The sequence below is a fragment of the Mus musculus genome, chromosome 4 (genome assembly GCF_000001635.26).
Source record: "Mus musculus strain C57BL/6J chromosome 4, GRCm38.p6 C57BL/6J".
Classification (NCBI taxonomy): domain Eukaryota; kingdom Metazoa; phylum Chordata; class Mammalia; order Rodentia; family Muridae; genus Mus; species Mus musculus.
This window is the reverse complement of record NC_000070.6, coordinates 137,319,024-137,390,220: the sequence shown is the minus strand read 5'-3', so window position 1 is coordinate 137,390,220 and position 71,197 is coordinate 137,319,024. Positions and strand designations below refer to the sequence as shown.

Here is a 71,197-nt window from a genome sequence, read left to right as displayed (position 1 = left end):
CGGAGAGGATGGGGAGGCAAGACTGTGGGGTTCTGCATGCAGTGCAAATCTTACCGTGAGGGGCAGGCATTCTGCACGGAGCCACAGCATTTGTACTTTCATACAAATGTCTAAACCTCCAAAATCAGGCCCACTCTTTAGTGCAAAGTGTGTCCCTCCTGGGTAACCCCTACCGTCTGCTGGAGCAGTGCACAGAGAATGCTGGAAGCCTAGGGTGGAGTCTACCCTCCCAATCTGCAGGCAGGGAAACCAGATTGAGTGTGGCGGGAGGTGGAAACATGATTGTAGAGGTGAGGAGGGGGGGGCTCTCCGTTGTTCCCATAGGTAGAACAGGGCCAGAGGGAAGAGTCTTAGTCCCTTTTCCCATTCATACCCCTACCCCTGTTTCTCTGTGTAGCCCTGGATGTCCTGAAACTCAGTCTGTACATCAGCCTACCTCTGCCTCCCTAGTGCTGGGCCAACACCTCCCAGCCGAGGTGTTTTCTTCGTTGCTAACTGATATAGTAGGTCCAGGCCCACTGTAGTAGTGCTGTCACCAGGAAGGTGGTCCTGGGCTGTATAAGAAAGTTGGCTGGGGAAATGGTTCAGAGGTTAAGAGCTGGCCTTCCAGATGGTCTGGCTTAGATTCTCAGTACCCACATGGTGTCTCACAATGTCTTTAAGTCCACTTCCATGGGATCCACTGCTTGTTTTCTGGCCTCCGTGGGTATCAGGCATGCCTGTGGTGCACAGACATACACGCTGGGAAACAATCATACACATGGCATTTTAGAAAAACAAACAAACAAACAAAAACCCGAACAAGCAAGAGAGCAAACTAGTGTTGGAAAAGAATATTTGTGGAGCTGCACAAAAAAACACTTAAATAACAAGGAAGTAACTCTGCAAAACAGTTTCTCTTTGTAAGGTGTCTATGCCAGGATCTAAACCAGGCTAGGAAACACACCGGGGCACGAAGTTCATGGGCACGAAGTTCATTTAGCTTTTATTCTAAGGCAAGTGGTGACTTAATCTCACCCCATTGGTGGCAGAGATTACCTCATCTGATTGGCTAATGCATAATCAACGTGAAGGAAAGGGCAGAGTGGTCAACTGGGCTGCTCTGGGTCAAGGGCATTCTGGGAATGCAGCAGAGCTTTCCCAAAAAAAAGTTTTACTAGTTGAGGTGGAAGGGGGGGTGAAAATATTTGAATTCCTTTACATGAAGGTTTTACAAGGTGTTAGAGATTCGCGGAGTATTGTAGGCTAGCCATATCTTTGACTTAAAAAAGAAAAAAACAAACAAAAAACCAAAAGAAAAGCAAAACAAAAACCCACCCTCACACCAGTAAGCAACGTTCCTCCTTGGCTTCGGCTCCGAGCTCCTGCCCTGGTTTCCTCGGGTGGTGTGACTGTAACGTGTCAACTGTAACAAACTCTTTTCTTTCCGGGTTGCTTCAAATCACAGTGTTTATCACAGCAACAGAAAGCAAAGTAGGACACTGGGCTTGTCCAGTAGACCGCGCCAAGCCTCAGCGGGAGTGACCCCACCCAAGGTGGAACAAGCCACTACCCCTTTCGTCTTTCTGGAGTGGCATCAGAGGTTCCAGGGTGTGGCCTCGGAGACTAGAGGAATCCCTGCTCATCTCTTCTCTTTTTACCACTGGGTCAGCGGGCGGAGGAAGGCGAAGCCCAAACAGCGCTTGGCCCCGAAGCATGGAGAAGAGGCGAGTTAAAACCATAGACTAGCGTGACACGGTTGAGGTCTAGAGCGACGCTGCCGCTACGCTAGTCCCTCAATCAACTTCCGCTTCCGGCAACAACCCGGAAGTCCCGCGATAAAGAGCTGGCGTCCCTTTTCCGGACTCGGTAGCGGACTGTGGTCTTGGGCTCCTGGTTCGTATTAACTCGGACGACGACGTGGGCCCTGCGGAGGTAGATGCTCCGCTCCTTCCTTCCGTCTGCTTCCTCCGTGTCCTGGCCTGGGCGAGGACCATGTGTTATATTTGCTCCGTGCCCCGCCCCGCCTTGACCTCCACTGGCGGGAAGTCCACTTCCGCTGCTCCTGGGCGGCTCCCGGCCTCACTCCGGGCGTCTTTTGCTGAGTTGGAGCCTAGCTGCACCTCCTATCTTTGAACCCTTGAGCAGGTCTCCTCCAGCTTATTGCAGGTCCATGAGGGTGGATGACCGGGTCTGAGGGCAGCCAGAGTACAGCGGATAACAGGGCGTGGTGGCGCACCTCGGTCATCGCACCCCTCGAAGGGCAGAGGCAGAACAATTGCTCCAAGTTAGAGGCCGGTTTGAGTTACCTGGCGAGTCCCACGCCAGCCAAGGCTATTTTGAAGGAACCTGTCTCCAAAACAAAACAACAGCAAAACAAAATAAGTAAATTATAACTTGGAGCTAGCGAGAGAATTGGGAGAGGGAACGCTGGTTGACTTCTAACATTCAACAACTGCTGGTGTGGGTAACGGGGCTTGCCGTTGCATTAAGGGCTGAGGTTGAGGATAGTAACGGGGAGGGTGGATGTAACGTGCTCGGGACAATGGAAAAGGAAAAACTAACTTGAGTGTTTACTTGAGGAGAAGAGCTTTGTGCTGAGCAAGTGGTTTCCAGAAACTGATAGCGTTTATAAGGCAGGTCGGTTGTGGAACTGGGCTGTCGCTCAGAAGTAACCTTGGAAATTAACCCCCTAATAACTTAAAGTTTATTTCTAGATGCCAGTCATGTGAAGATCCTGGGTACTGTGAGAAGGTGCTTTCCTAAGTGGGTTTGGGATCTTCTCTCAGAAAGGTTTTGGCCAGAGGGGAAAACCTGAAAAGTATCTATCTTCCTCTTGGCTTCTTGTGAAAATAACAAATTTTTAAAAATAACAAACCAGAAAGATACACAGTGAAAATTATTTCCTTCCTCGGTCGTGTGTTCAGAAGCACAGTTAATTTAATAAACTTCCAGGTATGGTTTGTGGATGTGTTATACTTGTGCTAGTGTGTATTTTTCTTCAGTGTGTGTATAATTTCTTCTATAGTGTGCATAATTTCTTTTTTGTTGTTGTTGTTGGTTTTTTGTTTTTTTTTTTTCAAGTCAGGGTTTCTCTGTGTAGCCCTGGCTGTCCTGGAACTCACTCTGTAGACCAGGCTGGCCTCGAACTCAGAAATCCACCTGCCTCTGCCTCCCAAGTGCTGGGATTAAAGGTGTGCGCCACCACTGCCCAGCTGTGTACATAATTTACTGACAACATGATCCATCCATTGTTGTGTCCGGCCAGCAGACCACAACCTGGGTTCTAGCCTGGAAAGGCATTTTGGAAACCTGGAAGAGAAGAGGGGCTAGGTGGCGAGAGAAAAGAATGTAGCCAAGACAGTTACTCTGATCAAGGCTCAAATTTTATTGTTGCGACACTAGTTATGAAGGAAGGGGGAGGGGACCCGATTCCCGCCGAATAATCTCGGGTCCAGTAGAAAGGTGCACGTGTGTGGCTCCTCAGGTTCCAGCAGTGGGCGTGGCAGAACGAATGAGCAGGAAGCTCCACCCCGAGCAAGCAGGTTTCAGGCTGGGGGAGGGGAGACTACATCTCCTCCCTTTTATTAACAAAATTTAAAAAAAGAAAAAGCTGGCCTGAGGGGGGAAAAATTTTCTATGCTCAATAGTTCTGCCTGGAATCTAGGGCTAAAGAAAAAACTTGCTTCACTGGGATTCTTTAACTTTTCTTATGGTAAACTGTATCTGGCTTAAGACTGTCCTTTCTTATCTTAGTGAACAACTAACTGAAAAGCCTGGAGCTGTAGGCTCTGACTTTATAATGCTAATTAGTACTTGGTAGGTAACTTTCTAGTTGAATTTTAAGTAGGGCGTTGGAACTTTGGCTAAGTTTGACTGAACAAATGTGAAATACACTATAATAACACTAAGTTGATATTTCTCCGCTTTTTTGGATGATAGGTGGGAAACAGGGAGAAGGAGTTCGACCGGCTCTTGTAGTACAAGGCCAATTGGCTTTTTTATTTGGGTGGGAGGCAGTGAAGGGCTTGCCCTTTCAATAGTATGTCTCCAATCTCTCTCCCCCCTATTGATTAAGTTAAATAAGGCAACGCTTAACTGAGGTGATCAAATGATTTTCTCATCCGTAGATGAGTGGGCTTTTAACCTTGGCTTGGGTGGACATGGACCCGATTCCTCCCGTGGGTACTGGTAAAACCCACACATGTGGCTCTCGGTATCTTTTGGGGAGGCGAGGTAGAGCCGGAAAATATTTTTTATTTTTAACCAAAATATGATACCAACCTCTTTTAAACCGGGTTTATCTCACAGGAAACTCAGAAATGGTCAAGCTGGACCTTCCCTTGCAGTAGTTCTGCACCAAGCGGTGCCCATACTGAATTTGTACAATCACAAACCAGTATGCACAGTTCTGAGTGCTGTGCAGCTCCTAAAGGAGAATTATCAACCTCAGGATTAGCAAAGCCTAAGCAAGAATTATGTCGTTAGTAACACCACGATTTGTGGCTAAAATAGGAGCTGGAAGTCGTTCCTCCTCATCCCTGTTTTTTCCACAGCCTATTGAGCTAAGGACACCTTGCAGTAACAGCAAGGGTGAAAAGCCAGAGGTCAGCTAAGGGGCTAAGCCTGTCTATCAAAATAAAAACCAATCTTTATTAATATAGAAATATCTACTCTTCTAGCCCTCTAGGTAAACCTAAATTTTTAACTCAGACTGAAAACCACGTGCTGGAAATGTCCTGAGACTGGGGGTAACAGCTGCCACCTGTGTGCTCTAGGGGGGCGGGGATGTACATCCACTGCTCCGCCTCGAGAATGTTGATTTACCTGCTTGAAAGACAAAATCTTGAAAGACAGTGAGAAAGTAGGAAAGCAGAACTTCTTTTGGGGAACTCTAGGTACTTTATTTAAATGCAAACTGTAAAGCTGAGGCTAGTCTCCGGCCTCCTGTTGGGGAGCTGGCTCAGAGAGTAGCTTTTTCGGAGCCTGAGTCCTCAAGCCGACTTTTAAGCAAAAGAGTAATTTTAGTCCTCAAGGTGATACTTTAGAAGATTTAGAATCTGTGTTCATCTAACAAATTAATTTATCTGGCAGCCACTGCGCTCTATCTTCATCTCGTGAAAAAACACAAACTGAGTCCCTACCCCAAATTAGAACTGGATCTGGACCCTTCTATTCATTAGTCAGGGGGTCCTTCCATTTTACTAATGTATTAAGTGAACAATTGCTCTTTAATAGCTTTTTCTACTAGCTGTAAGGCCAGCAATCCTTCTGAGGTTATGGATCTAGGGGAAGTGGGGGATGTGCTCTGAATTAACTTTGCTAGGTAATTTAGAATATAGGAATCTCTAACATTGGACTGAATATTAGACCAGTCTGAGATTGAGTTAGAATGGCTGGTCACACTGAAGAAAGGAGAAAAATCATTATGACTCTATTAAATGACTAATTTTACTAAGTCTGAATATACAGTCTCTGATGTACTATTGCCATAAAGTTAAAAGGCTAGAAGCTAGTCTAAACTGGAAAAATGACAAGTAAGGATGGATCTAAAACATGAATTTAATTTAGTTTTTTAGTCAATACAATCAGGACATGAGTCAACTTACCTACCAGCTCGTCACACGAATTAATATGTTTTTGAAGCGTTTTGTGGAGAAAACCTGTTTTTCCCTTTTCTAATAAGGTAGCTGTTTTAGGATCAATCTATAAGCCAATAAGTAGATCCCTTTAAGATACTATAAAGCATTTATTAAACTCTTTGACATTAAAATATTAGATTTTGAAAATAAAGGTAAGACTTAAATAGTGTGCATGGGAATGCACTAAATAGTATGCACGGAGATACAATTTCTCTCTTTTTTGTCTTTTAAGAAGTTAAAGTTTTAAAATTTTACAATACCTAAACCTTTGAATTAATAACTAGTTGACAAAACATTTTAAATACTTGGCTGTAAAGGGGCAGTGACTAATTGCACTTTTAATCAATTTTCTTAAGGAGCAGTTGTAACTAGAAGGCTTGCAAAGTTATTAAGAGTCACATGTGCATAATTTATTTATTAACTAGAAATATGCATAAGCAATTGTAAATTTGAGAATTAATAGTATCTGAGGGATGAACAATTTAAGCAATTGCGAGCTCAGAGATATGGCATTGACTATTAATATACAAATTAAGGTTTGATTGTTCAGCATTTTAAAACACCATCTACAGCACACAACTAGATCATCTGTGCTGGAACAGGGGAAACTGTGTCTTAAGACTCCGCCCCACAGAAGCTAGTTGGGCCCACGTGGGCCAACGATCGGCTGGGAGGATGAGAAAAATGACTTTACAATAATGTTTTCTTTTTGGCCAAAGAATTGTTTTGGGCACAACCAATTTTTAATTACCAATTAATAACAATTATAAAAGCTTTATTTTTTGTAGAAACTTTTGTAGTAAACTAAAACCCTAAGTAATAAAAGGATATTGTCTCTGAATCTTTTGGGTGAGAGCAAGGATTTAAGGTAAACTTCAAGAAGCATTAGTTAATAAAATACTTTTCACTTAGGAAACAATATACACTGAAAGATTAAAAATCTTGGCTTCTTGTATAGAAGCAGAAACAATAACAATTTTTTCTTACATAATGTAAAGTTACATTAGCCATACCTAGAGGCAAAATTTTCTAGTGATTACAGTTCACTAGAAGCAAAACTCTTTGAATTTAAGCATTATTTTAAACATCTGAATAGATCTGCAACACTGTTAAAAAGAATTTCTCTTGAACACAGGGAAAAATCTTTCTCAGGCACTGTTTGCAAAACAAAAGAAAGGCCACAAGCTGCTCTGGGGCTGCCCAGAGCCCTGCATTGACTCAAACGTAAAATACTTTTTAATCTGAGCATCCTGGCCCTCTTGTAATAAGGACCGATTCTAGAGAAACAATATAACTGTCTACGCCTCCAAATTTTGATACTCTTTCTTAAGATGACTTACAGTTAAAACGTTCTTCACAACTTTAGTGTTGTGAAAAAATTGCCCGTACTGCAGTTTCCTGCCAGGCAGCAACTATAACCAAACTGTTTGTCTAATCTATTTACAAAGACAAACATAACTAGATAACTCTGTCACAGTTTTGTACGAAGTGAGCTGTATGAGCGCTCTCATAAGATGATTACTCTTGTAATTATCTTAATTACAGTATACAGGTGAATTAAAGATCTTAAATTTGAAGTCAAACTGCAAGCTGCAGTCAATGGAACAATAGCAGTTTTAACCATAATTTTTAAGTTTTTTGTGCAAGGTTAGGATAATACCTGTAACCTTGGGAAAGCAAAACCCAAGTTTAAAACAATTTATTATCTTTAAAATCAATATTAGAAGCATTACTATCATATTACGAAGTTTGGATGTCAATTAATACCTATGAATACCTATTAAAGCAAGCTTTAATGCTTTAATAAAGAGACATTGCTTTAAATCTTATTTTAAATTTTACTATTTAGGATACGAACCACATTAATTATTACCTAAACTAGAAATATCTTTAGAGACCCAGCCTCTTGGGCTGCCTTATGCCATGTGTCGGAAGGACTCTAAACTTGAGTTATTAAATTTAACACTAACCATCTGTAGCAATGTAACAATTATTAATCTTAACCAACAACTTATGAGCTGATTGTGAAAACACTCAGAGCACATTATCAATAAAAAAGAACCAAATGAAGCAGTTACATTTAGACCAATCAGAGAATAATAATTTTTGTAGCTACAACCATAAAAATAAAAAACACTTTACCATTGTCAAACACATTAATCATGAACCATTTACTAGCTTTTTTACTCTGAAACTTAGAGGCTGTGCACTCGCCCTTATTTCCTAAAACGAACAGTTTTTCCAGCAGGGGCCCTCTCGCCACGTGTCTGATTCCTGGCTGAAACACGTGGCTCTCGGCTTTGCAGATAAAGTTTTTTATACCATCTTTATTATCCAACACAAAACATAGAACATTCATTCATACAGACTGGACACGAACATACATGAATTGAACACGAGAACAGATTGGTGCACCGGACATTAGACAAGACACAAAAGGGAACAGAGTACTCTTGCTATAAGGCCCAGAGAGAAATTTCTCTCTGCTTTTGGGGACACTTTCCTCCCTTATGATGCATTTTTTATTAACTGGGGCAATCCGCCTATTCCTTTTAATAAACCCTTTCTTTTCTCACACCTCATGTAGCTTCGGAGAGCTACGGCCTACCGCCTATTACCCAGCTCCTCACTGCTGAACCTAAGTGAACCAGCGCTCGGGTTTAACGCTGTCTCAGCTTAGCCCATACCTTCTCCGGTATGAATTTCCCTTATCCTTTATTTTATGGAGCTCCGAACCAGCAGCGTCTCTTCCAAAAATCCTTTGCCGTTTCTCAGTCCCGCGTTGGTTCGCCAATTGTTGTGTCCGGCCAGCAGACCACAACCTGGGTTCTAGCCTGGAAAGGCATTTTGGAAACCTGGAAGAGAAGAGGGGCTAGGTGGCGAGAGAAAAGAATGTAGCCAAGACAGTTACTCTGATCAAGGCTCAAATTTTATTGTTGCGACACTAGTTATGAAGGAAGGGGGAGGGGACCCGATTCCCGCCGAATAATCTCGGGTCCAGTAGAAAGGTGCACGTGTGTGGCTCCTCAGGTTCCAGCAGTGGGCGTGGCAGAACGAATGAGCAGGAAGCTCCACCCCGAGCAAGCAGGTTTCAGGCTGGGGGAGGGGAGACTACAATCCATGATATGGTTAAGGGGAAGGTTTTTATTATAGATAATAGAGAGAGAACAGCCAGAGGCCTGTGGAAGAGTCCAGAGCAGAGAGAAAGAAGTAGACTGAGCACAGCCTATAAACTGTGGCTAGGGCAGGGCGTAGAGGAAAGAGAGAGAGACACAGACACAGAACATGAGCATATCAAGAATAGCAGGGTTCTAAGGATAATGAGTAGCTGCGGGAAGGGAACTGGAGGGAAGGTAGGATACTAGTGTGGCCTTTGAAACGTGTAACAGGTACTTGAGATACTGAGGGGCCTGGAGGCCAGCACACACTCTGCTGATAGGCACCACAGGTAGTCATACAAACCTACTGCCGGTTCCAAGGGAGCCAGGGATCCCATCCCCCGGGCATCCCTTTGGTAGATGGGAACCAGATCCGGGAGCTCCTGGGGAACGCTGGCTTTTACTACCCACCAGAAATCTTCCTAGAGTCCAGACTGAGCTCACTCCTGGATATGGACGCCTTTGGGGTTTGGGGAATTGGAATGTCCTTTGGTTCCTAGGGGCAGGTTGTAGAGATGGCTGGTTGCTAACACCTGACAGTTTCATCGAGCTCTTGGTCTGTATGTTTATGTCCTGATATGCTGTGGGTGGTGTAGCCTTGTGGGCTTTCCTTCATTTGTTGCAGGGCTGCATGGAATTCCTCTGAATAGCTAATAGCACTTTAATGATTTACCAGTTGATGGACACTTAGGTTGTACCCGAGAATCTTATTTTCCTACCGATTTCATTCACCCTTTCGGTGACTAAATAATTTTTTTTTAATCTAAAATCCCCATGGTGCTGTTTTGTTTTATCTTCTGACTATAAAAATATCAGACCCAAAACACCTTATTAAAAAAGAGGTTCATGCCGGGCATGGTGGCGCATACCTTTGATCCCAGCACTCGAGAGGTAGAGGCAGGTGGATTTCTGAGTTTGAGGCCAGACTGGTCACAACCATCTGTAATGGGATCTGATGCCCTCTTCTGGTGTGTGTGAAGACAGCTATACTGTACTCATATACATAAAACAAATAAATCTTTTTTTTTTTTTTTTTTTTTTTGGTTTTTTTGAGACAGGGTTTCTCTGTGTAGCCTTGGCTGTCCTGGCACTCACTTTGTAGACCAGGCTGGCCTCGAACTCAGAAATCCGCCTGCCTCTGCCTCCCGAGTGCTGGGATTAAAGGCGTGCGCCACCACGCCCGGCTAAATCTTTTTAAAAAAGGAAACAATAAACAAATAGATAATAAAGAACAAGCTGTAGCAGGAACGTGGCTCAATTATGGTAGAGTGATTAACCAGTATCCAGGAGAGGTTTTGATCCCAGAACTGCATAAAGTGGGCGTGCTAGCCGAAGGTTGCAGTGGGCGTGCTAGCCGAAGTGGGCGTGCTAGCCGAAGGCTGCAGTCTTAGCACTTGGGGAAGGGCAGAGGATCAGAAGTTCTAGGTCATCTCTGCTACAAAGTCAGTCTGAGACCCGCTTGCACTACAGACACAGTCTCAAAACAGTTAAGACAACCATTTCCAGGAAAGTAGCATTAATCCTACCTAAGGGTAGTGCCATACGCAGTGACCTAATTGTCTGCCAGGCCTTATTATCTTTATGCAATTTTTTAAGCTCAGGCTGTCCTCAACTTGGTATGAAGTGGAGACTGACCTGGAACTTTTAATCCTCCTGCTTCTACCTCCTGGGCGCTGGGGTTACAGGATGTACCATTACATTTGGCCAGGCCCTACCTCTTAAAGGTCTCTCCTAGCATTGTTGGGAACCAAGTTTCCAACCCATGACTCCCTCAGCAATACAAGCCATTCTTTGAGTTTACATTTAAAAAATTTTTGTTTTAGATTTTTACTTAATTCACTTCACCTTTTAAAACGATTTGTGTGGGTTTAATTTTATTTTATTTATGTGTGTATGTACATAGTTGTGCAGATGCCCTCGGAGGCCAGAGGCATCAGATACCCCCTGAAGCTGGAGGAGCATCTCTTTAGCCACACAGACCACTTTTAAACTAGCAGTACCCACAGGCTGGTGAGCCAGCTCAGTGGGTGAGGGCGCCTGCTGCCAGGCCTGACGAGGGGAGTTCAGCCCCTGGAACTTGCATGCTAGACAGAGAGAACAAGCTCCCCAAAACTGTCCCCTGGCCTCCACAGATACCCTCACATAACAAATGAGAGATGTAATCTAAGAAGGAGCCCTCTGCCCTGCCTCTGCCTCTCATTCCAGATTACTCACAACTTTAGGAGGAACGAGCCCACTCTGCTCAGTGGGCTAAGGCCAGATAATGAGAACTGTCTGTCCTGTGTTCCAGGAATATCCAAGAATGGGGACTAGAATCAATTCAAACTTCAGAAAGTGGGTCAGGGAAACTCAAGAGCAGCTTAGTAACACCAGGGGCTAAGAAGTGGTCCGCTGGGACTGGCGAACCGTTAAGAGCCTGTACTGACTGCTCTTGCAGATCTGGGTTCAGTTCCCAGTGTTCACTCTGGGCAACCATGTGTATATCGTAACTTCAGCTCTGGGGCAATCTGATGCCTCTAGTCTCTGAGGGCCAATGTGTGCTCATGTAGGTATGGACTCACACACATACAAATTTTTAAAAAGTACTTAATGGGCTGGAGAGATGGCTCAGTGGGTGAGAGCACTGACTGCTCTTCTGAAGGTCCTGAGTTCAAGTCCCAGCAACCACATGGTGGCTCACAACCATCCACAGTGAGACCTGACACCCTCTTCTGGTGTGTCTAAAGACAGCTACAGTGTACTTACATATAATAAATAAGTAAATCTTTTTTTAAAAAAGTACTTAATGCAGGACAGGTAGTGAGTATTAGTAACTATGATGGTTAATGTTAAGTGTCAGCTTGACAGAATCTAGGGTCACCTGGGAGGTGAGTCTCTGAGCATGTCAGTGGGGATTATTTTCATTGCCTTAATAGAGGTAGGAAGATGGACACAATGGACAGCACTGTCCTCTGTCTGGAATTCTGGACAGCCTGCATTCACTGCTCTTTTTCTGATTGTGACTAAGATGTCACCATCTGCTTCATGCTCCTGCAGCCTCCACTTACACACAGTGATGGATGGACCCTTGAACCACAAGCCAGAACATGGTTCTCCTTAAGTTGCTTTCATCAGAATATTTTTTAAGGCTTACTTTTTTAAAAAAGAATTATTTCATGTATAGGAGTACACTGGAGCTGCCTTCAGAGGAGGGCATCTGATCTCATTACAGATGGTTGTGAGCTACCATGTGGATGCTGGGATTTGAACTCAGGACCTCTGGAGGAGCAGTCAGTGCTCTTAACCGATGAGCCATCTCTCCAGCTCCTATCAGATTATTTCATCATATGGAGTTGGAGAGATGACTCAGTGTTTAAGAGCATTGACTGCCTATCTTAGGGTTGTATTGCTATGAAGAGACACCAGGACCCTGACAACCCTTGACCATGAAACAGCCCGTCTATTCTGAGCTTTGTAGTCCAGGCTGGCCTTGAACTAATAGAGATCTATCTTCTGCCTCTATCCTGAGTGTTGAGATTTAAGGTGTACCCCACCATGCCCAGCCTTAAAAATTGAATCTTTCGTCACAGCACCAAATGAGAAACTATGACAGTGAGACAGAGTCTCACTGTGTAGTCCTACCTGACTTGGAATTCATGTGCAGGCCAGACTGGCTTTAAACTCACAGAGATCCACTAGGGATTACCATGGCTGGCCAGTTTGTTTTGGACACAGGGTCCCTTGTAGCAAAGGCTGGCCTGTGTAGCAGAGGATGGCCTTGATCTCCTCCCTCTGTCCTCCAAAGGCCAGGGCCATCAGCGTGGGCCACCAGGCCTAGCCACTGTTAATGATTTTTGACTGTGTCAATTGTTGCCTAGGAAACAAACCTGAGCAACTGTCTGAGGGAGAAGGAATTTTAAATGCCAGCATTCCTGCTATGAAGATTAGGGAGTGGGTAGTTCATTGGGGCCATGTGAATGAAAGACATGATTTGAAAAACAGCATCACTATAGAAGCTATGCTTTTTAAAACCGTATTTATGTATGTGTGTGTGGTGTGTGTGTGTGTGTGTGTGTGTGTATGTATGTGTTGTTGTGTGTGTGTGCATGCTCACACACATGGGGGTGTCACAGTTTGTGTGTGGAAATCAGAGGACCACTTAATGGGAGTTAGTTCTCTTCTTCCACCATGTGGGTCCAATTGTCAGGCTTGGTGGCGAGCACCTGTACCTCTGAAACATCCGGATGGTCTCAATGGCAGGGGTTTGTTGATTGACTGACTGATTGATTTGTTTATTATAAGCTCTTGCCGTTCTTCCAGCACAAAACAGCTGGAGAACAGTTAAAACAAGAACAAAGAACAGCCAAGTAGATGTAAGTGGATGTAAGTGAATAGAACATTTCCTCCTTTCATCACGTTATCTCAGACCTGGCCAACAATGTTCCCTTACAAGGGCTTGGGGAAGGAGATGGGAGGGAGGCTAAGGGAGTGAGTGCTGGCCTAGTACAGGAAGCTCTGAGCTCCACAGGAGCTTGGGGCAGGATCAGAGAAGTTCAAGATCAGGATGGAGAGTTGGCTCAGAGTTAAGAGAATGCCTAGTACCCTTGCCTACAACTATCTGAGACAGGAGATATGATGCCCTCTTCTGGCCTTTTTGGGTTTGCACACAAATTTGCAGTGTCTCACGTGCATGTGTATACACACACACACACACACACACACACACACATCTTTTTGTTTTGTTTTTTGAGACACTTTCTGTATGTAGATATGACTGTTCTGGAACTTCCTCTGTAGCTCAAGCTGGCCTCGAACTCAGAGATCCACCACTTGCCTCTACCTCTGCCTCTGAGTACTGGGATCAAAAGTGTGTGCCACAATTTCTGGCTTTGATTTTCATACTTCTATCCATGTGGGGTGGTTTTTTGTTTTGTTAGGTTTTTTTTTTTTCCCTTAACCTAGTGTTAAACTTAGCATAGTAGGAGGGAGAAATGGGTACAAGTTGCTAGCAAGGCCAGGATTCTTAAGGGAGGCACAGTGGCAAATGTGCCTCTCTTTAATGAGACCCTGGCTACAAACAAACTAACAAAAAGGTCATCGTTCGTCTTCCTTTGCACTTTAAAAACCTCCAGCTCTCAGCCAGGATTAACACATTTTCTCAACTGCCTCTAATGATTCAGCAAGCAGCGAAATAAAAATAGACTTTGTGGTGGCTTTATGAATAAACCCCATCAGGCCGGGGTACAGATCCAAGAGAGGAGGGTGGCTCAGCAGCCCTTCTGGTCTGCTCTTGTTGACCTCCACTTTGCTCTGCTCTGTGCTCTGTGCTTTGGAATCTGAAATGCATCCCCCACCCCCCGCCCTACCCCTACCCCTGCCCCAGTTCTAGGATGGAGACTCAAGAAATAAGAGCAGTCCAGATGGTCAAATGAGGTCATGGCCAAATGACAAGGTGGCTGAAGAGTCAGAAGTCGTCCTGATGCTGGCTTCCCAGGTCCAGGTTCTACCCGAGAGCCTTGACGAAGACTGTTGAGGATTTTGAGACCATGACAAGGAAGTCATACCCGCACCCCCCACCCCCCCCCACCCCCCCGGTCCCAAAATCCACATCTCCCATCCTCAGGATGGTCTACTGTGGTTCTGCAGCCGGGCCTGGGACTGTCCTTAGTGATCTCCTGTAATCTGCTGAACAGTGGCTGAGACCCGACAGCAAGGGAAGAGATGGTGGAAATGCTGGCACAGAGGCGTCTCTAAGCTGCTGCCTCAGTGCTCAGAGCTCAGGTGTCCAAGATGTTGCCCTGGAGTCAGAATCTCTGACAAACGCTTGTTTCAGCTTGCCGTGCCTCTGCTCCAGAGAGGTACACCAAAGGCTCCCTTTGACGCAAGATCCTACCGTGGCTATGAGAAATCTGAGCCGCTGTCTTCTTGGAGCTTGGCTTTGAAGGTTGCGATAAACATTCCCCAGGCTGTGACTGTGTGGCTGGGCTGCTTTCTTAGCTAAGGAAACTTGGGACTGAATGCTGAGAGTCCCTTTGTCCTCTTGTTGGGACAGTGAGCCCGCTGCTTGTCCTGGGTGTTTGCTGCTTGTTTCTCCAGCTGACTCCTGTTAACTTGGAGCTCATGATTTTCTGTTTTTGGTATGAACGGAACCTTCTGTAACCATTAGTAGCTCATTTCCAGTGCCCTGGAAATATTAAGACCTTACTCCCACCTCACCCTGGAAATATTAAGACCTTACTCCCACCTCACCCTGTGTGTGTGTGTGTGTCTGTGTGTCTGTGTGTCTGTGTGTGTGTGTGTGTGTCTGTGTGTGTGTGTGTGTCTGTGTGTGTGTCTGTGTGTGTGTGTGTCTGTGTGTGTGTGTCTGTGTGTGTGTGTGTCTGTGTGTGTGTCTGTGTGTGTATGTGTGTGTCTGTGTGTGTGTGTGTCTGTGTGTGTCTGTGTGTGTGTGTCTGTGTGTGTGTGTGTCTGTGTGTGTCTGTGTGTGTGTGTGTGTCTGTGTGTGTGTATGTGTCTGTGTGTGTGTGTGTCTGTGTGTGTGTATGTGTCTGTGTGTGTGTGTCTGTGTGTGTGTATGTGTGTGTGTGTGTCTGTGTCTGTGTGTGTCTGTGTGTGTCTGTGTGTCTGTGTGTGTGCGTCTGTGTGTGTGTGTGTCTGTGTGTGTGTGTGTCTGTGTGTGTGTGTCTGTGTGTGTGTGTCTGTGTGTCTATGTGTGTGTCTGTGTCTGTGTGTGTGTGTCTGTGTGTGTGTGTGTGTCTGTGTGTGTGTGTGTCTGTGTGTGTGTGTGTGTGTGTGTGTGTCTGTGTGTGTGTGTCTGTGTGTGTGTCTGTGTGTGTGTGTGTCTGTGTGTGTGTGTCTGTGTGTCTGTGTGTGTGTGTGTGTCTGTGTGTGTGTGTGTATGTGTGTGTCTGTGTGTGTGTGTGTGTGTGTGTTTGAAAAGGTCTCATTATGCAACCCTACCTGTTCTAGAATACCTAATGTAAAGTAGGCTAACCTCAAACTTGCAGGAATCCTCCTGCCTCGGCCTCCCAAGTAAAGTTTGGCCCTTTACAAACAGTATCATAATGGATACTGGTGGCTCATACACAGGAAATCCCAATTCTATAGAGGCAGAGACAGGCAACTTCAAGGTCAAGTAGGGCTAACTGAAAACCCCTGACTCAAGCAAAACAAAACAGAAACTGTCCCGTGGCAACAGATCAGTTTAGTTCTTAGGAATCTTGCCTTTGAGGAAAGAGGGTGAACACTCAGGAAACAGGAGCCCTGGCTTCCCTGGTGGCTGAGCTCTAACTGCCCAACAGGATCAGTCCCGGCCTTAGATTTTAAAACTAGGAGCAGTTAAGTTTCTCTGAGTGAGAAGGGCAGAAAGCAGGGTCACCAGAGGTGAGCCAGCCTAGGTAGCGCCATGTCACATTTGCTCTTGTTACATTTCCAATCCCTTTGTTCTGCTTGTCTTCCTGTGCGGGACTTGCTCTGAAGCCTGCTTGCCTGTCCTGCCCTGCCCTGCCCTGCCCTGCCCACAATGCAGATCAGCCTTGTCTTCCTGTCTTCTGTCTGGTCAGCAGCCGACACAGCCGTGGCTGTGGCCGGCAGAGTGGACAGTAGCTACTTCCTCACTCTAGAGAAACCTTTCTGCCCTGGTGGCCACCATGACTTTTGGGCCTGAAGATCTGCTGCAAGCCTGGCTTCACTTGAGGCTGGCTTTCTGCTTGGGCGTGGAGTAGCACTCATCTTGCTGATGTCTGTGCAAGACTCCTGTGTTTCTGGGACTTGTCTAGGCGCTAGAATATAGACACATGGTGACTTGGTTTCTGTTCCTGTGGCTACAATCAAAGTCTCTGATGTAAGCAACTTAGGAGGGCCTGCGAGATAGCTCATCGGTACCAAGCCCGATGGCCTGGACTCTCGGGATGGAAAGAGAGAGGTGAGCAACATGGTACAAATGCACACTCATATGAATAAGTTAATAAATGTAATAAAAACCTTAATGGCAACTTAAGAGAAAAGATTTGTTCTAGCTTTCTATTCAGAGTACAGCCCATTATGGTGGGGAAGTCAAGGTTGAAGCAGCTGGTCCCGTCAAAACCGCCACCAGGAAACCCAGCAGGATAAATGCACACTGCCGCTCAGCTCGCTCTCTCTTACACAGTCCAGGATCCCCCTACACAGACAGCATCCGGCCCACAGTTAAGGTGAATCTTCCCACACTAATTAACCTGATCAAGATAATCCCCTACAGAAATCCCTTGATCTAGATGCGCCCTCCCTCATCGCTATGCCAAGAATTCCAGATTCTGTCAAGTATACAATGAAACACCACCACATAAAATAACGCCCCGTTTTAAGGGAATAAGTAGTCTTTGAGGAGAGATATTGTGTGAAAATTTCCTCTTCCTCCTCCTTTACTAAGACTTAAATTAAAAAAAAAAAGATTTATTTATTTATTATATGTGAGACACTCCAGAAGAGGGGGTCAGATCTCCTTATGGATGGTTGTGAGCCACCATGTGGTTGCTGGGATTTGAACTCCGGACCTTCGGAAGAGCATTCGGGTGCTCTTACCCGCTGAGCCATCTCTCCAGCCCTTGTCTTAAATTTTGAGGCAGTTTCATGGAGCCCAGTCTAGCCTAGAAATCACCATGCAGCCAAGGATGACCTTACACCGCTGATCCTCCCAAGTGCTAGGATTTCAGGGGTGGGCCATCACCCCAACAGGTTTCTTGTTTTTAAACAAATCTTTTTAAAAAGGGGGTGGGGAGGGCATAGCCAAGTTGGGAAGTGACATAGCGATATCCTAGTGGATCTCCAGTGGATCACAGGATCACGTCCACTTCTTGGGCAAAGGCATGGGAGCGCAGGGGCTTCACACTTGGAACAGTGCCTTTGCTAGCTCCAGATTAACCTTCCGGTTGGTTGGTTAAGTCAAGGTCTCATTTTACAGCCCAGGTCAGCCTGGAACTTGGTACAGAGGCAAGAGTGACCTTGAATTTCTGAATTTTCTTATCTCTGCCTCTGGAGTGCGGGAATTACAGGCACGCCTTGCCTCACCACACTGCATTTACACAGTGCTAGATATCGAAACCAGGAGTTCGTGTTGTTGAGCAAGCGCTCACAGCCGAGTTACGGCCCCGGCCTTCAGAGATTTTTATGGTCAGGCCACTGCCGTTCCTTTTCTTTCCTTTACGGAAATTTGGGGGAGGGCATTGTGGACAGAGTCTTACTCCGAAGCACAGGCTGGCTTGAACTCATCTTCCTGCCTCTGCCTCCCTAGTGTTATGATTACGATGGACCTTGGGGACCTAGGAGGCGCAGACAGCAGCGGGATGAGTTCCTCCCACTCCCAAGCAGAAAGCCAGCTTGAAGGAAGCCAAGCTTGCAGGGGATCTTCAGGTCCAAAAGTCATGGCAGCCAGCGGGGCAGAAAGGCTTCTCTAGAGTGGGTTGTGCTGGGGAATATGTTTCCAACCCCAGCACTGTTGGCATTTTGGAAAAGGTTTGATTGGTATGGGGGTTTGTCCTGTGCTTGGGAGCGTGTACAGTGCATCCTTCACCCATACCCATCACATGCTAATAACATCCTTCCACACATAACAACCTATCATGTCTCCAGTGTTGTCAACTTTGGGCTGGGGATATGACTCATATAAAGTCACCCCTGGATGGGGCTAAGAGGGTGACTCAGCTGTGAAGTCCTTGTCAGGCAATCATGAGAATTGGAGCTTAGATTCCACAGCCCATGTAAATGCCAGGTGGGCATGGGAGCCTGCTTGTAATTCCAGTCTCATAAGGCAGAGACCACAGGCAGCAGAGACAAGCCTTATTGGTGAGCTCTGGGTTTGAGGGAGAGACCCTACCTGGATCAATAAGATGGGAGAGCCCTGGATGGTGATTCCTGACATCAACCCTCCCAAGACAACATGCACACATACACATGTGTATGTGCATCCACCCACATGCAAAAACATGCATCTATGAACACCTGAACACCACACAAACACTCATGAAAAGAAAAATACTGGTTAAGAACTTCTGGCTTAGTGGAGAGAAAATTCAAAATGGACACTGGAGGGGATGATGGAGGATAGCTAGATCTCAGATTTGGTGTATGTGCGCGTGTGTGCGTGTGCGTGTGCGTGTGCGTGTGTGTGTGTGTGTGTGTGTGTGTGTGTGTGTGTGTGTGTGTGTTATTAGGGACTGAAGTTAGGGCTCCTGAATTCTAGGTAAGACTTCTTCTGATGCTGAGCCATACCCCAACCCAAAGTTCATTTTTGTTTTGTTTTGTTTTGTTTTGTTTTGTTTTCAAGACAGGGTTTCTCTGTATAGCCCTGGCTGTCCTGGAACTCACTTTATAGACCAGGCTGGCCTCAAACTCAGAAATCTGCCTGCCTCTGCCTCCCGAGTGCTGGAATTAAAGGTGTGCGCCACCATGCCCGGCGATTTCATTTTTAATTTGTTGGTGGTGGTGTTTTTTGTTTTTTTCTGAGACAGGGACCACTATGTAGACCAGGCTAGCTCTGAACTCAGAGATCTGCCTCCTTTTCCTAGAGAGTGCTGGGATTAGAGGTGTGTGCCACAGAACCAAAGCAGAGCTTGCTTTTTTAAAAAGAGGAAATAGATTTGAGTCAAGCGTGGTGGTAATGCATACATATATAATCTCAGGATTTGGGAGGCCCAGGCAGGAGAATCGTTTAATTGGGGCCTTGCTTACAGCTTTAGAGAGTTAGGCAGGTGGACAGGCATGGTGGAAGAGAAGTAAGGGAGAGCTACATTCCTGATCCACAGGCATTAGGCAGAGAAAGAAACCTACAGCCACCCCCAGTGACACACTTCCTCCAACAACTTGCTGGGGGGTGCTTTCCTGCGCATAGGTGGATACCAGGTCCCCGCTGCCTGCCTGGGAGGAGTCCGGCTCCAGAGGTCGCAGGGGAGGGGCCTTAAGGAAGTCCACCGTGATGGGGCTGGGACTGTGATCGCGGATGGCCTTCCCGGAAGTGTCACGTGTAATCGGTTTCCATGGGCAGCTCAGCACAAGGCGCTGGACAATGGTCTTACTTCAGCTCACATTCTCTTTCTGCCCTCTGCCATGCACGTAGTGGACTTTCTCCCCGCCCCCCCCCCTTTCCCCGCTCCCGCCGCCGCCCCTTTATCTCCCACGGACTCTGCGGCCCGGCCCGACTCCTTGTTCATCTATTCATTCTCTCGCTCTCTTTTTTTAATAGCTGGAATTTCACTAGGATGCTCGTACTAGCCTCTAACTCCCAAGCTCGAGATCCAGCGCCAGCTTTTCCTGCCCCCGCCTTCTAAGAAGTCGGGACTATGGCTTGTGTTACTATGCTAAGATTTCTTTCTTGGCATGTGCTCCTCATGCATTATGCTTCTGTAAAGAATCTCTTTCCTTGCTTTCCACGCTATTTGAGGCAGAACATCTTATTGACTTTCTGCTGCGTATGACAGGGTAGTGGGCACAAGGACTTCCAGAGATTTCCCTGTCTCCTGATCCCCCCTGGCCATAAAATGATGGGATTACAAAGAGGCATTGCTGCGACTGTCTTTACCTGGGTGCCAGGGGTCCAAACTCAGGTCCTCATGCTTGCTTGAAAGCACTTTACCCACCGACCCATCTTCCCATCTCACTTTTTAGCTTTAATTTTTTGTTTGTTTGTTTGTTTGTTTTTTGAGACAGGGTTTCTCTGTGTAGCCCTGGCTGTCCTGGAACTCACTTTGTAGACCAGGCTGGCATCGAACTCAGAAATCTGCCTGCCTCTGCCTCCCAAGTGCTGGGATTAAAGGCATGAGCCACCACGCCCAGCTCTTAGCTTTAATTTTTATTTATGATTAGTATGTGAGCACATGTGCAGAGGTCAGAAGACAACTTGGTGGAGTTGGCTCTTTCCTGTCACCTCTACAGAGGTCCTAGGGATTGAATTTAGGTTGCACGTTTGTACAGCTAACACCCCCACTTTTTTTTTTTAGAGGAGGGTGGTTATTTAAGACATGGCTTCTCTGTGTAACAGAGCCCTGGCTGTCCTGGACTCTCTTTGTAGATCAGGCTGGCCACAGACTCGCAGAGTCCTCTTGCTTCTGCATCCTAAGTACTGAGTACTGGGATCAAAGGCATGTGCTGGTGGCAAGCACCTTTTCCAGGGAAACACCTTGCTGGCTCCTCTGTTTTTGTTTTTGAGACAGTCTCATAATAGCCTCATGGTGGTCTTGAACTTGCTATGTAGTCATAGGTGACCTTGAAGTCCTTATCCTTTGGCCTTGTCCTAGGATTACGGGTGCCAGCAGCACCTCCAGCTTTCTTTTCCCCTTCTCCCCACTTTCTCTCCTTTTCTTTTGACTGGCTCACACCCTAATGTGCCGGCTGGCTTAGAGTTTATGATTCTGCTTCAGCTTCCAAAGGGCTGGGAGTACGGGTGTTTACTGCCATGCCTGGCTCCCTTTATCCCTTCCTGGTGACTGAATCCTGGGTTTCTTGCATGCTAGGCAAGCATTGTGCCACTGAGCAGCACCCAGATCCTTTTATTATTGCTATTTAAAATTCATGTGTGTGTCTCTAACCTACAAGTATATGTGTGCACTTCAAGTGTGTATGATACCCATGGATCCCAGAAGCAAAAGTTTGATCCCCTGGAAATTGGAGTTACAGGTTATAGGTGATTGTGAACTGCCATATGGGTTCTGGGAACCAAACCCCTGAGTGAGTCTTTTGCAAGAGCATCCAGTACTTTTAACTGTTAAGGCATTTCAATAGCTCCCATCCAGCCCCTTGGTCTTTTTTTTTTTTTTTTTCTGTATAGCCCCAGCTGTCCTGGAACTCTCTCTGTAGACTAGGCTGGCTTTGAACTCACAGAGATCTGATAGTCTCTGCCTCCTAAGTACTGGGATTAGAGGCATGTGCTACTATCATCTGGCCAGCCCCTCATTCTTTATAACAGACACTAGTGGCTTCTTTTGTGGTTTCTGGCCTGAAGCAACATCTGAAGGACTCCAGTATGCTACTGTGACATCTTAGACTTGATTCTTTCTCAGTCCCTTCTCCTCAGCAAATATGTATCATATGCCTAGGGTCCCCTCCCACATCCTGGTCTAGGTTTGCAGCAGCAGCAGCAGCAGCAGCAGCAGCAGCAGCAGCAGCAGCAGCAGCAGCAGCAGCAGCACACCCTCCTGGCTTATGCTTCTGGCTTCAGGAGGAGCAGTCTCTTCATTTTTGTAACTAGCCCAGGGCCAGTACAAGGTGGGAAGCTCGTGGTTGCTCTCTGATCTTAGGCGGTCACAAAGAACTTCGGCTTAGAGGCGACCATCAAATGTTATTCTAGGGTGGGAACAAGAAGTAAAAGAAATTGCTGCTTCCTGTGATGGGGACAGGGCTAGAAATAAAACCAAGAAGAAGAGGAGAAGGAGGAGGAGGAGGAGGGATGGGGGAGGGTTTACCAGCGGCTACTTCCTTTTCAGCTTTTGGCTTCTCTGTATGAAAGCTGGAGGGCTCTTGGGTACTTAGCAACAACTGTGACTGCCCAGCACAGAAACTGGGTGTGTCTCCTAGGCAGGAAGCCACTAACTCAGCTCAAGCAGCCACTTCCTCTGGCCCCTAGTCAGCTGAAATTTAGCGGGTTTTTGTTTGTTTGTTTGTTTTTGTTGTTTTCTTTCAAACAAGGTCTCATAGCACTAGTCCAGGATGCTCTGGAACTCACTAGGACATCTGAGCTGGCCTCCAACTGATGACAATCCTCCTGCCTCAGGCTCTGGAGTGTTGTGATTGCAGGCATGAGTCACTACACCCAGCTGCTTGACATCTTGGGGCCCCATGATCACTTCTAGGGCTTAATAGGGTATATGAGCTCACACACACCGCACCTCGTCTTTGAGCTATTCTGTCTGTCTGATTTCTGTGTCTTCTCAGGTAGGAGCAGCCTAGAATAGCACCTGAGGTGCAGACGATCTCAGTCAGCATCCTTTGTCTGAGCCTGCAGCTCAGGGAGGACCAAGTCATTCTTTCTCAGCTGCCTCTTGCATCCTGTTCTTCTGAACAGCTCTTAAGCCAAGGCAATCTACAGTCTCACCCCTCCCCTGTCTGCCTCTGTCTGCCTCTGTCTGCCTCTGTCTCTCTTTCTGTCTCTCCTCTGTCTCTCTGTCTCTCTGGCATTTTGCCATTGATATCATCATCATTATTATTATAGTCTGCCTGGCCTGAAACTTTCTATGTAAACCGAGCTGGCCACGAACTCACAGAAATCCACTTGCCTCTGCCTTCTGAGTGCTATGGTCAAAGGTCTGTGCCACCATGATTTGTACCCCACCCCCCCCACCCCCCGGTTAAAGAATTTTTTATTGTTTTTGTATGAATGCAGGGGTGTATGCGCACCATGTACATGCCTGGTGTCTGTGGAAGACAGAAGAGGGCTTCTGATCCCTTGGAACACGAATTGAGGATGACTGTGAGTTACCATGTGGGTGGAGGGAATTGAACCTGGATCCCATTTACAAAGAACAAGTGCTCTTAACCACTGAGCCATCTCTGGGTCCTCCTTTCAACACCATCAACTTAATTAATTAATTAATTGTTTGTTTGTTTGTTTGTTTGTTTGTTAAGACAGGGTCTCTCTACATAGCCCTGGCTGTCCTGAAACTCACTATGTAGACCAGGCTGGCCTCGAACTCACAGAGATCTGCCTGTCTCTGCCTCCTAAGTGTTAGGTGAGTTTTGTCTTGTTTTTTTTTTTTTTTAATCTCTCATTTGTATATTTCACACACTGAATTTTAGTCTTCCCTTTCCCCCATCTCTCTTGGCTTTCTCTTTCCCGGGGCCGACAAACCTCTTTATTAAGATTTCCTGCTGGATCTGCAATCCCTGCACTCAGGGGGCAGAGGCAGGAGGATCACCCTTGCTTACGTAGGGAGTTGAGGCCAGTCTGGGCTATTTAAAACCTTTTCTCAAAAAAAAGTGCTCAAATCTTTACTGAATGACTTAGTATTTTTTGCAAATAGCTAATATCCCACAGTTCCTGTGTGGCAGTCAAAGGCCAACAGGTAGGAGTTTGCTCTCTCTGCCCACCATGTGAGTCCTGAGGCTAGAGCTCAGGTTGTCATGCTTAGCAGCAACTGCTTCTAGCTCTGGGCCACCTCACTGGCCCTCCCCCCTCCTCTCCCTGTTGTGTCTCCTCTTCTGTTTTGTTCTGTTGTCTTTCTCTCCCTCAGTTCTCACAGGAACTTGTCTGCCCTTCACTCCCATTCATCCCCACACGGATGCACATTTGTAACAACCAGAGGCGAGGATCTACGTTCAGGAGGGGGCGTCTTTCTGAGCCTGACTTATCTCCATATAATGTTCCCCATGTTTTCTTTTATGCCTGAATAGTATTCTGTTGGATACATGTGCCACATTTTCATTTCCATTCACTGGTCGGTGGCCATCAGCTGATTCCATGACATTGCCACTCGAAAAGAGCATCACGAAGCATGGCCCAGTGTGCAGTAGTATCACGAAGCATGGCCCAGTGCGAGTGAGTGCACTGTTTTGAGGCACTGCCTCGCTGGAAGCCCTTGGACAGCCTTTTTAGCCAGAGGAGACGGAGCAGAAGAAAAATCAAGAAGTGAGATCATTGGAGATTGTGACAAACCCCTAGAGGGAAGTGAAGCATTGTGGTGAGGCAGAGCTGGGGCGCCACTTACACCCCATCAGGAAGGACAGATGTCCTGCCAGGCAGTGGTGGCGCACACCTTTAATCCCAGCACTTGGGAGGCAGAGGCAGGTGGATTTCTGAGTTCGAGGCCAGCCTGGTCTACAGAGTGAGTTCCAGGACAGCCAGGACTACACAGAGAAACCCTGTCTGGTGAAAAAAAAAAAAAAAAAAGGAATGAATGTCCTTAAAGAGGCAAGGTTCTTGCCAAGACCGATAGGGGGGTTCTTGCTCATCCGATAGGGGGATGAGCCAGCTGAGTGACAGAAGAGGCAGGCGCGATAAACATCCGTGCGAGACGAAAACAGCAAAGAACACAGCTTGCTGGAGTTCAGTGAGCAAGCGTGTGGCCCAGATGAGGTATCGATGTGAACAGAGACAATTAACTGCCCACAAGAGCAGTTCTCAGATTGCTTTTCTCTTAGGGCTTCACCCTTTTGTGGGGGGTCTCATTGAATCGTACCTGTCAAAGGCAGAGATGCTTAGCTATTTTCTCCTTCTTCCTCTTCACTTTCCCTTGCCCACCATGTCTTTGTCTTCAGTCACCTAGCTTCGTCTGGAGATGAAGTGGGCAAGCCTGGGCCAGTCAAAGGAAAGTCAGCCAGAGAACAGGTTGAGTGAGTCCTCGTTTCTTTGACTCCAGCAAAGGTCCAGGTCCCTGGACAAGCCCATGCTGTGGGCACAGACTGGGGAGGATAGCAGGAGGGGCGGCACGGTTCATGGATGCCTGGGCCATGGAGCGGGCTGTGGTTGCGGGTGCTGCATAGCCACATGGGCTGGCCAGGCATTCCTGGAGGGCATCTGGAGTCCAGCATCAGGGTGGGGCTCCCAGCAAGGCCTGGGCTGGGTAGTCATGGATAGCCTTGAAATTCTGGTCTTCCGACCTCCACTACCTCCCAAGCACTAAGACAGAGTATCTCCACTCCCAACTTTACATGGTGTTAGGGATCAAACCCAGGGCTTTGTGCATGCCAGGTTAACACTGTACCGAGGGAGCCACATCTCTGCTATGGCTTTGAGACAGGGTTTCTTTATGTAGCCCTGGCTGTCCTGGAACTCACTCTGTAGACCAGGCTGGTCTCAAACTCAGAGATCCACCTGCTTCTAACCCCCAAGAACTGGGATTAAAGATGTGTGCCACCCCCCACCCCCACCCCCACAGCATGATTTTCTTTTTAAGGTCCTGCCTTAGACTGGCTGCAAGCTTGCTGTATGAATATGTAGCCAAGGATGACCTGCAACTCCTGATCCTCCTGTCTCTACCTCCCAAGTGCTAGAAGTTCAGATAGGCAATGGCATCGGACCTGCTTTTTTTTGTTGTTTTTTTTGTTTTGTTTTGTTTTTTCGAGACAAGGTTTCTCTGTGTAGCCTTGGCTGTCCTGGAACTCACTCTATAGAACAGGCTGGCCTCGGATTCAGAAATTTGCCTGCCTCTGCCTCCCAAGTGCTGCGATTAAAGGCGTGAGTCACCACTGCCCAGTTGTAATTTTTGAGATTGTAATTTAATTATAACATTTCTCCCTTCTCTTCCTCTCTCCAAACCTTCCCATGGTCTCCTCCTTGATCTTCTTCAATTTTATGGCTTTTTCTCTTTTTTTCCCCCATTTTTTCATGTTACTACATGCATATATTATTGGGGTACACCTTCCTAAATATAACCTTTTGGGTCCGTATAATGTCATTTGTATATGTGTTTTTTGGGCTGGCCACTTGGCACTGGACAACCATTTGGTGTGCTCTTCCCTAGGGAGGACCAGCTCTGTTTGGTCCTGTTTGACTCAGTCACCTCTACTTCTTTCTGTAGGGCTCTTTCCTCATGGGCTTTCCCCCTTCGGCGTGGCATGGTGGCCATGTTGGTGAGACCTTACAAGCATAGCTTCTGATGTTATCTCACAGCAAAGTCTCCAATTGTCTGGCCCATACACTCTTTCTGCCCCCTCTTCCACAATGTTCCCTGAGTCTTAGGTGTGAGAGTATTTTGTAGGTGTATCCATTGGGACTGCACAGCTCTGAGTTTTGACTGGTTGAAGTTTTCTTTTTTTTTTTAAATAATTTTTTTGTCTTGCTTTTTTTTTTTTTTTTTTTTGGTTTTTTCGAGACAGGGTTTCTCTGTGTAGCCCTGGCTGTCCTGGAACTCACTCTGTAGACCAGGCTGGCCTCGAACTCAGAAATTCGCCTGCCTCTGCCTCCCAAGGGCTGGGATTAAAGGCATGCGCCACCACGCCCGGCCTTGCTTTTTTTTTTTAAAGATTTATTTATTTATTATATGTAAGTACACTGTAGCTGTCTTCAGACACTCCAGAAGAAGGAGTCAGATCTCGTTACAGATGGTTGTGAGCCACCATGTGGTTGCTGGGATTTGAACTCCAGACCTTCGGAAGAGCAGTCGGGTGCTCTTACCCACTGAGCCATCTCACCAGCCCGGTTGAAGTTTTCTGTAGTGGTCTCCATCTGTTGCAAAGAGAAGTTTCTTTGATGGGGTGCAATCTATGCTTATCATCCTGTTTGTTTTTGTTTTTTTTTCTTTCTCTTTTTTGGGTTTTTGAGAGAGGCTTTCTCTGTAGCTTTGACTATACTGGAGCTCACTCTGTAAACCAGGCTGGCCTCACACTCACTGACACCTGCCTGCCTCTGCCTCCCGAGTGCTGGAATTACAGATGTACACTACCACCGCCAGACCATCCTCACCTATTTAAAAAGGCCAGCGCAGGCTGGCCTAGCACTTGTGGAAATCCCCCTGCCTCCCATGTGTAGGATTAGAGGTGTCTGCCACTGTGCTTGGCTAAAAGATATTTTATTTTAACATAATCTTCATGAAATAAAATCTATAAAACATTATTTGTGAGAAAAACCAACTTATAAAACAGATATGCAAAAATGATGGATGATCATGAAGCAAATGTATACACCCTAATCCTCAAGCCTTGAGCATCTCCCATTCCAGATGGGAGCCCCTCAGATGATACCAGGAGCTGGGATTTTATGACAATGGCTATGTTCTCCCTCTCTCTCTCTCTTTCAGATTTATTTATTTATTTAATGTATATGAGTACACTGTAGCTGTCTTCAGACACAGCAGAAGAGGGCATCAGATCTCATTACAGATGGTTGTGAGCCACCATGTAGTTGCTGAGAATTGAACTCAGGACCTCTGGAAGAGAAGTCAGTACTCTTAACCACTGAGCCATCTCTTCAGCCCGGCTATGTTGTTTCTTCTTGTACTTTTCTCATGAATCATGGGAACGTGTTCCATGAGGGTTCACTCAGGTAAATCCCAGGAACACAGACCACAGGGCAGTCTCCTGTATGCAAGGACTGGGTCTTCCTGCTTTCCATTCTTCAAAGACACCGGGGACAGGTAGGGTACATTCAAAGTTTCAAGGCTCCTCCTGCTCATCCCATGGTTCATGTTCAAGGCATCGGCTTGCCGCTGGGATCCCACAGGAGACAGACCCAGCCTGGACAGACCTGTGAGGGAATGCTGGGGCTTACCCAAGGGCACCCATAGTGCTCTGGGGCTTTGAAAGGGGCAAGGATCACTTTTGGCAGGGGTAGGGGGAGTTGGCTTTGTGGAAAGAGTGCCACTCTGTTCATTCACGAGTCATTGTGCAATGTGTGTGTGTGTGTGTGTGTGTGTGTGTGTGTGTGTGTTGTGAGGTCAACTCTGTACTCGAGGCAAAGGACCCCCCTCTTAGCTATAACCTTCACCACACATGTCGAATCATTTCCTTTTGAGACAAGTTCTTGTGCAGCTCAGGCTGACCTTGAACTTTAAACATTAAAACATTTCATTTATTGAGGGTGTGCTCATGCACAGGCACGCTAAAACATACCTGTGGAGGAGGAGGACTCATGGGGGTCTGTTCTCGCCATCCACCTTTCTTCAGGTTCTGGGATTTGAACTCACGTCCTCAGGCTTGTGCAGCAAGTGCTTTACCCACTGAGCCATCTTGCAGGCCCTATGGCATTCCTTAAATGAAAAGATAGCTATTTATTTTATTTTCTTATGAGTATGAGTTTTGCTCCCATGTATGACTATGTATGTGTGTGCCTGGTACCCGAGGACCTGGTCAGAAGAGGGCTTTGGATCCCCTGGAACTGGAGTTCTGGGTGGTTGTGAACTTCCATGTGGGTACTGAGAATCAAATATAGGGCAGGTCCTTTGGAAGAACAACCAGTTAGTTCTCTTAACTGAGCTATCTCTCGGGCCATCCCCATATTTAAATACAAAGTATCACAGGAGTGACTGGGAAGTTTCAGGGCTGTAGCAAAGATGGTGTGTGGAGGAGAGGAGTTGGACCATAGTGAAAAGAGGAGTGGATCTCCAGACAGGAGGAGGGGAAGCACACAAGCTGTGCTCCAAGTCTGCTGTGGGCAAGGATATCTGAGATTCTAGCCCTTGTAGAGGGGAGGCAGGAGGCTCAGGATTCTGCGGCCACCCTGAGTGGCATGAGTGTGAAGTAAGTCAGAGCAGCACAGCACCACCCTGTCAAAACCTGGGAAAACCTAATAAAGAGAGAAGAGCTTCCCTGTGGCTGGGAATCTTGAGATGGGCGTGGTATCAGGATCTGGATGAGATGGAGCCCTGGGAGTTATGTAGAGAGGCAGTAGAGTGTTGTACTGCATAGGTGTGGCACTGCATAGCAGCAGACAAGGAGGCAGGGCAATTTTACCAAGATCCTGGTGTTTGGAGTTGGTGAGATGGCTCAGTGGACACACCACACACACAATACAGAACCTTTTTTTTTTTCCCCCTCTTTAAGTCTTGGCTACAGCGCTCTGAGAAATAAGCTCAGTACCAAGGGAGGGCTTGGGAAAAAAACCCAAACAAACAGGGGAATAAAAATAGTCATGTTTGTAATAGAAACCCATGCAACCTGGTCCAGGCAGGGGAGAGTATTTGTTGGCTAATGAGACTGAATACTGAATAAAGCCCGCACCCAGTGGACAGCACAAAGCTCCTGGGTCTTGCTTTTGCATATGGCTTTGTGTGGATCCCATTCTCAGGAGTTAAGAGGCTGTCTGACATGAGTAATACCTGCCCTCAGCACCTCCATTCGTTTAACTGGACAGTTCTCACCAGGTTCTAGGACAGAGTCTCACTGGGTCCCATGCCTGCTGCTGATTCAGCATTGCAGTGATTGATCAAACCTGGGTTACACACACCCATCCCTACAGGTAGGAATGGCTTCAGGTTCATCTCTAGTGCCGCGTTAAAGCTGGGATCGAGGGTGCTGAAGAGGTGGCTCAGTGGTTAAGAGCACTGACTTGCAGAGGACCAGGGTTCAATTCCCAGCACCTACATAGCAGCTCACAACTGTCTGTAACCCCAAGATCCGACACACTCACACAGACATACATGCAGGCAAAACACAATGCACATAAAATAAAATAAATAATTAAAAAAAAGTCGGAGTTGAGGCTGCTTCAAGAGAAATGGCAATGAGAGACTATGAGAGACAAGAAGTAGATGCTTGAACCAGAACTACAGGTGAGGTAGAATTGGGCACCCTATGATAACCAGTTTTATGTCAACTTGACACAAACTAGAGTCATCAGAGAGGAGGGAGCCTCAATAGAAAAGAATGCCTTCATAAGACCAATCTGCAGGCAAGTCTATAGGGCATTCTCTCAATTAGTAACTGTCAGGGGAGCCCATTGAGAGTGAGCCATCTCTGGGCTGGTGGTCCTAGGTTCTATAGGAAAGCAGGATGAGCAAGCTAGGGGAGCAAGGCAGTGAGCAGCATCCCTCCATGGCCTCTGCATCAGCTCCTGCCTCCAGATTCTTGCCATTTGAGTTCCTGTTCTGCCCTCCTTCAATGATGGGCTACAACGTGGAAGCATACACCAAATAAACCCTTTCCTCTCCAAGTTGCTTTTGGTCATGGGGTTTCATCATAGTGATAGAAATCCTACCTAAGACACCTGCAGCCTGCCATCCTGTTCATTTAACGGAGCTGGAGCTAGGAGGACTGGGGTGTGGGAAGGAGGCAGGAGAGACTGGCGTCTGGGTTGGCAGCAAGGGATGGGGTAGATTAGGGTCAAGGAGTAACCCCACTCCAACTTGGGGTGGTGGAAAGGTCAAGGTCAAGGGTCACTTTCTGACAAAAAAAAAATCAGCCCAAGAGACAAAGTTAGTCCTTGTCCTCAGAATAGACGAGGAAAGGCCAAACACTTGGGTGACATCCCATCAAGATACAGCAGCTGGTGGAAAGGCCAGACATTGTCTGGGACATTCATGGGACTTCGAGGCAGGATAAAAGAAAGGACACAGCCAACCTGCCTTGGGAACAGAGAAAACTGTACTTTCTCTCAAGCCAAAGAAATTGATGAGGTTTTTTTGTTTGTTTGTTTGTTTTGTTTTGTAATCACAAGTTGCCATTTATGGTCATCGGAGTGGAGGGTGTGGCTGAGTGGCAGAGCACTTGCCAAGTATCTGGTGAGCCCTGGGTCCTCCCTGGCATCGGAGAAAGGCTAGACAACTTCGATCCCTATAGGGTGAGATTGCCCACATAGGGAAATGCCCACAGGGTAGAATGCAGCCTTGCTATAAGCGGGGCTTCGTTCGACACAGAACGATGTTTACAGTACAGCTTTGAAAGAAGTAGATTGCAGGCTGGGAGGTGGCTTAGAGGGCAAAGTGATTGCTGCGCAGGTGTGAGGACTTGAGTTCGAATCCCTAGGGCCCACATAAAGCTGGATGCAGGAGCACACATCTGAGGTCTCAGAGTTCTGCCTCCTTAAGACACACCCTCCTGTTTTTTGAGAATGGATGTTTTGTATCCTAGGACACTCTGAATCTTCTATGCAACCAAGGGTCACCATAGATTTTTCTGCTTCCACCTCCCAAGTGCTGGGATTACAGCCATCCATCTCAGAGCTTGGATTATGAATGTGGTAGAGGCACTAACGTGGGGCTTCGTGCATTCTTGGCAAGCTCTCTACCGACTGGGCTACATCTCCAGCCCGCAAGAGAACATTACTGAGATAAGGTTCCTCTAATGTTGGGGAGCATCTGACAGAAGGCTAGGCTCTCTATTCTCCAGCAGCTAGTACACGGCCAGAGAAGGCAGCTATTCAACAGGCGCCGAGATGACAGGGAAGAGAAGGATTTGATAGGTCAGATCCAACCAAAGGGGCCAGGGGAGAGCACTCAGGGACAGTAAATGTAGGACTTTTTTGAGGGGGAAAGTCTTTAGTTCTAAACAAAACCGAGGGTGATACTCAACTCCCACTCCAAAAACAGACAGATAAAGCTGTGCACAGCAAGTCACTTCCTCTCTCAGAGAAGCAAAGAGGCAGGCTATGGAGGGGCACGCCTATAAGCTCAGCACTTCGGAGGTAGAGGCTTAGCAGTTTAAGATCAACCTCTGGTACCTAGTTAAGCATTCAAATCCAGGCTGCGCTAAACGAGATCACGTCTCAAGTTATTAAAAACAAAACAAAACAAAACAAACCCGGTAGCCTGGGTATGGTGATGCACACCTTTAATCCCAGCACCCAGGAAGCAGAGGCAAGGGATTCTCTGAGTTCCAGGCTAGCCTGGGCTCCACAGCAAGTTTCAATACAGCTAGGGCTACCCATGGAAAGAAACTCTTGTCAAAAAACAAAAAACAACAACAAAAAAGAGAGAGACAGCTCAGGCATGGTAGTACATTTCTTGAAATATCAGAACTCTGGAAGCAGAGGCAGTAGTATTGCTGTGTTCTGGGACAGCCTGGTCTACATAGCCATTCTGGGATAGCAAGGGCTACATAATGACACCCTGTCTCAATAAAATAAACAAAAATATAAAAGTAAAACATATTTACAACACTTTTCTTCACGAAGTTGCAAGACTCAAAATAAACTTTAGTTACAACACCGTGCACATCATTGTTCATAGTTTTATTACGGATAAAAAATACCGTTAAAAGGCGCAGAGAGCCAACCAGAGCATGCAAGGAACGCAGCCCGCGCGCGTGCGCGCCAAGGGGCGGAGCCCGAGCCGCCCTCAGCCCCTTCTCTCTCTTTGTCCCTCCCACTTCCGCGGGCACCCAACCATGCGTCCCCTGCGTGCTGACGTCAGGCGCGTGCCCCTGTCCGGCAGCCGAGGAGGCCCCGCGCAGTGCTGCCAACGCCCCGGCGGAGAAGCTGAGGTGAGTGCGGGGCCCGAGAAGCCTCCCTGCGGGAGCGTCTTCTGCGCCGCCCGGTCCCCTTCGCGTGTCCCCCCCCCCCCCGTCCTCTCTCGGTTCTCGAGGATGCTCGCGGGCAGGGGCATCCCGGTGCTTGCGGGCGGTGGGCCGCGAGGGAGGGCTTGCCGGGGTCGCGTGCGCCCGCCGGCCCGGGTTCTGAGGGAAGCGAGGCGGGGTCGCGGCGAGGCTTAGGGCTGGAATGGCGGCGCGGCGCGGCCGGGGATGGCGGCGGCCGAGGGCACAGCCCGGCCGAGCTGTCAGCGGCGGCGGCGGCGGCGGCGGCGGCGAGAGGACCGGGCACACCCATCCCACCCGCTCCCCTCCCCCTCCGGCCGCCCGCGGGCTCCGAGGCCCCGGGGCGCGGGGTGGGAGACGCCCGGTCCGGACCGGGGTCGGAGGCCGGGGGCTGTCTCTCCGTTGTGGGCCTCGACTTCCTGCTTCCCCGGCCCCGCCACGGACGCGTTGCGGCTGGCGGGGGAGGGGAGCGGAACTGCGGCCGCAGGGCCGGGCCGGGCCGGGGCCGAGGTGACGGACCGGGCGGCTCTGCGCCTGCGCCCCTCGGCGGTCTCCAGCCCCGCGCCGTGTCCTCTCCTGCCCCGCGGCTCCCGGGGCTCTCCTGCCGGGGCCGGCCTCTTTGCCATCCGGGACCTGCCTAAGCACCTCCCGAAACCCCGCCTGGCCACTTACTCAGTTCCTCGTTCCTAGCAGGAAATTTTCTTTGTCGGTTATTATTACTATTTTGTAAATTCCTCTTTCCACCCCTTTAACTCTGGGAGAAATTCAGTGTGGAAGATTACGTCATCGCAGCATAAGGGGTGAGAGTTTTAACTCCTACAAGTCAGGGCTATTCAAATTAAGACAGCATCTTGCGGCCTTTGTGGGTCAACCCAGCACATTGGTTCAGAGTAAGGTGGCAATTTTTTTTTGTTGTTGTTGAAATCCTGTTGCCTGTCTTCAGGCTGCCTGAGATGCACCTAAAATACCGAAGGTTCAAAATCTTAGGTTTAAGTTATTTTGGTCAGGGAATATACACTGTCTGCAGCCACTTGTGTAGGTATGATCTTTAAAGGACCCCTTGGCTATATACTCGGGTGAATTGCAGGAGCAATTCTTTGCCACACTAATTGTGACTTACTTGATGTAAAGAACCCAACTTCAGTGCATGGTTTGAAGAATGAGGTGAAAAGAGAATTTCGTCATACCCCTGATTTGTCTTTGTTAGGATTGCAACTTCAAAGTTGCATGCTTTAGTTTTTCCATTAAAAGGGCTTTTGGATTTTTTTTTTTTTTTTATCTTGAGACAGGGTCTCCATATGTAGCCCCGGTTAACCTTAAACATAGAGGGACCTCCTAGTCTCTGCCTCTCAAGAGCTGGGCTTACAGGAATGAGCTACTTGAATTACCAACCTTGATTTTAATTTCTAACCCTAAAAACTTGAGTAATATTTTTAGATCACTAGAATGGTGTGTCCTTTGATTATAGTACACACTAGCATTGAAGAACATTAACACTGCAAAGCAAATGATATCCAGTGCATCCCTGTAAGGGTGGCTCATGTTTGAACAAGACTTTTCCCATTATTGCTCATTTGTATAGAAAATGATGTTTGTAAAATACTGGAGTGGTGGATTCAAATTGGCTTTCTGTAGTTGGTAGTTGTGGAGCTTGAATCTTCCAAAATCTTCCAAAATTTGTTAGCCTTAATGTGACATATAGGAATATAAAATTGGAATACTTACCTACTATTGTGTTTTTTTTAGCCTATATTTAAAAGGTTTATATGTGCACCATTTTTTTTTTTTTAATTAACTAGTTTGGGCTGGTGAGATGGTATAGTGGATAACAACACTTGTCCAACAGGCCTGACTACCTTAGTTGGGTCCCCCAGAACCCAAAGTGGAAGGAGTGAATCCTCTCCAAAGTTGTTCTCCATTGGGCCTTAGTGGTCCTAGCCTTTAATCCCAGCCCTGGGGAGGCAGAGGCAAACTCTTGAGTTTGAGGCTAGACTCATCTACACAGCCTGTCTTGAAGAATCAAAAACAAAAGCTGTCTTCTGATCTTCACACTCTTGCCAGTGTGTATGTGTACAAATAAATGCACACAATAATAATAAAAATTAAAAACACAATTAGTTTGATTTTGACATAAGAGATTGGCAACTGAGTATTTACAAGGAGTTTGTTTTTAAACAATTTGTTCAAGACCCTAAAGTGCCTTATATTCTGTTAAACTCTTATTTAAATTCAAGATGTTTTCATATTGAGACAATACCTGTGCTTAGTAAACACATTCCCTGCTCCGGTGATCCTTGTAAACCCATCAAGACTAAAGTTTACAAAGTTTACAAATCTTTGCAAAAAGATTTGTTTTCTTAGGAATATTTTTGTAGATTATTTTATTTCAGATTTTCATACATGTGAAACATTTTATATTTTGACCACCCTATCTCCCTCCTCTGTCCCTCAGCTCTCCCCTCAGTGAGTCCATCTCCCAACTCTTGTTCTTTTTTGTGACCCACTGAGTCTAATGCTGCCCCACATTTCTAGTTACTTTTATGATACGTATACTGCAGATTTTTTTTTTCTTTTTTTTTGGTCTAATGTACTTTTTGGAGGAGAATTGATGGGGCTTGAATGCACAGTCAAACTTTGATCTTTGATTCATAGGGCTATAATTTAAGTGGTTCTTCCATTTTAGTTTTAGTTTTTTGTTTTTTGTTTTTTTTTTTAAAGAGGATAAGGGGCATTTAATTACAAGATCTCTTATGAAAGGGAACAATTCATATTGAGTGTATTTTTCTCCCATAAACAGCTCTCTATATTCCTCAATGTAAAAGGGCTATTCTTTATTTCTCTGATACTGCCTTTTCAGTCTTTGCAGAATGTTTGCTGCCAGTTTCCCCTGATCAAACATAAGTAAGTTGTGGGAAGTCAGGGCTTTGACTTGGTATGGTTATTCTGTATCCCTGGCACCTAGGTAGGATACTGCCATACATATGGTGGGCTTTAATAAATATTTGTTGAATGAGTATATTTGGTAATAATGTCTGAGGGTTATTCATTTACTGTACATCCCGTAGGCCTTCCTGTTTGTTTCCTCAGATTTGTTTACTTATATGCCTAGTCAGCTGTATCCAAATCTGGGCTCACTGAAACTTGCTAAGCTTTTCTTGCTTGACCTTATCCATCTGTTTAGTACAGTGTTTTCTACAGCTGCACTATCTGGAAAATTTGCCATCAACTAGAAAGTCATCTGGACATTATTCTTTTATTCTTCTAAAACAAATCCAGACTTAACCTGTTTCCTCATTTTCCTGTATTTATGTGTTTGCAAATAGTAGCTTATTTCTGTCCCCTTCTTCACCCCCTGCTGTGTCAAGTTTCCTGGTCATGTGATGTTTTGCCCCTTGTGAGTTTCTACTTTTAGTTGCTCATCTCTTCTATCCAAAGTATTTTTACTGAAGCGTTTTTTGTTAGTGCTATTCCACTTTGTCTGCCACTGCTGGTGTTAGTTTAGAGTGTTAAGAGTTCCTCTTCACTAGTTACCCTGGGACGTGGGTCTCATACTGTTTATTCCAAATGAAGAGACTAAATGTTTTGTCACCTACATGGTGTCCTTCCTTGCAGTTTTGAGAATTAAGAAGCTTGTCAAGGCAGCACATCCCTATAATCTTAACACTTGGAAAGTACAGAAGAATCTGGAAGAAGTTTAAGGCCAACCTTGGTGACATGCAGTTCTAGGCTAGTCTGAATTACATGAGACCATGTCTCAAAAAAAAAAAATCAGTTTTCAATTTTTAAAATTAGAGTCTCCTAAGTTACCAAGGTTAGCCTTGAACTTTCCTTACTTTTATCTCACTTTCTATCAGTAGCTAGGGTTACAGACCTGAGCTACCAGGCCCAGCTTAGAATTGGTATGTGTCTAGGTTTATTTTGTGTGAATGAGTATTTTGTTTGTATGTGCGTATGTATGTGTACTGTGTGTGTGCCTGGTGCCCACAAAGGTCAGAAAATGTGGTGGGCTTTCCTGGCACTAGAATCACTGCTGGCTGTTCGTGCCAGGAGCTAACCTGGGCCTTCTGCAAGAGTAACAAGTGATCTTAACAGAGGAACCATTTGTCCAGCATGATCCTTTTCTTCTACAACTTAATACCTAGAATTAGTCGTTAATGTTGCAGTGTGGGTACACTGAACTTAATGACTTGACTGTTGCTCACTATTTTTCTTTAACACTTTCTACTTCTTACACATCATTTTCTTGAGGCTCTTCGTTTCCATTTGTTGCTTAAATTCTGCTGATGTGTGTTCTTGAGCTGCTGCTGCTTAGAGTGGTTAGAAGCATAGATTCTGGAGCCAGACTGCCTGAGTTGAAATCCTTGATCTGTCATTTATTAGCATGTGCAATTTTAGGTCATGCCTTGTGACTTCAGTTTATCCTTTGAAAAATGAGGCTAGCAAGCCTGACAGGTAACTCACAACTATAATCCCAGCACTGAGAAGGAGGAGGAGGCAGGAAAATGAGTTTAAGGTCATTATAAGTCTTGGCCATAGGAGTTAGATGGCAGTCTGAGCTACGTGAGACCTGTCTCAAATAAAAATAGAACAAAAAATGAGGCTAGTAACAACACCTGCCTCACAGTGTGGAAGATTGTATCAGTGAATGTATATGACATGTTTTCAAGACTACTTACCTGCAGGCAGAGCTGTGTAGGTGCTGCTCTCACTGTTACTCTCTCCTAGGCCCTACCCCTTGACCTTTAGAAGCTGTCTTTAGTTCACAGGTGAATGGTTTTTTATGGCCTTCCCTCCTACAGACTAATCTCGTAAATCCTAAAAAAAATTCCAAGTGGAGATTCTTATCTTCTTTACATTTTTTTGTTTCCCTCTGTCATAAATTCTTGCAGGGTCTGCAGATGTGGCCCAGAATAGTTATTAATGTGGCCCAACACAAAATTGTAAACATGACTTAAAATTGGAGTTTGTGGGGTGTGTGTGTGTATGTATGCATGTATGTGATTTAAAATTAAATTGTGTGTGTATTGGTGTCACAGTTTATGTGGTGTTAAGAGGACAACTTTGTTAGTTCTTTCCTATGCCATCAGTATGGGTTCTGGCAATTGAACTCAAGATGATTAGGCTTGCGGAGTAGAAACTGTTATCTTCTGAGCTATACACTTAGAACTTTTCTAATTTTTTTTTTTTTTTTTTTGAGACAGGGTCTCCTGAATCCCAAGCAGGCCTTGAATCATTGTGAAGTTACATATGATTTTGAATTTCTGTTTTTTTCTGCTTCTACCTCCCAAATACTAGGATTAGAGGCATGTACTGCTATGCTAGGTTTATGTGCGTATTGGAGATAGGGCTTCATGAATGTTGGGCAAGCACTCTGTCAACCAAGCTGCATTTCTAGCACATAGCCTATTTAAAAAAAAAAAAAAATTAGGGGTTGGAGAGATGGCTCAGCAGTTAAATACGCTGGCTGCTCTTCCAGATATTCTGTTTAATTCCCAACACCCACATGATGGCCCACAACCATTTATAATGGGTTCTGATGCCCTCTTCTGTCACGAAGGCATATGTACAAATAGAGCACTCATACACATAAATGAATGAATGAATAAAAATTAAGTAAATAAGTAAAAAAAAAATCTGTTGGTCATGGTGATGCAAGCCTTGATCCCAGCACTTGAGAAGCAAAGGCAAATCTCTTGAGTTTGAGGCCAGCCTGGTCTCCATACTTATAGGACACCAGAGCTACATAGTGAAACCTGATCTCAAAACAACAACAGACCACATTTATTTACTGTGTACATACTTGTGTGCTTACGTGGAGGTCAGAAAACAAGTTAGGGAAAACAAGTTAGCTCTTTTCTTGCCCAAATGGGTCTGGTTATTGAACTAGGCTGGTCTAGCTTTTGAGGCAATCACCTTTGCCTTCTGAGCCATCTCCCTGGCCTATACTGCTATTTTTAAAGGCACCTGAGTGTCCTCAGAGTTTGGTTTGTAAGGATCCTTGAGCCAATCTCCCCAGATTTCAAGGATGATTGATAGCAGAGTGGCTGTACACTTGTTTAACTTTAAAGCTGTAGACTAGGATTAGGAAGAGAGTTCTCTTATTTGAACAATATCAGTTAATAATTGCCCAACAAAACTGCTCGTTGTTTAAGATACTTTTTCTAAGAATTATGATCTTTTAATCAGGACTTAGGCAGATAATCTTTTTTTTTTTTTTTTTTTTTAATTTTTCGAGACAGGGTTTCTCTGTGTTCTCCTGGCTGTCCTGGAACTCACTGTGAAACCAGGCTGGCCTCAAACTCAGAAATTGGCCTGTCTCTGCCTCCCAAGTGCTGGGATTAAAGGTGTGCGCCACCACGCCCAGCTAGGCAGATAATCTTTAACAGTGTACAAAAACTTTCAGATTCCCTTATGGACAGTCAAAGCCTCTATAAAATACAATGAAGTTGTCACCTGATGCTCTGAACAGGCATGCTTACAATGAGGGTTGGCATTTCATTTTAACATTGTTAAAGTTTCACAAGTTGACCTTGACTTTGAGGAAATGAAATGAAAATGGCAGAATTATCAGTTTGAAGTGCCACAGAAGGAAATACTATGGGACTAGAGAGAGCTGACTTAATGGTTTAAGCACTGGCTGATTTTTTTCTCCCCCTTCAGTATCAGAATTTGGTTACCAGCACTTGCATGGCTCAAAACTTCCTGTAGCTTCAGCTCCTAGAGCACCTACACATACATGTGTATTCATCTCACACACACACCCATCTTTTGAAGATCATGATTACAGTGTCACTGCAAAGCTTAGATTGTCTGACACTGTCAGGACTGATTTTAGGAAGTTGGAGAGATAGCTCAGTGGTTAAGAGCCCTGGCTGTTCTAGAGGATTCAGGTTAGATTCCTAGCCTCCACATGCCAGCTCACAACCATCTGTAACTATAGTTCCAGGGGCTCCAGTGCCCTCTTTTGCAAATCCTCTGTGGTTGCTGCATACACATAGTATAGGCAAAACAGTGACATACACACAAAATAAAAATAAATATAAAAACAATTTTAGGGGGTCAGGTTCTAACCTTTGTCTGGTTTAAAAGGGATTTAGGGATTGGGAAGATAGCTCATTGTGTAAATCAAGTGTGAGGAATGTCAGTGGTCATTGTGTCCCATCTGTAATACAGCTTGAGAGAGAAGTAAGAGATGTGATCTCCAAAGCAAGCTGGTTAGCAAGACTAGCACATTAGTGAGCTTTGAGTTTGACTGAGATTTTGCCTTAGTAGAAGGGGAGGGATAAAGGAGGATTTTCAGGTATCAACTCAAGTGTCTGCATACACACGGAACAAGCACATCTATATATGTACATATGGAAACTAAGAAAACTAAGAAAAGAATAGGGAGCTGGAGAGATGGCTCAGCGGTTAAGAGCATAGCCTGCTTTTCCAAAGGTCCTGAGTTCAATTCCCAGCAACCACATGGTGGCTCACAACCATCCGTAATGAGATCTGATGCCCTCTTCTGGTGCATCTGAAGACAGCTACAGTGTACTTACATATAATATATATATTTATTTATTTTTTGGTTTTTCGAGACAGGGTTTCTCTGTGTAGCCCTGACTTTCCTGGAACTCACTCTGTAGACCAGGCTGGCCTTGAACTCAGAAATCCGCCTGCCTCTGCCTTCTAAGTGCTGGGATTAAAGGTGTGTGCCACCACTGCCTGGCATAATAAATCTTTTAAAAAAATATGTGTTGATGGTAGAGAGGGAGGAAGACAGAAATGAATTTGGATTTTCCACATCAGTGCATTTGTGCTGAGGTTAGAATTGTGCCAACATCAGGGAATCCCTCCTCCTGAGTACCAGCAGGGAACAGTGCTTGCCTCCCACATCAGTAAGGTTTAGGAAACATTCTGTTAGTGAGACATTCTTCCATCCAAAACAATGAAGTGTTCTGTGTGCTGTCAACATATTTTAACAATTCCATCTCCAGCACCTTCAGCTTTCTGTGCTTGTTCTGTTTGGCTTCTCCATGTTCTGTAGTGTTTTTGCTATTCTACCACAAAAAGGTACCCTCTCAGCTCTTCTGTATGTATCTTCTAGCTTTTGTTCTTTACCTTTTATACCTTAGCTTTATCACCTTCAACATTCCCATCAGCCTTTGGATAACACTATGATGTAGGTGACAAGCACAGGATATATACTTTGATTTATCTGAGGGTGGCTTTTGCTGCTGCATCCAATTTCTTTTTGATTATGTAGATAGCAATAGATCAGGAAGCTAGAGGAATATATTATAAAGAGTTTTGAGTCCAAAGAACAGGCTTTGACTTGATGCACTCTAAACCACTCTCACTGTCTTAATTTAGGGACTTTAGTACTCTTTGAGTGACAGTCACAGTTCCAAGTGTTGGTAGTAGAGCAGTGACTGAAAAAAGACCTAGACAAATCTGTCATAAAGTGTACATGGGAGTGTGTTGGTTGGAGGTAAGAGTTTGGAGAAAAAGAGGTGGGTAAGACTTGGTAGCAAGTCTCTACCCACTGAGCCATCTCCTAGGCTCCCTCTCTCCCTTCCTCCTTTCCTCCCTCCCTTTTTAAAGTTGAGACACGGGGTCTCATGTGGCCCAGGTTGATCTCAAGTTCACTGTGTAGCCAGGGATGAATTTGAACTTGTAAGTTTTCTCTCCCTACCTTCTGAGCTCAGAGTTTCAGGTTTTGCAACCATGCTGGTTTTTCTGTAGTGCTCGAGATTGAACCCTAGCTTTGTGTTCGGCAAGCAGACTACCATCCGAGCCATGTTTTCAACCCTTCGTTTTCTTTGAATTGGCAGCCTTTACCTGATATTTCATCTAACTAGAGATTTAGTCTTTCTAGACTATTTTGTCTTCTGTATTTGCTACTGTTTTAAACAGCTTTGGCATTTGCTTATAATACAAATTTTTATCAATCTGAGAATGTAGTGATTTAACAATTTTGTTTAAAGCCTGTAAAGGTGATATATGTTGACCATTCTAGCATTGTATATAGTGTAGCGTGTATAATCAATAAGTTACTGAAGGTCTTTGAAGACAGTAGACTGCCTAACTCAGTCTAACTGCAGTTCCAGGAGATTGAACACCTTTTTCTGGCCTCTATAAGCACTAGGCACACATGGTGTAGACATACATGCAGGCAAAATACTCATACTAATTAAAAATTTTAAAATAATTAACTTTACAAAAAGACAAATCCAGACAAAGCCAAAGTGAAAGCCATACTTAAGGCATGTAACTATCTTGCTGACTTGCATAGTTAATAGAACAAGCCTATTAAAATAGAGGTTTAGTTCCTAACTTATGTCCTGGTAGATCAGATTTCTTAGTCGCTTAGTCCCTCCCTCCCTCCCTCCCTCCCTCCCTCCCTCCCTCCCTCCCTCCCTCCCTCCCTTCTTTCCTTCCTTCCCTACCATCCATCCATCCATCTATCCATCTATTTTTGAGACTTTGAAAATTTGTTATTTTGCTTTATTTATATACATGGTTTCTCAGTGTAGTGCTTGCTATTTTGTAATGTAACCGTACTTTTGGCTACTTTATTGGGTTCTTTTTCTACTACCATCCTACTCCACCCTTATCCCAACCCCCCAACACTAGGTAGGAGAGAAAGAAGGTTAGAGGGGAAAGGGACTTAAACTGCTCATTCAGGGCGTTGAGTTCCTTGGGGCAGTTTTGATCTTTGTAGTTAGGCTGTCTCCAGCCAGCAGTCAGCAAGCAGCTGCAGCAGCATTTTATACATCTCAAGAGTCTCCAGAATTCCAAATGTAAAACATCTTCAGCTGGCGTAATTATACTCCTGCCAGAGCAGGAGGCAAATCACAGTTTGCTGCTGTTGACAACCTGAAGCGGCTCCATATTCCACACCTGGGATGAAAACAAAAACATCATCACATAACATTCAGTGTTTTTAAAGAAATCAAAATTCTCACCTCATTGGAACTCACTCTGTAGACCAAGCTGACCCTGAACTCACAGAGATCAACTTGCCTCTACCTTTTAACTGCATAGTCCTGCTTGGCCTGGAACTTGCTGTGTAGTCCAGGCTGACCTTAAACTCATCAGAGACCTCCCTACTTCAAGATCTCTTGATCTTACACTACTCCTCTGTGTGTGTGTGTGTATGTGTAACATAAGGGGTCATGTAACATGGCTTTGAATTCCTAATCCTTTCTCTACCTCTTGAATGCTGAGATTATAGGTGTGTGCTACTGTGTTGGGTTTATACTTCTTAGGATTGAGTTCAGAGCTCTGTTCATGCTAGATACTCTACCATGGAATTGTAGTTATAGATGATTTTTAGCTACCATATGGATGTGGGGAATCAAACCTGGGTTCTCTGGAAGAGCAGCCAGTGCTCTTAACCAGGCACCTGTTTTGCTTTTTTTGAGACAGGATCTTATTTAATAGACAGTCCAGGCTATCCTATTACTTTGTAGTCCAGGTTGTCCTATTCACTATGTTGCTCACATTGGTCTTGAGCCAATAGCAGGCCTAGAGCCTCAACCTCACAGTGCTGGTGGATAATAGGTCAATGCCACTGCGGCTGCTTTGCCTGAATTATTATCAGACCCAGCAAGCCTGACACTTGAGTTCAGACCCTCTTGGAAATGATTGTGGAAGTAGAGAACTGAGTGATATTTGCACCATGGCACATGCACACATTGTATACACATGTATAAATTTAAAAAGTTTGTGTTACTTGTCTTTGAACAAATGCTTCCCCCAATATTACTACTTTAAATAACATTTTTTGGTCTGTTTTTTTGAGACAGGGTTTCTCTGCCCTGGCTATCCTGGAACTCTCTCTATAGACCAGGCTGACCTTGAACTCAGATCTGCTTGCCTCTGCCTCTGCCTCCCAAGTGCTGGGATTAAAGGTGTGTGTCACCTTGCCCAGCTGATAACAATGTTTGAAGGTACTAAACCTTTTTATTTTTTTTCTTGCTCCATATTATATTAGCTGCTGTGAGAGGGAGATAAAGAGGAGCCTGCTTTCAAAGAGCATAACCTAGAATGGATGAAAGTGGGGATATGGTAAGGTAGCTTGATATGTGATTTATTCAGTGGGTGGTGAATGCCTACTATGTGGCTGGTGTTCTGGACATAGAGCAGAGTCCTTCTCCTTTAGAATACAATGGGAAGTATGCAATTTTAGTATTTTTGTTGAATGGGGAGTGAATATTCACCCACTATAGCACAAATAATCAGTTCACTCCTTTTATCACATGGGCTCCAGGGATGGAACTCAAGTTGTCAGGTTTTGCAGCAAGCATGTTTACCGAACTGTTTTGCTGGATCTGTCTCTTTTACTGCAGCAATATAAATAAACAAGATAATTTAAAATCACAACCATAATATAGGGAAAATAAACTGGGTGATATAGAGTGTGAGGAGAAGGTATATTCCTTACTTTTCTATTGCTGTGATATGACTAACACCACTTACAGGAGAAGAGTTATTTGGGTTTCTGGTTCCAGAAGGTTTGAGAGTCCTTTGGGAAGCATGGCAGCAGCAGGCAGCATGGTATCTGGAACAGTAAACTAGAGTTCTTAAACCACAAGCAGGAAGTAGAGAATGAGGAACTAGGAAATATCTAACTCCCCCCACCCCCACTTCCTCCTACAAGGCTATACCTCCTAAACCTACCCAAATAGTGCCACCAACTGGGGACCAAGTCTTCAAAATACATTAAAATACAAGCCTATGAAATACATTCGCATTCAAACCACCACTGAAGAAACTGACTTTGGATTGGATAGTTAGAGAAAAATTTTCCTGATGACTAATTTGGACTGAGGTGTGAGGAAGGATCATATACAAGAACAGTGAGAAGGAGGCTAGAGAGTTGACTCAGTGGTGAAGAATACTTGTTGCTCTAGCAGAGAATCAGGGGTCAATTCCCAGTACTCATGTGGTGACTCACAACTACCTATAATTCCAGTCCCAGGGAATCATCATGTATATGCATAAAATAATCTAAGAAAATACTTTTTAAAAAGGACCGTGGGAAAAGGAGTATTGTTAAAGACATGAAGGCAGGCAGCTTGGCATGTTTGAGTACACGGGAGACCTAAAGCATAGAGAACAAAGGAAAAAGGATGAAAAATGTAGAGCCATGAAGGGCCTTGCTGTGGAAGCTGTCTTTGGGTTGTGATAGAGAAATACTGAGGACTAGCTAATAACAGAAGCTAAGTTCTCTTTGTCTGGAAGGTGGTATGTTCAAAGATGACGGTGCTGGCAGGTTGTGGTTTTTGTGGGACTGGCTTTCAAGTAAACAGATGGTGCTTTTTTGTTTTTTGTTTTTTGTTTTTTTTTTAATCTTATTCACCAGTTAATACTTAATCTTCTTCCCAAAGGCTCCCTTCTGATGCCATTGCCATAGAGGACTTAGAGTTTTGTCATGAGATTTGTAACCTTGCTGCTTTCTGTCCACCTCAACTGAGGTAAATGCAGGTGTTACCTGGTTTCTGTGTGTGTGTGTGTCTGTGTGTACGCACACACACTACCTCTGTCTGTCTATCTATCTAATGTACATTTGGTGTTCTCTTTGTATGAAGGTGTTGGATCCCCTGGAACTGGAAGAACAGTCAGTTTAACTGCTGAGCCATCTCTGCAGCTCTAATTCACATTTTAAAAATATTTAAAATTTTTTTATTTTATGGGAGTACACTGTTCTCTTTAGACACATCAGAAAAGGACATCAGATCCCATTACAGATGGTTGTGAGCCACCATGTGGTTGCTGGGAGCTGAACTCAGGACCTCTGGAAGAGCAGACAGTGCTCTTCACTGCTGAGCCATCTTTCTAGCCCCCAATCTATTTCTTTCTTTCTTTCTTTCTTTCTTTCTTTCTTTCTTTCTTTCTTTCTTTCTTTCTTTCTTTCTTTCTTTCTTTCTTTCTTTCTTTCTTTCTTTCTTCCTTCCTTCCTTCCTTCCTTCCTTCCTTCCTTCCTTCCTTCCTTCCTTCCTTCCTTCCTTCCTTTCTTTCTTTCTTTCTTTCCTTTCTTTCTTTTCTTTCTGGTGGGAAGATCTCCCTTTGATCTGGGCCACACCTTCTAGTTGCAGTTTATGTAAAGGACATTGCCTACTTGTTCTCCCTGGCAAGTCCATTCCTTTACAGGCATTAGTGCCTACCTCAGGATTCTGGTGTATACTGAAGATCTTCCGAATTGTCTAGCCTTTAGAGGTGTGGACTGAACAGTTACTGGATCTCGGGGCCTTCACTTGGTAGACAGCCATTGTTGGACTACCTAGACCACAGCTTGGTAGCCATTCTAATAAATTCCCTTTCTAGTTACTCTCTCTGTCTGGATAGATGGATGGATGAATAGATAGATAAATACTCCTTAAAGAATTCTAACTAAACAGATTTTGGTACCAGAAGTGGTTCTAGAGCAATGAAAGTGTAAGGATGAACATTTTAAGTATTTGCCAACACCTATGGTTGGTAAAACCTCTCCTAAAATCTTGGAGAGTACTGAAAGCCCATGATAAGAACTTTTTTTTTTTTGTAAACTTACGGAGGCAAATGCATACATTATCCCAATTCACCAGTTTTAAGATACAAAGTATTTGGTGACTCAGTATATAAAACTTTTTACAGTTTGTGGAAAAATAAGGAAAATGATGCTGCTGGTTGGTTGTTTTTAGCATCTCTGGACAAATTGGCAGAGAAAAAAAATTTGCTCTGTGATAAAATTAGCCAACTTCTAGCATCTCAGAATATAGTGAAGGATAACAGTAAACTCAGTAATAGGCTCTAAATGCACATAAACAATTTACAGGTTTCTAAATGTGTCCTGGAAGAGAATCTTCTCTCCTGTAGCCATAGAGCTATAATTTCTCAAGTTGTAGAAAATGAAATCAAAGTTCTCATTATTAGACTGGCTGAGTTACAGTGAAAATTCAAGTCCCACACAGTTAAAGTAAGGGCATTAGTTGATAGAGTGCGATTCTGAAATTTAGGGTGGAGGAATGTGGGAGGACCATATTGAGGCTGAGAAATTTGAATTCTCAGATTTCTCTTGGGTTTATCTCACCTAAGGAAGTAATCCCCATCCTCAGCTGAAGATGTACTCCTACAACACTCCCTAATACTGTCATTGTCTGCTAAGCCAGCCGTGGCCTTCCCTGAAGGAGATGCTGGTCAAGACAACACTGATGTCTTTCAGGGCCCTTCCATAGATGCTTCTAGACCTGTAACCAGACTTTGGGCTGGAAAAGCCATTAAGTGTTCAAAGCTTGGTGAGTTGCTCTGTAGGCTCTTGGAAGATATAAATGTTGAGAGCAATGAAGACAGTAGAGGTCTGGCCTGTGAAGTTTCAGAAGGAAGATTGAGAGTCCCTTAATTTTGAGAGTCAGGGTCATAATGCTACTTTGAGTTAAGAATTTGTGGTTTTGGTTAGCCGGGGATGAAGAATCAGCTGTGATTAACAAGATAGTAGAACTACTAAAGAAAAACCTTGGCTTTGCTGGGACAGTTAGTTGATGCTGGTCAGCTGGGGAATGGTGTGCCATATCTAGGGCTCAGTCATGGCTGATCTGACACTCAGCAGCAGCTGTAGCCAGATGAGATTGGGTGAGTGGAAGTCCATGTTGTCAAGGTCATGTGTAACCTCCATCTCTGTCACCCTGTCACTTTGTTCATAGGCCCATTGGACAATGGCAGGGATGGCTGGAGAAAGAGGTTGACTGTCCAGAGAATGGGGTCATTCTGTCTACTTGATTATTTAACTAACCTCTCTGCTAAAGTCACTTTTTTTAAAAAAGATTTGTTTATTTATTATATATAAGTACACTGTAGCTGTGTCCAGACACACTAGAAGAGGGTGTCAGATCCCATTACAGATGGTTGTGAGCCACCATGTGGTTGCTGGAATTTGAACTCTGGACCTCTGGAAGAACAGTCAGTGCTCTCAACCGCTGAGCCATTTCTCCAGCCCTAAAGTCACTTTTTGATGAGCATTTACAGGGGACACAAACATGTTCACATCCTTTGTTCATTTTGAGAGTCTCTACATCTTCCTCAGATATTTTTCTCACTAAATTTCCAATCATGTTCTTTCTAGTCTCCGACCATCCAGCCAATGAATAATCAATACACCTGACCATTTTCCTTTCAAACAAAATGTATGACCATGGGTACTGATGGAGAATATGCCCAATGTGAAGATTTCCCTTCACTGGTGTTTTTCAGGGTTATCCTAGAAAGGCTTGCAGCTGTCCACTTCTGGGTGTTACCTGTATAAGGTGGCGAACTGTCAGTAAACTAGGCCCTAGTCTTCTCTTACTAAGACAGTAGCATTATTGCTTCCCCTCTTCTTTTAACCTACTGGGGATGGAACCATAGGCTATGTAAGTTCGGTCAATGTATTCTGAGTTCCAGTTTATCTTTCTAAATTACTACCTAGAAAGACATTAGTTATCAGTGATGTCAGGAAGGAAGAATGTATGGAGGTGATGAATATGTATTATCTTTACTCAGTAGGCTTTTTGTTTCTAGGGGGCATAAACTTTGTTCCACAGATAGCTTTGTATGGTACAAAGTTTTGCACTTATCAGATTGTTGGGTGTTGGGATTCAAACCAAGGCTTTGTATATGTTAAGGTTAAGCACATTGTCTGCTACTGAGCTGTATACTTCAATCGCCTTTCCTTATTTATTTGAGCCCTTTCCCTTCAATCCCATGTAGCCTAGGCTGGCCTTAGATATGCAGCTAGGATGGCCTTGAAAGTCTGATACACTTGCTTTTGTATTTTGAGTGCCAGGATTATAGGCATTTGCTGCCATGCCCAACTTTTTGTTTTGGCTGTTTAAAGAGGTCTAATTCCTGTTTACTGATGGCTCTAAAAACTATAAAGTTTAAAACAACTCTTTATAAATGCAGGTATGTTCACATACATGTAGGTTCTCATATAGCCCATGTGGGCTTGAAACTAATGATGCTTTTGCTGAGGTGACAGGCATGTACTACCATTTGTTTAAAGTTTAAGAGTTGGAAAAGAATGTCAGGATACACATATACTAGCTTTCTGGCTTTGAGACAAATTTGAATTCAAGTCATCGAGTTTTCTCCTTTCCTCTTTCTCTCCTTGTAGCCCCAGGGCTATACATAATAGACTGTCTTGAAATTTGTTGTAATGTTCCTGCCTCTCGGGTGTTGGGATTGCAAGTATGAGCTACCACACCCAGTCCAGAATTTTCTTAACTATAAAATGATGGGCTGAAATCACTTCATTAAAATACCTTTCATATCTAACTTAATCATTCTTTATCTTAGTTCTTTTGAGTAATAGTGGGAGAATTAATACAGTAAGTTATATTTATTCCATGGTTCAAAAACATTTACAATGTATTGCTTGTTTGGGGAAGAAGGTATTTATGGTGGAGGTAAAGAAGAGTTTTATGTGAACTAGGGATATACTTCAGTTGCTTAGAATGTACAAAGCTCTGGTGCATATCTCTAGCTCTGAGGCCAGCCTAGGATACACGAGACTCTCAGACTTTTTTTTTTTTGGTAGTAATTCCTAAGCAATAGTGTGCTCTTAGTAGAATATTTGTATCAGTTCATGTGTTCTGATGTAGAACCAAATAGGACAATGTGCTAGAACACTTCCATGTAAACGTGGACTGCTTCTGTAATGTGAGCACATGTGTGAGGCAGAGATAGATGTCAGGTGTCTTCCTCACTTTGCAACTTATTTTGTTTCTGTGACAGGGTCTTTCACTGACCTGGCACTTGCTGATTCATCTAAACTAACTGTCCAGCATGCTCCAGGGATAATTCTGTCTCCAGTGCCAGGACCAGTGTGTATAGATGTGTCTGCTTTTGATACTGGGGATGGACTTTAGGACTGCATGTTTGTTAGCACTTACCAACTGAGCCATCTTCCCATCACTACATGAGGTTTAGGAGATAGTTCATTTGCTAAAGTGTTGCAAGGAAGCCTATGAGTTTGATCCCCAGAACCCATGTTATAAAAAGCTGGTCAAGGTGCTAGGTGTGCCTTTAATCCCAGCACTTGGGAGACAGAGACAGGGGATCTTTGTGAGTTAAAGCTACCCTGTTTTACATAGTGAGTTCCAGGACAGCCAGGGCTACATAGAGAAGACCACTTCCCACTCCCCTACCTTCCCCAAAAGAGAAAATATCTGGACATGGTAGTGGTGTGCACCTATAATCCCATCACTAAGCAGCCAGAGACAGGCAGACCCCTGGGCTCATTGGCTAGTCACCCTAGCCCTTTTGGTGAGCCCCAGGCCAATCAGCGAGAGACCTGGTCGGTCCGTCTGTGTTTGTCTCTGTCTCTGTCTGTCTCTCTTCTTTGTTTTTTTTTTTTTTAAGACAGGGTTTCTCTGTGTAGCCCTGGCTGTCCTGGAACTCACTCTGTAGACCAGGCTGGCCTGGAACTTAGAAATCCGCCTGCCTCTGCCTCCCAAGTGCTGGGATTAAAGGTGTGCGCCACCACTGCCCGGCTTCTTTTTTTTTTTTTTAAGATTTATTTATTTATTATGTCTAAGTTCACTGTAGCTGTCTTCAGACACACCAGAGAGGCCGTCAGATCTCATTACAGATGGTTGTGAGCCACCATGTAGTTGCTGGGATTTGAACTCAGGATCTTTGGAAGAGCACTCAGTGCTCTTAACCGCTGAGCCATCTCTCCAGCCTTTCGTTCTTTCTTTCTTTCGTTCTTTCATACAGATTTATTTTTATATGCATTGGTGGTTTGCTGCATGTGTGTCTGTGTGAGGGTACCAGATCCCCCTGGAACTGGAGTTATAGACAGTTTTGCTATGTGGGTGCTGGGAATTGAATCTGGGTCTTCTGGAAGAGCAGCTAGTGCGTTTAACCATTGAACCATCTCTCCAGCCCCTTTGTGGGTTTTAACTCTCAAGATTCTCAAAGGGTATTTGGAATACCAGATGTAAGAACTAGAAGATTAAAAGCATTAGTGTTGAGGGCTGGAGAGATGACTCAGCAGTTGAGATGGAATACCAATGTTGGCAGAGAGCCCTAGTTTGTATCCTACCACTCATAAGAGGCTGCTCACAACCTCATGCTTGTTATGGGGCAGGGGTTCTCTGTGTAGTGGCTGTCCTGGAACTCACTTTGTAGTCTAGGCTGGCATTGACCTCAGACATCTGCCTACCTCTGTCTGTGGAGTGTTGTGATTAAAAGGTGTGCACAGCACAGTCCTTCTCACAACTATTTACAATAGTAGTTCTAGGATACCTGATGCCCTTTTCTGGCTTCTGCATGCACCTGTGCATGTCTGCCTTTTTTTTTTTTTTTTAAAGATTGATTTTGGTGGCATGAGCATTCTGGCAGAGGCAGAGGCAGAGGCAGAGGCAGAGGCAGAGGCAGAGGCAGAGGCAGAGGCAGAGGCAGAGGCAGAGGCAGAGGCAGAGGCAGAGGCAGAGGCAGGCAGATCTTGAGTTCCAGGCCAGCTTGGTCTACATAGCAAGTTCCAGTACAGTATGGGCTACACAGAGGAACCCTGTCTCAAACAAACAAATACTTAGTTTTTAATTATGTGTAGTGTGTGCACATGTTGTAGGTGTCAGATTTCCTGCATCTGGAGTGTCAGGCCGGGAACTGAGCTGGGGTTGCCTCTAAGAACAGAGCAAGGTCTTAATTGCTGAGAGCTCTCTACCTATTGCTGTTTTAAGTTTACATTTTAGGCCAGGTGTGGTAGCGCATGCCTTTAATCCCAACACTTGGGAGGCAGAGGCAGGCCTACACAGAGAAACCCTGTCTCGAAAAAAACAACAACAACGAAAGTTTTATCATCTATTCAGTTTACTCTCTGGGGAAGAGCTATATTTTTTTATCGTCATATGTAGAGAAGAAAGTTCAAACCTACAAAGATGGAGTGTGATGGAGCCAGTCTGATTACAGAACTCAGGCTCTAGACAAGGAACCCATAACCAGTTTCTAAAAATTTCTGAGGTTGGGAAACATGAAATGAGGAACACTTCGTGGGTAGATGATGGGTTAGGGACAATGGCTGCATTACTCTCTCTGCCCTCTTCCACTTAAATTCAGTTTGCAGGGTGAAGAAATGAAAAATGAACTCTTGTGTCTTGTTTTTACTTTATTTCTCCTTTCATCTTTGTATTGCTGGCAACTATCAAATTGAAACATGTAGTCACCCCCCTCCCCTTCTTTTTTTAACTAATGTTACTTTTTGGAAGCGAGAACAGTGATGTTTAAGAGCCAAAATTTGGGATTAGATGCTTGGATATAAATGGCAGTTTCACTACTTACCTGCTGAGTGATTGTAATCAGCTATTTGACTTCACTGAGGCTCATCTCGCCTGTAAAATGTGTAGAAGACACTGCATTCCTTAGAACAGTGGTTCTTAACTTTCCTAATGCCATGACCCTAATACAGCTCTTCATGTTGTGGTGACCCCCCAACCATAAAAGTATATTCGTTGCTACTTCATAACTAATTCGCTGCTGTTATAATGTAAATATTTTTGGAGGTAGAGGTTTGTTGAGGGGGTCGTGATCCACAGGCTGAGAAGCTTTGCCTTGCTGAGTGGCTGGGAGGATGAAGAGTAGTGTGTGGTGAACAGTCAAGGCATCTAGTGAGCACTTGGTACTTATTTTCATGGCTACAGTCCAAGAACAATTCTAGGTTGAACTAGTAACTGACTTGGTGATCAGACTATTTGCTCATTAAATGCTATGCTAGTCTAAATGCTGTTTTTGCTTTTTTTAAAAAAGAGACTTAGGGCCTTGAGCTTCTGATCCTTCTGCCTCCACCTCCTCAAATAGTGTTGAGATTATTTGTTGAGTCTAATCTTTTTGGGATGGGGGGAAATCATTCATCATTGGTAAAGGACCTGAGTGCAATCTCCAGAGCCCACATAACAGTTGGTACTTTTCTACAAAAGCTTATCTATTCTGCTTTGTGAACACCAGGCTAATGAGAAACCTTGTTAAAAACCCCGAGGTGAATGGCAGCTCCAGAATGACATCTGAGGCCATCCTGCACTTTTGCACACAAGCACATGTGTACTTAAACACATTCACAGACACACAAAGATTCCATATCTTAATATCCCAGATTAAAAAATTAGTGTGGGGTGGGGGTTGTAGGGGTAGGGTGGCTCACTGAAGAGATGGTTAATAGTTAACATTTGTAAAGAAAGAATCTAGGTTCCATTCTAGCACCAGTGTTGTGGCTTACAGCTGTCTCTCCTGATATCTGTGGGCACTAGGCACACAATAGGCATATACATGATGAGCAAAACATACATACAACAGATCTAAAAAAATTTTTTTGAGGGGAAAGTTTATCTTTAAGTACAGTAAATTCTTGATGTATTGTAATTGATAGTTGGTAAAACTGTAGTAAGAGAAACTAAACTCTGTGTGTGTGTGCACACGTGTGTTAGTGCTTGCATGGCATGCGTGTTTGTGTTGATGTGTATTCATGCATGCATGAACACACTCTCTGGTATACTTGTGGAGGTCAGAGGACAACCTTGAATGTCAGTCCTTGCCTTTGACCTTGTTTTTTTGAGACAGGGTTTTCTTGTTTACTGCTTCGTGTACCATGTATGCTGTAAGCTTCTTCCTCCAACCTCCTGATGGGGCACCCTGGGATTACTGGCACTATCTATCACTACTGCACCTAACTTTTATTTGATTCTGGGGATCTGAGCTTAGGTTGTTAGGCTTGTGTGGAAAATGCTGTACTTCTGAACCATGTTCCTAGCCCATATAATAATTACAATTTAAAATTTATCACTGGTTATAAGAGCTGATATTTTCATTGTAAAAATGTAGGTTGAAACACTTGAGGCCATGAGTAATAACTAGGCTAACTGGTGCTGACATGGCTGCTGAGAACTAGAGGTCACTCTGATCATTGCTCACAAGTTCTGAGGGGGGTGGGCGAAGGCTGCGCTGCTTGTTACTATATCCTGAGTTACTGCAGCTCTAAGGCTGGGCAGTGAGTCATTTTTTAGAGTATTCTTCGGGCTGCAATTGGTCTTGCATATAATGCGTGTGTGCTCACACTGAAGCAGCTTTCACAAACTATACTTCATATACCACACGAGACTCTTTTTATAGCACCTTCCTTGCCCAAGGCAGGCGGATCTCTGAGTTTGAGGCCACTCACAGAGTGAGTTACAGAACAGCAAGGGCTACACAGAGAAACCCAGTCTCAGGGAAGAAAAAAAAAAATAAAAGGAATATATCGGTCACTGTTCTACTTTGATACTTAAGACAAAACAACAAGGTCCAGAAACTTAGCAAATGGATCCTTGTAATTGCTGCTCTGAGCAAGTTGCCATTTTTTCTTTTTAGAGGTTTTCAGTCATAGCAGTAATGCTAGTTCTGGTTTGAGTGGCTGAGCCTGTTGCTAGGGGAAAAAAGTATGGATTTAAACATAAATCAATAAAATAATTGTCTTTAATTTCTTCTTAGGACAAGATCTAATTTGAAATATTAAAAGTGGATACAAAACTGTTTCCGAAATGCAGACAATTAAGTGTGTTGTTGTTGGTGATGGTGCTGTTGGTAAAACATGTCTCCTGATATCCTACACAACAAACAAATTCCCATCGGAATATGTACCAACTGTAAGTATAAAGGCTTTTTACTAGCAAAAGATTGTAATGTAGTGTCTGTCCATTGGAAAACACTTGGCCTGCCTGCAGTATTTTTGACTGTCTTGCCCTTTAAAAAAAATTAAATTTTACTACCTTTATTACTTTGTGGGGTGTGTGTTATATGTACATACCTGTGTCCTGCTTTGGTGTATGTGTAGATGGCAGAGGACAACTTGAAGGGGTCTTTTTCCATTGTTGGGCTCTTAAGTTGAACTTAGGTTGTCATGGTTGGCAGCAAATGCCACACACAGCAGCCCACTGTTTGACAGTTTTAAAGGTTTTGACTTCTCATGCATGATTACCTGTACTTTAAAATAGAACAGCTGGGGTTGGAGAGTTGGCTCCACAGTTAAAAATGCTGGCTGCTCTTCCAGAGGACTCAAGATTCAATTCCTAGCACCCACATGGTGGTTCATAGCTACCTATAATCCAGCGCCCTTTACTGACTTCTGACGACACTGGGCAATCATGTGATGCACAGACATACATGCAGGCAAAACACATATACATATAAAAATAAGATGATAATAAAGGTAAGTAAAGTAAAAGATGAAAAATGAGTCTTAAGTTAGAAGGGGTGACACAGGGTCTGTAAGAAGGTCTGGAAAGTTATGAAGCATGGGCTGTCAGTTTGCAGAAGTGCATCCTACATTGGGATGAGGTGACTTTTTGTGTCTGTGCCATTGATTAATAAAGCCTAGAGACCCTGGGGCGCAAATATAAGGACCTTATAATTTCAGAGAAAGTAGTAATGTTTCTGCTTACCTTGTGGAGCTGTTCTCTAAATAGTGATGAGGTTTCATTTCACACTTAATTTTAGGGGTAGAGAGCAGACTTTTCTAAGAGCGTTCAGATATGCCTGAAGTCTTGGGACACTCACTGTAATTGCTTTATTAACTCCTCCTTAGAAGGGAAGAGGAGAGATAGGAATAATTCAATAACTAGATGAGACACTTATTGGAGTGATACTTGGGAAAGCATGTTTGGGGCTACAATATTTATTCAGAGTTGCTTGTATAATTATGTTAAATGTACTTGCCCTTTCAGTGCTCAGAGGGGAGTAATTTTAGGAACTATAAGGGTCCAAAGTATATCTAATATGGGACTCGTATCTTTTGGAATTGACCAAAAAAAAAAAAAGAGCAACCTGAGGTCAGTCTTCAGAGACATAGTTAACATAGTGTTAGCCTCTGTGATGGCACAGCTGGTGAAGTTAGGCTAAGGTGCGTGAAAGAAGATGAAGTTTCTTTGAGGGCTGAGAACTTAAGGATGTAATTTGGTAATAAAACTACAGTTTTGAGTTGGCCCATTAATCAGAAGATGTTTTGAAGGTACAAGGGGCTTTGTGAGACATGATATGGATCATTTCGTAAGGTGAGATAGCCATTGGGAATTTGGTGTCTTGAGTTTTTACTTGGAAACACGATTTCCAAGTCTTTCATGACTTTATTTAATGTGATGAATTGACAGCGGGCTTCTAGGGGGCTGGTGAGATGGCTCAATGGGTAAGAGCACTGACCGCTCTTCCAAAGGACCTGAGTTCAAATTCCAGCAACCACATGGTGGTTCACAACCACCCAAAATGAGATCTGACGCCCTCTTCTGGTGCATCTGAAAACAGCTGCAGTATACTTATTTATAATAATAAATAAATCCTTAAAAAAAAAAGAAGAAAGTGGGCTTCTGGGTGTTTTATATGTCTGTGTATTGTTGGGGAAAGAATAGCAGTAGGGTAAATTTTTAAGTGGGCCTCCTGAAGTAAATAGTCCGAAGTCAGTTATTTATCAATGGTGTCTCTGTTGGCATGGAAATAGATTTGCATCTTTATGCCCATCTGTGGGCTGAGTTATCAGTTATGGAATAGAGCTGAAGAAAATTATGCACATCTTCCATGAGAGAGAAAATTTAGGTTCAACTTGCAGATGAGGCTTGGAAATCAAGGTTTGTTTGTTTATGCTTTTTTTTTGGTTTTGTTTTGTTTTGGAAGACTGGGGCTCACTGTATAGCTCTGGCTGCCATTGACTCTGCTCAGTGCGTTCTGATTCTGATTTTGCTGTCTTCCTTTTTCTTTCTTTCTTTTTTTAAAAGATGTATTTATTTATTATATGTAAGTACACTGTAGCTGTCTTCAGACACACCAGAAGAGGGCATCAGATCTCATTGTGGATGGTTGTGAGCTACCATGTGGTTGCTGGGATTTGAACTCAGGACCTTTGGAAGAGCAGTCAGTGCTCTTAACTGCTAAGCCCATCTCTCTAGCCTGTCTTCCTTTTTTCTGAGGCAAGGTTTTACTATGTTGTTCAAGTTGGTCTGGGATTCAAGTGATACTTAAGCTTAACCTCCCCAAGTGGCTAAGATAGATGCTATCCAACATACCTGACACATTCCTGTTGTTCTCCTTAATGAATTATTTTATTAATTTTTATTTGTGTGATGTGTCATGTCCACAGGAGTGCAAGTGCTTACAGAGGCCAGAGCTCCCCTGGAGTTGAAGTTACAGGTGGTTGTGAGCCTCCTCATGTAGGTGCTGAGAACTGAACTTGAGTCCTCTGAAAGAACAGTCCAGAGTTCTTTAACTACTGTGCCATCTCTCCAGCCGAACTGTCTGTGAATAAGTAGTTTCTTAGAAATAATATTGGACATTGTGTTTTATTTTGTTTTTTGTTTTGTTTTGTTTTTTTGAGACAGGGTTACTCTGTATAGCCCTGGCTGTCCTGGAACTCACTTTGTAGACCAGGCTGGCCTCGAACTCAGAAATCTGCCTGCCTCTGCCTCCCGTGTGCTGGGATTAAAGGTGTGCGCCACCATGCCTGGCCATATTAGACATTGTTAAAGTCTAGCACTGTCTTAAAGTTTTTAGACTTGAAGGTGGTTTTTTAAAAAATTATATTTATTTTTGAGACAGGCTTATATAGCCCATAGTGGCCTCAAAGTCACTAAGTAGGTCAGAGTGACCTTGGTCTGCTTTTTCTTTCCTGCCTCTACCTCCTAAGTGCTGGGATTATAAATGTATTTTACTGTACCTACTTTATTTTTTCCTTTTTTTTTTTAAAAAGCAGATTTATTTTTTTTAGCAAAATGTTTTATTCAAAAGCTTCTCAGTACCACTAGTTGTCAGAAAGAATGAATAGCACTTTTCCTTTGCTGCCCAACCCCATGGAAGAGGCCTGTAAGGGTCCTCTGCAGTTGAAGGCCCGCTTTCTGTGACATAAGAAACGATTCTGTGTTTCCTTGTGTATGAGGCTGGTGCCAAACAGATATCCTAGGGCAAAGTCTTTCGTCCCCCCCCCCACCCCCCACCCCAAGAACCATTCAGCTCATACAAGAACATGGTTGTGGAGATTGGTTACAAAAAAGAAAATTGACTAAGGGAAAATGAATTTCCTTTTTGGGAAGGAAATAAATGGCTAAGAGTTATGCTATCTCACCCACTAACAATATTGCATTTCTTTGTTTTGTTTTTAGGTTTTTGACAACTATGCAGTCACAGTTATGATTGGTGGAGAGCCATACACTCTTGGACTTTTTGATACTGCAGGTGAAAACTTATGTCTCATAATATTTTGATCTGTAACAGTTGCTGCTACTGAGTATCTTTTGGACACCATGAAATTAGTATATCAGTAAATCATTTATCTTTTGTTAATAGTTAAGCAGGGTTGAATATAATGATGGTTGTCAGAATGGTGGCACACACCCAGCACCCAGGAGGCAAAGGCAGTTGGATCTCTCTGTGAGTTTGAGGTCTGCATAGTGAGTTCCAGGCCAGTCAGGGCTGTAGAGAGACCCCCATCTGAAAAAAAACCTACCTGCCTGCCTGCCTGCCTTATCTGCCTGCCTCTTCTTCCCTCTCTTCCCTCCCTTCAAGCCTCTCTTGACTTTGGATGGCTAATAGGGGTTTGGAGTATCCTGGGTATATGAAAGAAGATACAATACAGTCAGAAAATCCTTAGGTAAACTCCAGTGGGTTTGGAGGCTGGAAAGAGACTAAGAAGATGAGCTCAGAAAACATGTCTGCTGATCATTTCCTTCACTTCCTTGTTCTGGCCTCACAGGTGGGGGCTAGGGATGTAACTTAGTTTAACACACTCCCCTCGTATGCACGAGGCCCTGATTCACTCCCCAGCATTACTGCTCAAATCTGTTCTGTCTGTAGTCACAGCAGTCCTGGGCACAAGCAGGAAGATCAGAAACTCAAGGTCTTAAAACAAATTTAAGGCCAGGCAGGGCTACATAAGACCATGAAATGAAATAATCTTAGTTGTGTAAATATGACCAAGGCTGTAAACTTGGTGTTTATTTATTAGGGTGGTTGTTTCATTAGAAACTTTTTGTAGTATATTTTGTTCGTATAATGCAGATATCAAGAATGTCTTACTACACATAAACCACACTTAGCTGAGAGCACTACCCTTTTTTTTTTTTTCTTTTAAATCAGTTCTCTAAATTATTTTCAGTTTGTTTTTAATACTGGCTTCTTCATTTTTTCTGGGTAGTCTTTTAAATAAAAAGGAAACCAAAAAACCAAACCAAACCAAACCAAAAAAAAACCAACCCAGTGTCTCACTGTGGCCTTGCTACTTGGAACTCTTTATGTGGATCAGGCTGGCCTTGAACTCACAGATCTGCTTCCCAAGTACTGGCATTAAAGGCATTGTGCCACCACACCTGGCCAGTTGTAAGCATTTAAAAAACATTCTTCAAAAGTTTGTTTGTTTGTTTGTTTGTTTGTTTGTTTTTTATGTTTTTGAGACAGTATCCTTATGTAATCCAAGTTGGTTTTGAATATAAAATCTCTCTGCCCCAGTCTTCTGACTGCTGGGATTACAGGTGTGCCCAGCTAAAAAGTTACTATGACAACATTAATTTTGGTGTTAGGTTTGATGAATTTTATTGACTTCCACCATAATCAGTGGTTGTCTCTTACCAATTTTATCTGTCTATCCACATCTGTCCACATCTGTCATCTGATTTTTAATATCCTAAAATTCTGCTTCTGCTTTGCAGCCATAGATGGTTTCTGTTATTTTACTCTTCTGGGATTTCTTACGAGTCATTTATGTTTGACATGTGAGAGAGCCATTCTTAGGCAAATGCCAGTGGTTCTTTTTGTTGCTATGCTCTATTCTACTCTGACTGAATATAGCACAATTGTGTTTTCACATGTGAACTGATTTATTTGGTTCCAGTTTTAAACTATTACAAATATTGGTGCAAAGAACTGCTCCTGTTTTATCTGTTGTTAGTACTGTTGCTGTGAACATAGCTTAACAAATCCTTCTTGGAGACTGCTTTCAGTTCTTATAGCTCTGCATAGCTGTAAGTGGAGTTGCTGAACAGTTGGAAAATCTGTTTTTATTTTAGGAATTTCTGTGTTTCAGTAGCTGTTTTATGTTCCTGTCAATAATGCATGAAGGTTATATTTCTTTGGAGAAATGTTAATAAGCCTTATGCCTTTTTTTGTAAATTGGATTCGCTTGTGATTGGTTAACTCTTACCTTTCTAGTTATTATTCTCATCCAGATCATGGTTCTTTGTTTCCCCTTCAAGACACCCTACCAAGATCGATCAATTAATTGATCTTTATATCTATTTGTATATTCATTCATTCATTCATTCATTCATTCATTCATTCATTTTTGATATCTTAAGTCATCCTGCATATGAGCATAGGATGTCTTTCCATTTCTTAGGACTTCCTATGTTTAGTTTTTGCCATTTTTATTTTGTGACCCTTTCACCTCTGGCTAACTCCTAATTATTTTATTCTTTTTACATCTCCTTCATTCTTGCCAAGTTCCTTTTTTCTAGGCCTTTCCAGTTACAGATACTGACTTTAACATGCACCTATGGATCGAGCATTGGACTTAGTCTGGTAGTTATTATGGATGGTGGATGCCTTCAGTAGAGTATTTTGTTAGGTGGTCTCACTGTGATCTTTAGTAGCTAGAAGTAAATATGATTTTTTTCTTAAACTACACCTGTAGTAATGATTTATTGTTGTTACATTACTACTAAGTTATTAATAAAGAACTTAAAAAAAAGTAGTATGCCAATTTCCTTGCTGTTTAATTTAGTGGCATATATAAATAGAACCAGCACAGAGAGTATTGTCCAAACAGCATATTACAAAGCTATACCTTTGATTAGCAAAATTGCTTTGTCACTAATGGCTGATATGCTAAGAGCTGAATACCTGAAGTCTTAGCGGAGCTGTAGTCCCCTGCCCACCTCTTTTTTGAAACAAGACTTTTACTATGTAGTTTTGACTGACTTGGAGCTTGGTTTGTAGACCACCCAAACTTGTAGTGATCTCCTGCCTCTGCTTCCTGAGCTCTGGGTTTATGGGCATGCACACTATCTCCATTTTTTTCCTTTTAGATTACATGTATGTATGTATATATGTGGAAGCACATGCCATAGCATGTATATGTGGAGGTCAAGAAGCTAAACTTGGGGGATTTGATTTTCTCCTTTCACCGTCTGTTTTCTGGGGACTGAATTCAGGTTGTTAGGCATGTCATCTTTACCACTGAGTGATCTTGTTAGCTCCGCCATGTTCATCTTTGACAATTTTTTTGATATATGATCTCATGGTCACACCTAACCTTCCTGCCTCTGTCTCACTAGTGCTGAGATTATAAGCTTGTGCCAACCATGCCTGTTTTTAATGTGGTATAGGGCTTGAGTCCAAGGCTGTATGTGTGCTAGGTTATCACTCTGTATACTAAATAGCTATAGCCTTAGCCCCTGACCTGTGATTTTAATGCCGCGAGGATACCAAATCTCAGTTGCCAACCTCTCTTAACTCTTTCTTTAGGGCAAGAGGATTATGACAGACTACGACCGCTAAGTTATCCACAGACAGATGTTTTTCTAGTATGTTTCTCAGTGGTCTCTCCATCCTCATTTGAAAATGTGAAAGAAAAGGTAAGTCAGGTTCTGCCCTTTGAAACATGCACAGAATTCCTGTTGCCCTGTTACAGTTTCAGTGGCTTGTGGATTAACAAAACATTTTAAAACCTTGCTTTTAGTGGGTGCCTGAGATAACTCACCACTGTCCAAAGACTCCTTTCTTGCTTGTTGGGACCCAAATTGATCTCAGAGATGACCCCTCTACTATTGAGAAACTTGCCAAGAACAAACAGAAGCCTATTACTCCAGAGACTGCTGAAAAGCTGGCGCGGGATCTGAAGGCTGTCAAGTATGTGGAGTGCTCTGCCCTCACACAGGTAAGGAGGGCTCTGGAACCTATGTCTCTGTAGTCAGTTGTTTTGAGCATTAGGATACAGAGGCTCTTTCCTTTTATTCTTTCTTTTTTCCCTTAAAAATTTGTCCGTGAATGTATACTGTGTGAGTGTAGTTCTGCAGAGTACATAAACTGACATGACTATTCCAAGGTATAGTTGAGAGGAAGGTTTTTTATTGTAGATATGAAGGAAAGACATCAGGAAGAATCCAGAGATGAGAGAGAAAATAGACTGAACATGGCCAGCAAACTGGACTTGGCCATGGTGGTGGTGGGGTTTGAAGGAAGAAGAGAGAGGAGGACCAAGAGAGGGCTGAAATAGAAGGGAATGAGAAGCTGGAGGTGGAGTGGGGTGGGGTGGGATGGGGGCTTCTGAGCTGGAGAAGTTGAGGGTAAGGAGTGGGTGGAGGTCAGCATGCACTTGGTTATGCTAATAGGCACCCTAGGTAGCAATTTGTCCCTTCTGCCAGTGATAAGGAAATGACTTCCTGAGGAGTGAGGGCTTTTTGTCCATCTGTCAGAATTTGGCCCTGACATTTCAACCTTTTGTTTATGATAAGGGCAACATAATCTCTTCTGTAACTGCTTCTTAGTTGAAATTAGGACATTGATGTCAGAGCTCTGGAAGACTGGGATGCCTGTTTAAGGTTGGGAGATTCCAGTGCTCTGAGCAGTCTGGAATGACAGAGACCACTATCTAGACAGTTGTCCCAGATTCCTGTGGTCCTGTTGCACTGTGGTCAGAGGTGGTCTTTGGCCATTAGGCCAGAAGAGGGAGGCCTTTTTTTTTTTTGTGGAGAAGGAACATGGGAGAGACTGACCTCATCTTGTCTTCAGCAACACTTAGCAATAAATCATAGCAGTAAGTTTTCCCGTGTCCGGTTTGCCCACAGTGCAGGCTGGGCCCTAGTGGGCAAGGCAGGGGCCAGTCTGTCCACTGGTCAATGTACTCTAATCCAGGTTTAGTCTTTTGTCATTCTGCCTATATCTTCTTGAAGAACTTGCAGAGGTGGGTTGTGTATCACTGTTAGGATTTGGGAGTCACTGTCATATAATAAGTTTAAGCATATTAAATGCCATAGTCAACAGGTCTCTGACAGGCTTGAGGGCTAGTACCCACCGAGCATATCTGAGTTAAACAATCTTTGTCTGTTTTCAGGTATCTGCGCTAAACTGTACCTTGCAAACATAAAACAAGGGGCTAAGTAAAACTTCATCTTGTAATTACGTCAATTCATAGAGAAACCTCAAATATATTTTTGGACACATTAAAAGATTTGATCATTTATTTATAAGGTTACTATCAACTTGCATTTCTTTTTTTTTTTATTAAGATTTATTTATTTATTATATGTAAGTACACTGTAGCTGTCTTCAGACACTCCAGAAGAGGGTGTCAGATCTCATTATGGGTAGTTGTGAGCCACCTTGTGGTTGCTGGGATTTGAACTCAGGACCTTCAGAAGAGCAGTCAGTGTTCTTAACCGCTGAGCCATCTCTCCAGCCCCTTCACTTGCATTTCTTAATTATCCTTAACAGTTGACAATAATTTAGTAGCTTCCTAAGATTAGGACTTTGTGGGGCTTTTTGTTTGTTTGTTTGTTTGTTTCTTTGTTTTCGAGACAGGGTTTCTCTGTGTAGCCCTGGCTGTCCTGGAACTCACTTTGTAGACCAGGCTGGCCTCGAACTCAGAAATCCACCTGCCTCTGCCTCCCAAGTGCTGGGGTTAAAGGTGTGAGCCACCACCGCCTGGCTAGGACTTTGTGTTTTATCTCTGTTAAGTTTAGATTTAAAAATTAAGATTTTGATTTTGCTCTTCTAGTATCAAAATAAAATTTCTAAATCTATAAATATAGTTTATAATTAGAGACTGGGCACATTTCTGACCTTTATAGAACATAAAAGCTTCCTTGGTAGCCTGTTTCTGTGGTCAGCTCATGTCATGTGTTGCTTGCGGTTTAGTTAGACGTGGATGAAGCCATGACTTGCAGCTTCTTTATCCCATAGCACAGATGGCAGGCAGCTGTTTGCTGTTTGTATCCCAGAATGGAATTGTGTCACATGGTTTATGATTATCTAAGTACAAACTTTCAGTTACTAACCCTGGTCATGAGTTTTACCCATATCCGATAATTTATAAGTCAGTGATCTTGTTTTTGACCCTGGGCTTTAAAAACATGCCTGGGTCTTAAAAAGAGTGAGTGGTAACCCATTTTTAGAGCTAGCAATGAACTAGAACAGTATAAACCAGCAAGGGAACAGTATAAACAATTTTAATATTATCCATATTTAAATAACATCTGACTCCTTCTTATATTAGATCCAATGGCCGGAAACCAAGACATGTATTGAGTGAGCCTAGGAGACTGGCAGCAGGAGAAAGAAACTGCATTTGTTCATGCATACAGACCAGTCAGAGAGAAACACACAGTGGCTATGAACATTCTAAGTTAACTTTTGTTAATCTGAATAGACATTTATAACCTTGAATTTTCATCATCATCTAAAGAATATTTTAAACCAGGGTTGAATCACATATATAGCGTGTTAATATCCTATCATAATAAAAACCTGCACCAGTTTAAAGTATTTGAGACTTGTTACTCTTAGTCTAAAAGGAGATACAGTAATAAACAGAATTCATTAGGACTAAGAAGTTTTATAATTGTTACTTTATACCATATGGTCATCTTAAGATGATGAAATCACATGTCCAGTTGAAAGCCTTTTATATACAGCCCATACCTGGTGCTAATGCTAGGTCCCTGGGGGAGCCCAGTGGAAGTGTCTGTAAGCTGACAAGATAGATGGAGTTAGTAAACTGTCAGGTGAGGTTCAGATAAGTACAGACTTAAAAGTGGGTGTGTGGGCTCCCCCCTCCCCGCCATTTTAGATACTTAAATTTTTCTTCCTTACTATACCACACAATTTCTAGGATGATTCAACTGGGACAGAATTAAGTGCACTATTTGATGCTTTTGAGTCAGGGCGTTACTCTCTGGGCTACTTTTGGCATAGTCTGCAAAAATATATGTCTTATGTGTTACCTCCAGTCTCCTGTGTTTTTTTTTTTGTTTTTTTTTTAATGTGGAACGCTTTACGAATTTGCGTGTCATCCTTGCGCAGGGGCCATGCTATATGTGCTGCCGAAGCGAGCACTCTCAAGTGTTTTTAAGGGTATTATTTCCTTTATGGAGTTTTCCTCTGGCCATTTTTGAGTGGTGTGTCTAGGGAGCAGTGAGTGAGAGCGAACAACATGTGTGCAGTTCAATTTCCGTAACTTTATACCACTGTGTCTTAGTTCCTTTTCTCTTATTCTAGCAAAATACCCTGACAGAAGCAACTTTAAGGAGAAAGGTTTATTTGGACTCACAGTTAAAGTACAGTCCATCATGTGCAGAATGTCAAGGGAACAGGAGCTCAGGCCACTGGTCACATTGTATCCAGTTTAGAAACAGAACAGTGCTGCCAGTGCTCAGCATACTTTATCCTTATCCAGTCCCAAATCCTCTGCCCAGGAAATTGTCCCACCCACAATTAAAGTAGCTCTTCCCACATGAGTCAGTATAATCACGTTCATCTCCACAAGCGGACCCAAGAGGTCATTCCCAGACGTGTCTGGATTCGGCCAAGTTGATAGTTACTCACCATACATTGCCCATTCCTGGTTCTGAGTGTGGTTTTAGGAACAAAGGAAAGAATTTTGGTACGAATTGGCATTCGTACAGATCTACATGCCTAATGAAAATGAAGGCAACTAATATATAAAATACAATTTTTAATAATGTTGGGTTCTTGATCTAATTAATATGTCAGTAATATGTACTGTTACACATAGTTAAATTTTTTATGAGGGAGTGTGTGAAGGACTGGATGCATAATTTAAGCTCTTGGCATTTTGCTTGGTTGTATATTTCAACATAAAGCCATTGTACTTAACAGATTCTGCAGAATAATTTTAAGGACCAATTTCTTAGTTCCATATCCCCCAAGCTCAGTTTATCAGTTGATCTCATTGTAGAAGCAAACATTTTAAACTAACCCTTTATAGCACAGACTGAGACAAGCAAAGTGTTCTAGTATTATATCCCTGCCTGAGAGGCAAGGACAGGCTTGCATGTGTGAGTTTGTGTGGGGAGTCAGGAGAAGAAAGTATGTGGAGTCCAACAGCATGTATCTGAGGCAAGCAGTCTGTTCTTTAGATATGGGATGCTTTGGAGAAAGAGTTAAATAGATCATATGGACTCAGTTTCAGGTTGCTGGCAAAGCTTGTTCTAGACAATTGAACACTTTCTGTAAGATTTCCATTGTATTATTGAGTCATTTACGAGTGGGCGAGTAGGGAGTTATATTTTTCTTCAGATTCTGAAATTCGGAGAAGTCAAAGAAGTAAAAGATCAAAAATGGGGTTTGTGGTTATATGTAGAAGTTCAGTTTTGTGGACTCCTCTTTAGCTAAACTTTTATGTAATAAGTTAGTAATGAAGCTAAGATTAGCTTTGCTTCATAAGATACTTTGTTGATCTTTTCCTGAAGTAAATACAAAAGAAAAGGTTCTATTTTATTATTATTATTAAAAAATGTTTCTTTTTCTTTTTCCTTTCCTTTCCTTCCCCTTCCCCTCTCCTCTCCCCTTCCCCTTTCCCCTTTCCCTTTCTCTTTTCCTTTCCTTTCCTTTCCTTGACAGGTTTCCCTCTGTAGCTCAGGTTGACTTCAAGCTCAGGATTCTCCTGTCTGCCTTCTGAGTGCTGACGTTAAGTCAGTCTCACCTGGCTAGGAGTTCCTTTTTCAATCTAGTATACCCTACTTTCTCAGTCCTTTTCCCCATTATAATTATTACAAAGAATTTCCCTCCCACCCTCTGGTTTCTTTTTGTATTTGCCTGTGAGTATTCATAACAGATGCATGGATAGACTTCAGAAGTACTTTAGCATTAGTCTAGTATTTCTACTGGGAAAAGGATATAGAAGAAGAAAATGTGTAAACCTTATTTTTTGATTGCTATCTCATTTATTTTGTATCGAATGGATTGTGTGGCTATGGTTCCTCTACGGGTGTAGGGTCTAAGGAGGACAATGACTGGGTAGTGGGTAGTCCAGTGGCTGACACCACTGTGGCTATGTTCTGGGATTTGGGAGACATTTCTACTTAAGATCAAACCTGATCTAAAGAACATGTGAAACTGCTCTGAGTGGTAAACCTGTGAGCTCCTGGGTAAGCCACCTGTCTGGGCTCAGAGTTCCACTGCTGTGAATTGCAGTATCCTTGGAGTTTCTGGCAGAGCTGTAAGTGTATTTCAAGTCTAGTCTCTAGATGTGAGGATGTTCTGTTTTCATTCCATGCTACATGTGCTGGACCCATGCAGATATCTGAAAGCATTGGACTGCTTGCTGACTCCCATTCTGAGACCCCATTCTCTGTTTCCTTATGACTTGGGAGGTGGTTCCTTGCTCTAGTAACATTGCTCAATACCTGAAGTGCATGCTGTTTCTGGGGTCCATCCCTTATGGTTACTGCTACCGTTGCATAGGGAATACTCCCGAGTGTCTGGGAAACTGACTTTTAAATCCTAATTAATACCATCCAGATAGGTCACTGAACATGTGGCATGCCTGTTAGCTGCTGTTGGTGCCCTTTAGTTATTCAGGGGCTGAATTCACAAAAGCCTGTGATGCTGTAGATTTATCCTCAAAAAGGGGTGTCGTCATCATCAATAGTAATGTTGGGGGGAATCTCACTTTTCTAACATATCTATCTTGTGTTTATAGAGTTATTTTTTCCCCTTGAGATTTTAAACCAAAATGTAATATTAGATTTCAGTATGTGATTCTTTTAGAAATTAACATACTGCATTTTTCATTATTTTTCTTTGTTTAACTTTTTTGAGTGGAAATTTCTATCCAGTTATCTATCCTCTCAATACTCACTCCCTTAAGAATGAACATTCTAGTTTCTACTTTCCTTAACACATTGCTTCTGTGAATTCAGCTCTTTTAATCCAGACTGCTATTTTATCTGCTAGTCTCTCTAATCCTCTAACCTGGCTGCTATTCTCTCTCCTCCCCTCTGTCTTGTAGAGAGGTCTGAAGAATGTGTTTGATGAGGCTATCCTAGCTGCCCTCGAGCCTCCGGAAACTCAACCCAAAAGGAAGTGCTGTATATTCTAAACCGTTTTCTCCTTCCCCTCTTTGCTGCTGCTTCCTGTCCCACTACTGTAGAAAGATCATTTAAAACAAAGGAATAAAACCATCCTGTTTGAAAGCCTCTGCGTCTTCTTACTCAACACTTTAGAGCAAACTCTGTATTCATTTTTGATCATGAATGCAATTAGAATATTTTTTGTGATCAGTAGTCACGTTAGACTTGTTTAACTTTCTGCTGCTTGAGTTGCCTGATGCTCAGAGCTTTTGGTTTGAATTATTGCAAAAGGGAATGTGGTCTGGCATTAAGAATGATGTCTTCTTGGAGAAAATAAGAGTTTTAACGCTTCTAGATGTTAGTTCTAGATGGAGAAAGCATCACTAAACATCATTTTACTCTTACTGATTGTTAATTGTAATTGCATGACACACTATGAAAAGGGTTGGCTTGCTAGTAGAGTGTAATGGGGAAGGGAGGATTCTCATGGTTTTCCTGTGTGCAGTGAAACTTTTGTGTTGCTCTTGCTTTGGCTGTTTGTGCCGTAGGTGGAGTGTTTGTCATTCTGGGATGGGGAAGGTATCCATGTATCTGCTTACTGCTTTATGAGTTCATTGTTACACATTATCTCCTAATCCTAGCATCCATTTAACAATTGACTTAAGATTTGCTGATATTGAAATGTAAAGCTACTGCCTTTATATTTTCCTGCTTTTGATTCTATTGTTGTGAGGGAAACATACAGTTGTGGTTATCTTTACATTTTGAAATTAAAAATATACAATTGTTTGTATAAACGCCTGGTGAAGCTTTATTCCTATTGCAAGAACTGGCTCTAACCTCACTCTTGTATCAGGTACCCACCTCTGCTTCTTTGACTCCCCTTGGCTTTGTCTAATTAGTGGGATAAAGGGAGTTCAAGGTGATTATATTTACAGCTGCCATACCCTCGCTGTCCACTCCCTGCCTTCCATACAACATGGATGCTGCCCGGATGTATTCTCTATTTCACATGCTGCCGCTCCATTTGAATGCAGAACTGCTTCCCATGTTCCCTATGGTAAATGTTTTAGCTACACATTACACAACTCATCGAATGAGCAAATGACATGTGCTTTTTGCTTCTTGTGATATATATTGGTTTGCAAAAAGTATCTCAGAGGACCACTTATGAAATCTGCTCATCTGTGCCAGCATTGCTGAATCTCTCCTGTGCCCTGACAAGACAACCGAGTGAAGCAAAATTATTAGGTTGGGTTTCAGGGTTATTAATGTCTTTGGGGTTTGACTGTTTTAAACATGAACTCCAGTTCTGTTGTGATACTGAAAATCAGATTGCCCATTTCTTCTTTCTACCCCTTTTCAGAAAGGCCTAAAGAATGTGTTTGATGAAGCAATATTGGCTGCCCTGGAGCCTCCAGAACCGAAGAAGAGCCGCAGGTGTGTGCTGCTATGAACGCATCTCCAGAGCCCTTTCTGCACAGCTGGTGTTGTCGTCATACTAAAAGCAATGTTTAAATCAAACTAAAGATTAAAAATTAAAATTTGTTTCTGCAATAATGACAAACGCCCTGCACCTACCCACATGCACTCATGTGAGACAAGGCCCATTAGTATGGCCCCTCCTTGCCCTTCCAGTAATAGTTAATTTTGAATAATTATGTATTGTCTGAAAAGCAATGAGTGCTAGTTTTTGTTTTCTTTGTTTAAAAAAAAAAACAAAAATCCCCACAAACGTTTGTTGTTTTTTTGTTTAAAAGCAAGCATGCTTGTATTGACTGTAACAGACTAATTCAGATTGTCAAAGCTGCTCCCTGGTTCCATTTTGGAGAGTAATCTGGGGCATCTTCGTGTCTTCTGTTTTGTTTTGTTTTGTTTTTCCTCAACCCTTCTCTCCTTTTGGGGTGTGTATGGGGTTGTTTCTTAGACTTGTATTTTAAAATTTGTTAACCATAGGACAGCCTGTGGGGAGGAGGACAGAGTATTTCCACATTCCACTCCCTAGGTCTAGTTTAGCAAACGTGTCCCCACCTGGTGCTCTTAGGAAGGAGTATAGAAACGCCTCGATTAACAACGTATTCCTTCTTGAAAGTTGCCTTTTCTCTCCACCTCTGAGTGGGTCCAGTCTGTGATGGAACTCATGAAGGTGGGTGGACGCTGTCTCGCCCCTCTTTCTAGGATGCACTCTATATGTGACTGTGACTTTCAAGGGTATTTGTTTGCCATTTCCTGATTTAGGGAGGGGAATAATTTCTAACTTCTTTCATTGATAAATGAAAAGTATTGCACCTTTGAAATACACCAAATGGATTGAGTTCCTAATTAAAAAAAGTTCTTTTGCCCCTGTCAGTCATTTTCTTACATGCTTAGCACAGATTCACAACTCACTGTGTAGTGTTCCTAGATTCAGCTGAAGACCTGGTACCTAGGGTTCCTAACGGGATGGTGTTAGGAAACACATCATGGCTGATGATTGCCATCTCCTTTCAGGTGATGAGGTCACAGGCCTGCTTCCTTAAGAAGCTATGAGCATGGGGTGGGGAGCATACTTTTAACCAACATGGGGACCAGTCAGGGCTATCCCCTTTTTTCTTCCATGCCTATGAGGAACCTTTGAACAACTGGCTGAAGCTTTCGCAAGAAAAATGGCGAGAGCCTCATGATTCTTTATAAGTGTTAATAGAGACTTTATCAGATTATTTTGTTTGCAGGTTCCAGTTTTTAAAAAATGTTTAGATAATCTCCTTCCCCAGTCCTGATCTTGTGGATTCGTTAGTGCCGAACCAATGCTTTCTTGTGTCTCAACTCTTTGTATATGAATTCTTTTCAGATGTATTAAACAAACAAAACCCTTCACAAGTGAGCCTGAAGGTTATTTTCCTCCGTCTTTTACTTTTCAGGTATTTAGAAATGAGAATGTGACTCTTATATGACATCAACATCTAACACATTTTGGTATAAAATTTTAAAGCGTTATTTTTGTTTTCTGACAGTAAGCTTGAATTGTTTACCTCCATATGTTTAGGTTTATGCCTTCTCTCCTAAAACTGACAAGTGGCTCTGAAACTCACCTTGTATGCTGAGCAGGTCAGAGTAGTAAGTGCAGAAATGTTTGTGACGCTCTCACCTCATGGAAGGCCACATTAGCATGCTCCTGTAGTACAGTGGGACGTAGACTGATTGCCCCAGCTTGCCTGCATTAACGTATAGCTTGTATAGTAAAATCTTAAAAACAGTCGTTTTCGGGACATCTAAAATGCAGGCAGGTTTGAGAACCACTGCTCCTAGGTGGTTCTTTCTCTCATATTACAAAATTTGTTTTGTTAGTGTGCTTCATTTTCTTTGTTGGCAAGAATGATGTATTTATCTCAGTTGCATTATACTGATTGTATGAGAAGCTTAGAACATTAATCCAGTCTGCATAGTCTCAGTTCCCTATGGGGATTCCAGGTTTGCATATTGTTAGAACTAAGCAAAGGGGCTCAAAAAAGGCACATTGAAGCTTTACTAAGTTTTGTTACATTCCTTTCTATTT

General features: G+C 43.6%; 1 protein-coding gene and 1 long non-coding RNA gene across 8 annotated transcripts in view; one reads left to right on the top strand and one right to left on the bottom strand.

Annotated features, from left to right (window-relative positions):
* Gm52681 overlaps positions 1-3,076 on the bottom strand; it is a 3,912-nt gene extending 836 nt beyond the window's left edge. Inside the window, exons 1-2 of one of the 2 annotated variants that reach the window (XR_003955130.1) lie at positions 1,318-3,076; positions 437-741 (exon numbers count right to left, since the gene is read on the bottom strand). This is a non-coding gene — a long non-coding RNA (predicted gene, 52681). Of the gene's footprint in view, positions 742-1,317 lie in introns of both variants that reach the window. The other variant, XR_003955131.1, reaches the window with a different exon arrangement.
* A 29,385-nt stretch (positions 3,077-32,461) lies between these two features.
* On the top strand, positions 32,462-70,525 carry Cdc42 (cell division cycle 42). 6 transcript variants are annotated; one of them, XM_030253139.1, is made up of 7 exons: positions 43,611-43,681; positions 45,004-45,090; positions 54,092-54,246; positions 57,742-57,814; positions 61,097-61,206; positions 61,311-61,508; positions 69,029-70,521. In XM_030253139.1, exons 3-7 carry the CDS (start codon positions 54,142-54,144, stop codon positions 69,116-69,118), a joined length of 576 nt encoding a protein of 191 aa, XP_030108999.1. In that variant the 5' UTR covers positions 43,611-43,681; positions 45,004-45,090; positions 54,092-54,141; the 3' UTR covers positions 69,119-70,521. The 6 variants fall into 6 exon arrangements, with proteins under 6 accessions (NP_033991.1, NP_001230698.1, XP_030109002.1 ...); XM_030253141.1 differs by having other exon boundaries at positions 67,602-70,521; NM_009861.3 differs by lacking the exons at positions 43,611-43,681; positions 45,004-45,090 and adding an exon at positions 32,462-32,575 and having other exon boundaries at positions 69,029-70,525.
* Positions 70,526-71,197: the final 672 nt, after the last annotated feature.

What these genes read in the sequence shown, in the direction of transcription:
- Cdc42 (NM_009861.3), top strand. Translation starts at nt 54,142, where the DNA reads ATGCAGACAATTAAGTGTGTTGTTGTTGGTGATGGTGCTGTTGGTAAA. An exon ending in TGGACTTTTTGATACTGCAG is followed by an intron (nt 57,815 to 61,096) that starts GTGAAAACTTAT and finishes CTCTTTCTTTAG; the next exon opens with GGCAAGAGGATTATGACAGA. An exon ending in TTGAAAATGTGAAAGAAAAG is followed by an intron (nt 61,207 to 61,310) that starts GTAAGTCAGGTT and finishes CCTTGCTTTTAG; the next exon opens with TGGGTGCCTGAGATAACTCA.